General features: G+C 37.8%; 1 protein-coding gene and 2 pseudogenes across 1 annotated transcript; 1 reads left to right on the forward strand and 2 right to left on the reverse strand.

Annotated features, from left to right (window-relative positions):
- Window positions 1-25718: 25718 nt before the first annotated feature.
- Window positions 25719-26734, forward strand: LOC143686339 (bifunctional methylenetetrahydrofolate dehydrogenase/cyclohydrolase, mitochondrial pseudogene; annotated as a pseudogene).
- Window positions 26735-29079: 2345 nt separating this feature from the next.
- LOC143686828 (ferritin heavy chain pseudogene) lies at window positions 29080-48764 on the reverse strand (annotated as a pseudogene).
- A 5651-nt stretch (window positions 48765-54415) lies between these two features.
- LOC143686340 (myelin P2 protein) lies at window positions 54416-59989 on the reverse strand. The gene is made up of 4 exons (XM_077163219.1): window positions 59800-59989; window positions 56769-56941; window positions 56456-56557; window positions 54416-55422 (listed from the first exon to the last, which is right to left on the reverse strand). The coding sequence occupies exons 1-4, from the start codon at window positions 59870-59872 to the stop codon at window positions 55372-55374; spliced, it is 399 nt and encodes a 132-aa protein (XP_077019334.1). The 5' UTR covers window positions 59873-59989; the 3' UTR covers window positions 54416-55371.
- Window positions 59990-72089: the final 12100 nt, after the last annotated feature.

Raw genomic sequence — 72089 nt, forward strand, 5'->3', positions numbered from 1 at the left:
TCCTTTAGTCTTTTCTTCCTATTCTGAGACACTGGTGATTCTTATATTTGTGCAATTTGTTTTGTCCATTTCCCTGAGATCCAATTCAAATTTTTCCATCTTTTTTTGCCATTTGCTGTTTTGAGTGTTTGAAATCAGTTGTCCCATCCTCTAGTTCACTTATTCTTTCTTTTACCTCTTTAAATCTGCTGTTGTGTGTCTCTAGTATATTTTTTATTTGGTCTGCAGCATATTTAATCACTGTGATATCTGCTAGTTTTCTATTTATTCTTTCAAATTCCTCTTTGTGCTCTTCCGGTGTCTTCTTGATCTCTTTTATGTCATTAGCCATCCCGTTGATTTTATTTAGTAGAGTTAAATGAACATCTTTGATTCTTTATTCCAAAGTCTGTTTCTTCTGGTGTTTTAATTTGGTCATTAGGCTGGGCTATATCTGTCTGTATCTTGATATGCTTAGTGATCTTCTGTTGTCTTTGTGGCATGTAAATATCTTGATATGGTTACTTTGGAAGTTGATTTCCTTCCATAGTCTAAAGCTTTATATTTGTGGGATGGATGTAGAGTAGGATGTGGGGCATGGAGTGGGATACAACAGTGCAGTGATGGGTTGCAGTGCAGGCACAGGTTGGAGATGCTATGCTGGTGCCTGTGAGCATGGGGTATGGAACATGGGGTTATGGAGGTGCAGTGTGGGGGCTATGGGGATGGGATGCAGTTCAGGCAGGCCATGGAGTGCAGGACCAGGATGTAGTATGAGGGACATAGAGATAGGGCACAGTGGAGGTGGATGCACGGGGACTGGTGTTCAGTGAGTGGATGTGGGTGGGTGTGTAAAGTGTGGGGATCAAAGGTATCAGGGTGTAGGATAGGTGGCACAGAGGTCAGGGCACAGTGCAGGGAGAGCATGGGTGTGTCCTTGCATGTGTAGGGGTGGGGCACAGATCATGGGAGTTGTCAGATGTGGGTCAGGGGGAGTTATGTTGGGTGGGTGTGGCCCTGGCATGTGTGTGCAGGCATGGAGGGAGTTGGAGCAGATGTGCACACTTGTGCAAGGTGGGGGCTATAGCACAGATATGCATGTGAGTACCTGCCATGTATGGGAGCAGGGTGCTTGTTCTGTGGGATGGGACAAGGTGCACATGTGTGAGGCAGGGATTTGGGGTGCAAGAGTCATGAATACATGGGCACCCAGTCACAGGGAGGATGTGGCTGTGTGGGTGTATGGGTCTTGGGGGCAGACCCCTGGTGTCTGCTGGTCTGGTCATGGGGTCCTTATATGCTCTTGCACAGAATTCAGAGGCAGTGTGCCTAGGTTGTACCTGTGTGGGCTGGGGGCAGGTGTGGCTTAGACACACAGATCAGTGCTTGCCCAGAGCTGGAGGGTGTGATGGGGGACCATGCAGCTGTGTGGATCTGGGAGGACTGTAAATTGATGTACATGTGCACAGAGCTTGTATGACCCTATGTGCTGGGGGTGGGTGTAGCCTGGGTATGAAGGTAAGTACCCACAGCCTTGGTGCACCTGTGACTTCCTACAGGAGGCTGAGAAAGGGAGGTGGGTATTGAGGGCTTGGGTGTAGGTGGGCAGATCACAGGAGGGGTGGGGTGAGAATGTGCACTTGTGCAGGAGAGGTAGGTTGGGCTGCAGCAGGCATGTACATGCTTAGGATGGGGTGGGTACACACGGGAGGGGGTTGGAGTGGGTGCTGTGCCTGAGTCCTGTGTCCATGTGTTCACGGAATGTAGCTTGGCTTATTTCCTAGTCCCCTCTCCCTGTCTGTGCAGTCCTGAGGGCTCTGGACTTCTGTGTGGAAAGGCTGTTTGTGCTAGCGGGCCAGCCTCCAGTCTCTGCATCTTAGTTCTTCTACTTCTGCAACCAGGGCCTCTCTATGTGGTGTAGAAGACCTTCCCAGATGCTGGAATCACCATCTCAGTTGCCTTCTCACCCCTTCTCTAGTTATTTCTTGGAGCAGGGGTGAACTCAACCTTTCCTATTCTGCCATCTTCCTGGAACTTACCATACTATTTTGACCACTGTACCTTGTAATATGCTTTACTAGGGTAAGTCCTCTCACTTCATTCGTATTTTTCAAGATATTTTTTAGCTATTCAGGGCATGCTTCCCTCAAAAAAAAATGTTATTGATTTTTCTATTTCTGCAAAGTAAGTTTTTGGGTTTTTAGTATTACATTTTGTAGAATTGACATCTTAACTATACTTAGCTTTCCAGTCCATGAACATCATATGTCCTTCCACCTATTTTGTGAATTTTCCTGTCCTCTGCCTGTTATTGATTTCCAACTTCATTTTGTTATGATCTGAGAAAGTATTTTGCAAAATTTCAATCTTTTAAAGTTTATTGATATTTGTTTGTGACCCAACAACATAAGGTCTATCCTTGAAAATGATCCATGAACACTTGAGAAAAATGTGTTTTCTGTTGTTGTGGGATGTAACGTTCTATAAATGTCAGAAAAGAGTCTTGGCTATTTATGATATTATTCAAAATCTTGATCCTCTGTCTAGATATTCTATCCACTGATGAGAGCAGAATATTGAATTCTCCAACTATTATTGTAGAGGTATCTATCTACTTTTCCCTTTAGTGTTATTAGTGTGGCCTCTTTTGGGGAGGGGGTATTCTGGCTTAGTGCATGAATATTTACGATTGTTAGGTCTTCTTGATGAATTGTTCCTTTTATTAATACATGATGTCCTTCTTTGTCTATTTTAATTGTTTTACATTTGATGTCTAATTTGTCAGATATTAGCATAGATACCCCCACTCTTTTCTGGTTGTTGTTTGCATGAAATACCTCTCTTCAACCTTTCACTTTCAATAAGTTTTTGTTCTGGGTCTAAAATGATTCTCTTGTTGACAGCACATAGATGGGTCCTGTTTTAAAATCCAGTATACCATCCTATGTCTTTTGATTTGAGAGGTCTATCCATTAACATTTAATGTCATTACTGTAAATGCAGTACTTTCTTCTATTTTTCGTCTTTTGGATTTTATATGTCATCTCTTTTTTTTTTCTTATACTTTTTACCTTTACAGATAGTCCACTTCTACACTCTTCTCCAAACCCCTCTCTCTCCTGTATTTACCTATTTGCCTGTAGTGCCCATTTTAGTATGTCTTTTTTTTATTGTTTAAAATAACATATATACAAAAAAGCAATAAATTTCTAAACACACCACAACAATCATTTACAGAACAGATTTCTGAGTTTGGTGTGGGTTATGGTTGTGCTATTTTAAGTTTTCCTTCTAGCTTTTCCAAGACACTGGAGACTGAAAGAAATATCAGTATAATGATTCAGCAGTCATACTCATTTTTTTAACTCTTAACTTCTCTGTTATAACTCATCCTTCTATTTGATCTCTCTCACAATATTTAGGGGTATTTGGCCTCTGCCTATTTTCATTTTTCATGTTGTAATGAGATATCAATAATATGGGATAGGGGGATGGAACTAGTTAATGTTCTTGGAGATGCTAGTCCCTCCGGGTTTCAGAACTTATCTGGCCTAGGAACACATCTGGAGCTTGTAGGTTTCTGGAAAGTAATCTTAGTATATGAAACTTTTGTAAAATCTCAGCTAGAGCCCTAGGTGTTCTTTAGGATTAACAGGAGTGGTTTTGATTGGAATTTGGCAAACCATAGTAATTAGCAATATCTAGCTGAAGCCTGTGTAAGAGTAGCCACCACGATAGCCTCTCACTCTATTTGAACTCTCTTAGCCACTGATACCTTACTTTGTTACATTTCTTGTCCTCCTTCTGGTCAGGAAGGCATTGTCAATCCAATGGTGCCAGAACCAGTATTATCCTTGGAAGTCATGTCTCATGTTGCCAGGGAGACTCACACCCTTGGATGTCATGTCCCATGAAGTGCAGAGGGTAATGATTTTACTTGCAGAGTTGGGCTTAGAAAGAGAGAAGCCATATCTGGGCAACAGAAGAGGTTTTCTGGAAGTAATCCTTTAGGCATAACTATAGATAGGCTTAGCTTCTTTGCTACATAAATAAGCTTCACAAGAGCAAAGCTCAAGTTCAAGGGCTTGTCCTATTGACTTGGGAGTCCCTAATATTTGAGACTGTATTAGGGATTTCACCAGTATTGAAGTTTAACACTTCCATGATTTTTTCTCCTATCCCTCAGTGGACTTTGTTGATACTTTTTGATTAACTGCCCATCATATTCTGGGATGTATTCAGTTATTACATTAAGCTATACAGAATTATAAGCCTTCATTTCCATTCTGGGCTCCCTGTATTCGGATTGTTTTAATGAGCTTTCCAGACAGGTTAAGTTAGATCAGGTGCTACAGAAAATTTTGGTTTTGGACTAAATAAACCTCTCTTCTTTTGGTTTCATACAATAGGTGAAGTTCTAAAATACAGATAATTTCATCCTTAGCCCTGCATTCTGATTTGTCTTAGCCTGACCCAATTAACTTCATTCTTATCTCTAATTGAAGCCTGATTTTTTTTTTCTCTAACAGTTGTATGTAGCATTGCTGACTTTCAGAGGTGCAGAAATTCGACTCTGAATCTTAGGTGTCAGAAACTCCCTTTGTTTTTGAAGGACTGTTTTTCTGGTTGGCAATTTTCCTTTTTTCAGAATCTTAAATATCTCTTGCATCCATGGTTTCTGCTGAGAAATCTACACATACTCTTACGGGGCTTCTCTTGTATGTGATGGATTGCTTTTCTCTTGCTGCTTTCAGAATTCTCTTTTGTTCTTTTATATTTGAAGAATTTGATTAGTAAATGTCTTGGAGTAGTTCTATGCAGGTCTATTGGGCTATGCTGCATTTCTTGTATCTGTAATGTTTTGTATTTCTTGAGATGAGAAATTTTCAGTGGTAATTTCCTTCATTAGTCTTTCTGCTCCCTTTCCCTTCTCTTCTCCTTCTGGTTCACCCTTAACACGTATATTCTGTGCTTCATGTTGTCATTCTATTCCTTGAGACCCCACTTATATTTTTCCATTCCTTTCCCTATTTGTTCTTTGGTGTGTAGGATTTCAGATGTCCAGTCATCCAGTTCATTAATCCTTTCTTCTGCCTCTTCAAATTTGCTGTTATAGGTTTCCATGTTTTCCTTTTCTTAAAATTTCCTCTATTGTGCCTTTCATTCCCATAAATTTTGTCACTTGCTTTTTCAGACTTTTGAGTTTTTCTTTATGTTTACCCAATGTCTTCTTTATATCCTTCATGTCTTTTACCATATCATCCCTCAACTTGTTGTTTGATTTTTTAAATGTGATTTTCCATGTCTATTTGAACATCCTTAATTGTTGTTTGAACTCCTGTATCTCATTTGAAATGTTGGTTTGTTCCTTTGCCTGGAAATCTTTGAAATTTTTGATTTTCCTAGTATGAATCATTATTTTTTGCTGGTGTCTAGCCATTTGATTTCCTTAATTATTTTAGTTTGGTGGTCATTTTCACCCTGTTACCTAAGATTTACTTTTTAGTTGGCTTTGTTCTCTATCTGTTCTTTGGCATTCAGTTCAACTTATTCTAGACCTCTAGTATAGCTTCTGTTTAAGTGACCAGAATTTTTCAACTCTTGTTTTATTGGTTCTTGCCCTGCCTATATGGAACCTTTTTTTAAAGGAGGATCTCCTCAGATATTATTGGACCCAATCACATTTTCCCAGACCAGAAAGGTCCATGATTCAGGAGGAGGGTGTAATCAGTATCAAGTTTCCCTGAGATTGAGACCCAGTTGGTTGTCAGACTTTCCTATGAAGCCTCTAGACTGTGTTTTTTCTTTCCTGCCTGGCAGGTTGTCCTTGTCAACCTGCAGCTCCCCACCAGGGTTAAAGTGGTGTGATGCCTTGAATTCTCAGCAGCCTCTCACTGCCAGGGTCATGAGTGAGACAGACTGAGGTAGAAGGCAAGGCTAAATTGTTTCTGTTTTCCAGTCTATGGGGCCTGATTTCCCTGAAGGAGGACCACCATTTGAGCTAGGCTTTGCCTCCCTTTTTTCTTGGGGAAGATACACCCTCCAGGGAACTATTACACCCACTTAACTCATTAGTTTGTCTCAGACCTATTTTAACTCAGTCCTTGCCTGGGTTCAGCTGATAATTGAGAATACCTGGGGCTTTCTCTCATGAGCTACTTGGAATAGTTAAATAAAATGAAATGAAATGAAATGAAATAAAATAAAATAAAAAATAAAACAAAATAAAAATAAAAAAATAAAAAATAAATAAAATAAAATAAAAATAAAAAATGAAATGAAATGAAATAAAATAAAATAAATAAATAAATAAAATAAAATAAAAAATAAAAATAAAATAAAATAATAAAAGAAATCCCTTTTCAGAATCCATCCATGGTCCCAAGGGTCCAGTGCTCTGAGCTTGGCTACCTCCCAAATCCTCCATCTTTATTATATTTTATTCTACTTCACTTTATTTTTTCGTCTGTCAGCTCCATGTCCTTTCTGCCAGGATTAAAACCCGCACTTGGAGCTTAGCTGAGCTATCTTCTCTTGCTCCCAGTAGAAACTTCTTAAAGACACACCCTTTAGGGAATTTGCCCCATTCACCTGAGTAGCTACTTTGTCTCTAAGACATGACTTAATTCCACCTTTGCCTGGGCAGTGCTGAAGCCTGAGAATGCCCACAGATCTTGCTAATGAGCTGTTAAGAAAAAGAGAGAGAGAGAGAGGAGAAAAAGAGAAAGATAGAGATAGAGAGAAAGATATATATATATGAGAGAGAGAGAGAGAGAAAGAGAGAGAGAGAAAGGCTTTTCAGAGCCAGACCCCAGCCACTCTGGGTTTGCCAGTCAAGATATAGAGCTGATATATGGCTCTATGTGCTGCCTTTTCTTGGGGCCCAATCCTTTTCCAGTATTTTGTGCTTCCAACTCAAAAGCTTCTATTATTTATTTTTTCCCTCATCTCCTCCCTCTCTGTGCTGAGATGAAAACTCCCAGTTCTTTTAGTGCTTACTCCTTTTTTTATCTGTGCTCAGGGTTGTTTTCAGCAGTCTGAATTTGTTAATTTATTCTGCAGTTGGAGCTTGGTTTAGCTATCTCCCTTGCTCCTAGTAGAGTCTGTTTCTTCTTCCCTCAGGGAGCCAGCTTGCCATGCCCATGGAGAAAGGAACACCAGCCTTTGGGGCTTTGGAGATTTACAGTTTTGTGTGGGATATCAGCCATTCTACCCATTCCAGACTGGTGTATGATGTGGGTCCCATCACTGAAGCCACTCAAAGAGTTGTTCCATAGAGTACCTGGCAATTTAATAGCTGCCTGTGCCAGTTTGAAGCTATCATATACCCTAGAAAAGCCCTGTTTTAATCCTGATCCAATGTTGTGGGGCTAGCCATTTCTTTTAATCTTGATTCAATACTGTCACATGGAAACTTTGATTAGATTATCTCCATGAAGGTGTGGCATGGCCAATTATGGGTGTGGCCTTTTAATTAGATGGAGGTGTGACCCCACCCATTCATAGTGGGTCTTGATTAGTTTACTGGAGTCCTTTAAAAGAGGAAACATTGTGGAGAAAGCCAAGAACTAATGTAGACATTTGGAGATCAAGGCAGAAATAGCCCAGGTGCTAAGCAAGGGCTCTCAGAAAAAGCCAGAACCTGAAGAGAAGAAATCTCCAGCCCAAGCAGATGTTAAGCTAAGAAATGAGACCCAGAGTTGTGTCCCAAAAGAGCTAAGTTAAGACCCATAAACTCAAAGTGAGGAACCTCCCTGCCCCCCAGAGAACAGAGAGTGAGAGCAATGATGCTCAGGAGCAAGGGACCAGCAGATGCCAGCCATGTGCCTTCCCATCTGACAGAAGTGTTCCAGACAGCATCAGCCTTGCTTGAGAGAAGGCAATCTCTTGTTGGTGCCTTAATTAGATCACTTTCTGAACTTATAATTATAAACTTTCAACTTATTAAATTCCCTTTTAAAAAATCATTCCATTTCTGATATATTGCATTCACATATATTGTGTTAATAAACTACTACACTGCCTTAGAGGACAAATAAATTCCACATTTCATTATGCCACTATTTGCCATGCCTCTGCTCAATTCATTTATTTCTACTTTAATCTATTATTTCTCTTCTTCTATTTCCTCTGGGCTTAGTTTGCTGTTCTTTCTCTTGTTCCTCCCTGTGAGCAGTTAAGTCCTCAATTTTTACTCTTTGTTCTTTTCTAATATAGGTATTTAGTGCAATAAGTTTCCCTCTAAGCACTACCTTTCCTGCATCCCGTAACTTCTAATATGTTATATTCTCATCTTCATTCATCACCAAATATTTACTGATTTGTCTTGCAATTTTGTCTTTGGCACATTGTTTCATAGCATGTTGTTTAACCTCCATAGGTTTGTGAATGTTCTGGTTTTTTGGTGGCTATTGATTTCCAGCTTCATTCTGTTGTTCCCAGAGAAATTGTTTTTGAATAATTTCAACGTTTTTAAATTTAATAAGACTTGTTTTGTCCCCCAGCCTATGATCTGTCTTGGAGAATATTCTATGAGCACTAGAGAAGAATGTATATCCTAATGTTTTGGGGGTGTAATGAGCTATATATGTCTGTTAGGTCCAATTCATTAATCACATTGTTTAAATTCTCTATTTCCTTTTTGATCATCTGCTTGGTTGCTCTATCTGTAGAGAGTGGTGTATTGAAGTCTCCCACTATTATTGCTGAAATGTCTATTACTCCCTTCAGTTTTGTCAGTGTTTACCTCATGTACTTTGGAGCTCCTTGATTCAGAGCATACATATTTATGATTGTTATTTCTTCTTGATGAATTGTCCCTTTTATTAATATGTGGTTTCCTTCTTTGTCTCTTATGACACCTTTACAGTAAAGACTATTTTCTCTGATATTCGTATAGCTACTTCTGTTTTCTTTTCTTTATGGTTTGCATGGAACATCTTTTTCCATCCTTTCACTTTCAATCTATCTGTATTCTTGTGTCTAAGATGAGTTTCTTATAAGCAGCATAGAGCTGCATCATATTTTAAAATTAATTCTGCCAATCTGCATCTTTTAATTGGTGAATTAGGCCATTAATATTCAAAGTTATTACTGTAAAGGCATTTCTGGAATCAACCATCTTATCCTTTGGTTCTTATTTGTCAGCTCTCTGTATTCTTTTTCCTCTCTCTCATTTTTATCCTTTAAGTTACCCTCACTAATACACTTCAATTCTGTGCCCTCTTCTAGACCTCCCTCTCTTGTCTTTTATTTTCTGCTGACAGAACTCCCTTTCATATTTCTTACAGGCAGGTCTCTTGTTTAAAAATTCTCAGCATTTGTTTGTCTGAAAATTTTAATCTTTCTCTCACTTTTGAAGGACAACTTTGCTGGATAATGAATTCTTGGCTGGAAGTCTTTCTCTTTTAGAATCTTAAATAAAAACATACCACTGCCTTCTCACCTCCATGGTGCCTGTGAGTATTCCCAACTTAGTCTTCTTAGACCTCTCTTCTATGTGGTAAATTACTTTTCTCTTGTTACTTTCAGGACTTTCTGCTTCTCTTCAGCATGTGAAAGTCTGATTAGTATGTGTCTTGGAGTGGGTTTATTTGGATTTTTTCTATTTGAGGTTCATTGGAATTCTTTGATTTGCATATGTATGTCTTTTATAAAGGTTGGGAAGTTTTCCCCCTTTATCTCCTCCACTAATCTTCCTAGTCCTTTACCCTTCTCTTCTTTCTTGGATACTGATTATTCTTTATTTGTGTGCTTCAGATTGCTCATTATTTCCCTGAGATCCAATACCAATTTTTCCATATTTTTTGCCATTTGTTTTTTGTGCATTCATATTCAGTTGTCCTGTCCTCTAGTTCACTAATTCTTTCTTCTGCCCCTTCAGATCTACTGTTCTGCATCTCTAGTATATTTTTAATTTGATGTATAATGCCTCTCATTTTCATAAGATGTTATTTTTTTATTTATGCTTTCAAATTTTTCTTTATGCTCCTTTACTGTTTTTTTATATCATTTATGTCACTAGCCAACCCATTGAACTTATTTAGATTTATATGAATGTTTTTAATTAGTTATTCCAAATTATGTGCTTTCTCCATGTTTTAATTTGGTCATTTGGATGAGCCATATCTGCTGGTATCTTCATATGCTTTGTGATTTTCTGTTGCCTTCCAGGCATTTGATTATTTTGATAAGGTTATTTTGAAAGCTGACTTACCTCATTGACTAAGGTCTTATATTTTCTTGGGTTTGCACTGAAGGTTTCCTTTTGCTCTTGGCTTGTCAGTTATTCCTCACCAAATCAGGCTCTGGATCTCAAGCAGGAGATGCAACTCTACTGGAAGATTTGTTGAAAGCTAGGCAGATAGGCAGTTTGCCAGACTGTACTTTCCATGTCTTCCCAGCAGAAACGGTACTCTTGGGCCTTTTCTTCTCTTCAGGCCTACCTCTCCCTGACTGTGAAAGCTGAGTAGGATAGATATCCAGTACGATTTCAACCAAAGCTGCTGGTCTTGGTGCATGCTGAAAGCTGCCAACCCTGGAGTTGGGGGTTAGGCTATGTGCATCTTGGCAGAGAATCTGCTTATGGGCCTGATGAGTCTGGTGTTCACCAGGCTCCCACATAGGATGACCTTGGACTGTGGTACTGAGTATTTCAACTGCCCCTGCCCTCAGCTAACCCAGAAAATCCTGGCAGTGTGGAGCATCTCAGCTCACTTCTTTGGCCATGGCTTTCCCCCTGTGCACATCTGAGAGCTCTGGACATCCACATGGAAAGGGAAGGGGTAGCGGCACCCAATGAGTCACTTTTATTGGCCAATTGTCAGACTGGCTCTACTCTGCATCTCCTCCTCCCAAAAGGTGGGCCTTCCATTCTCTGCCAAAAGACAGGTGCCCACATTGGCCTATTTCAGGGGTTGGAGGCAAGCACTGTTCTCTGGCTGGAAGGTCAGTGCACAGGCAAGCCAAGTCTTCTGGTTTCTGGGTTCCCCACAGGGTATCTTGGCCATGGAGCTGAGAAGGAAGATCTCCCAAGCTATGTGGGGAGGCTGGCCCTACTCCTTTGGAACCTGCTCCTTCCTGCATGCTGTTGATTGCCCCAGGTGGGATCACAACCACACACATTCAAACAGTTCCCTCCATTCCAATTTCTCTGCTTTTTCTTCCAGGACCTCCGTATATAATGTAGAACACTGTCTCTGATCATTCAGACCTTGGAACTACTGTCACAGTCATTTTTCTCTCATTTCTCTAGTTGTTCTACAGAGCAGGGTGAACTCAGCCTATCCTACCCTGCCATCTTCCCTTGTATTTAAGTTTAATATAGTTGAATTCATCAGTATTTTCCTGTTAATATTGTGTTTCTTATGTGTATTTTTAAAAAATCCACTAAGACTCTGTGATCATATTGATATTCTTTATCTTCTAAAATTTTTATGGTTTTTCCCCTACATTTACATCTATGATTCACCTGAACTGAGTTAGTATGCATGATGTGTAGAGACCCATTTTTATTTACTTATTTTCCACAGGGAGAATCAATTATTAGAGTGCACTTTGCCTCACTGATTGGCAGTACCCACTCTGTCATAAATCAGGCTTCCATACATGTGTGGATTTTCTGAGGCTCTCTATTTTACTTTATATAAATATGAAAAAATTCACTCTATATTAATTGTAGAAATGCAAATTAAAACCATTTCATAGCTACCAAATTGGCAAAATTAAAAAGCCAGATAATATCAGTTATTATACAGATATGAAGCAGTGAGGATTTCATCCAACACTGGCCAAATGTAAACTGATAAACCTATTTTAGAAAACCATTTAGCATTACCTAGTAAATTTGTACTCTCTGACCCAGCAATTCAATTCCTAGTTCTATTTCTCAGAGGAGCTCTTGCATGTGTGTACCAGTAGGCAGGTACAAGAATGTTCACGACAGCATTGTGAGTAAACTGAAAACAAAAAAACAAAAAAAAAAAAAATGGAAACTAACCAAATGCCCAACACTGGCAGTCTGGACAAATGAGTCAAGCTGTATTCATATAATGAAAGATACACAGCAATAAAATTGAGATTTGTCAATAAGTGAAAGAAGTCGACATTAAAATATGCATAGAGTATGAGTTAATCTATATAAAAACAGTCCAAACCCTGAACAATAGATATTTGAGGGATATTCACAGAAGGGATAAAATTATAAAGAAAGGCAAGGGAGTGAATGATTACAAGAATATAAGAAGACAGTTATCTCTGGGCTGGGGTAAAGCAAAGAGAGGGATGTGTTAAAGTAGAGATACAGAGGAATTTCTAACCTTAAGGTGAATGTGGTTTTTAAAAAATCACTGTTCTTTAAACTACATCTACATGTTTTTTATATATCAGATATTTTAGGCAATAAAAATATTTTAAAATAAATTATTATAATACAATAGGATAAATGATACTTAAAAATTATTAAAAAAAAAAGTTCTAGAAAGAGATTGTGGAGACCTAGAGCCCAGGCTCCCCCTCTGTATGGAGAAATAGTTGCTGCAAGTAGCCGCCTACATGACTGGGACAGAAGTTAAAGATCAACGTGGTATTGTAAACTACTTTTCCTATAAAGCAGTAAAACTCCTCTCCCCAGATATATTGATAACAAATCTTCAAACTTCTGTGTCATGAGACCCTGCTGAAACTCTGTCCTCATATCCTATGGAATGTCCTTGGCCTAAACCCTTACAAGCTGCCCCTTACATGCCTTCCCGCCCCCGCCCTGTGGAGTACTACTCCCATTTTCCGGATGGCCACCACTGGACACCCTCTCATATGACCTAATAAAATTCATGTCTGAGTCTGTGCCTAGCATGTCTTTGGTCTTGCAGCTGCCCCTTGTAGAGCCCTACAAGAGCTGGGTTGGAGCAGAGATTAGAATAATTAGCTTGACAATGGCTAGGAAAGCAAATCTAGGTTTGCAGGGGACATGATAAGGCTGGATCCAGGACAAAGGAGCTGGATGACTTTATGGTCAAGGCTGGAGTGCTGAGAGAGCAAAGTGACCCCCGCCATTCTCGGACATCAGGCGGGATGGTTGCAGCACAAATGACCCCAAGAAGTACTGGCAAAACTTTGGCAGATTTGTTAGTTGAGTCTTGTGTGTGTGTTTCTTGTCTTCTCTTACCTCATTCCAATTTATTATTATTTTTTGCATGGGCAGGCACCAGGAATCGAACCTGGGTCTCTGGCATGGCAGGTGAGAACTCTGCCTGCTGAGCCACTGTGGCCTGCCCCCAACTTAATTTTTTAACAAGTACAATTCCCTCATTCTCAGAATTATTTTTATTTGTTACATTTTAGGTTAACTGTTTTATAGAAAGCTACCTTAAAGTTTTTCAAAAAAATTGTCCAAATTATATAGTAAAATTAGTTATATCTCATATTTCCCATAAATTCTTCCTTAAACCAAGGCATGCAGAATCTGGTTTAATTTTTGTTAACAGAGTTAACTTCCTCAGACCTCCTAATTTTAGCCATCATTTTGTTGGATTCCCAGTTTAGTTTATTCCTTGGAGTAAGTAAATTGAACTGTTACTCAGCTTCCTTGAGTTTGCAGTAAACTTAACTTGATCCACCTCAGAATGGCTGGCTGAAAAATTTCCTTCTCAAGTTAAAAAAAGGGGGGAGGGAGGGTTGTAAAATCTCCGTTATTTCTCTGTCTCCAAAGACAGGTTAAATTGTGGTACTAGGTTAGCTGTTTTAATATAATGTGTGCCTTAACACTATAAATGAAGGGTTGTGTTTCGTGAAGCTGTCTCTAGTCTTTACACATCAACTTCTCTGGTTCTCCCCAGTCCTGCGTCCTGAGGAAGAGGAGAAGATTCAGCAGTTTAGTATTTCTAATCCATGCCCTCACCCTCACCCACCCACCCACCCATCATCCTGCCACTCGTCATCTAAATCATTTGACACTGGGCTGTAAGTCCTACTGCTCCTTGTCTTTCGCCCACTTTCTGCGGGAGTGACCTATTGTATTGGGCTAAATTCAGGGACTATATGAGATCCAAAGATCCCCTCCCCTCCCCTTCCACCCTCTTGGTGATTCAGCACCAGGCAGTTGTTGACAAGCACTGAATTTCAGTCAGGAGTAGGGCACAGTTGCAATGTATACTCATTGTCAGCTCCTTAGTGCTCTTTTTCTGAATTCACTTAACCTTACCACTTAGTTTTCTGGGAACTCTTTGGGTTACAAAGGGCAGAGTAAACAAGGAATGGAACCAAGCCCACATTTTGATTCTGAGAAAACCCCTCCCCTATGGCAAGAATTCAAGAATGGGGGCAGGGAGGAGCAAATTGTTCAACCAGTTCTGTACAATGATGAAGGAAATTACCTCAGGTATTGGCAGAAAGTGAGATCACTTTATCACCTTGGGTCCACACAGATACTTCCTTTTCAGTTGGGAGTTCAGGCTATTTCTTCAGGGTATATCTGTTGATTTATTCACTGAATATCTGGTATCTTGGCAAATGTGCAGTAATACTTGTCAAATAAGCATGCTTGCTCTCCATGGAAAATGTAAAGGTTTTCTAAATCTGAAAATTTACAAATGACTCTCAGAAATTATTAACAATTCCTCATCATGAATTTCTTCATTTGAAGTTTGAAAATATATTTAGAAACAAATCAATATATTTTTAGTAGAAGTTATTAAACTTCTACTTCTACCAGTGAAGTTGCTGGTAGAAATTCACTCAAAAGAAATGGACATCTCTGATATTGTGTTCCTAGATATCATTCCATGAAATTTATGAGTTGATGTGATGAGAAAAATGTAGTCTAAACATGAAAAATAAATTAATTCCAATTCTAGGTCCTATAATAAACCTAGGAAGGTGTAAGGAAATCAGGCAAAAAAATGTGATAAAAATCATAAAAATGGTACAACTCTTAAGAACCAGGTTGTTCAATTTGCAGGGACAAATCTTTGAACCCAAAAATCAATGTCTTACCTTCTTAAAGCTAATTTTGAAGCTACTGAACTAGTAAAGTAAAATTAATTTTAATTTTTACTCTATTAAATAAGAGCACAATTATTTATCAATTTACTTTGTTAGTAAAACCAATGGCACATGTATTACTATGTGCTAATATATGAGATATCTTAAATGAAGATTCCTGCTTTAAAGTTCTTTAATTCCCTTTTCATTGTTTGCTTGAAGGTGTGTATATGGGGGGAAATGTAGAAAATAATAGGCACTTGAGAAATACCTACTGAGTGGCATTTACCCTGTCCCAGTCAAATGAAATAATTCAAAGAAGAACTTGTAGGATTTGGTGCCAGATTAGCTATTGAAATTAAAGAATAGGGAGCAGTAAATGGGATGGGTTAGGGGATGGGACATAGCTTAAAAGGAGAGGGACAATGGTGAATGTGAGCCCAGGGATACAAATTTTATGAATTGATTACATTTTGAAAATGAATTTAAATGCTTAACAATGTTGAGAATCTTTTAAACCCATAACAATTTAAGACCCTTATGGGACCTCTGGCAAAATTACTGATTCCTTCCCAAACTTCCCTTCTCTCCTGACAAAGTAAACTGTGCATAATCTTTTAAAAACTTGTACTGTATTTAAACAATAACAAAACAGTTTTGGGAGTGGGTGTTTATTCTGCAGCTGCAGGGACAGTCATTGTTCTAGCCCATTTGATGGGACCATGGATGCTGAGTGTTCAGTTGTGATGATGATTATGACTTCTGGCAGAGACCTCTGGGGTGTGCGTGACACAGGACATGTTTTTCTGGACCAAGGGGAAACGAGTCATGGTTTTGAACCTCACCTTTTGAGAAATGCCCTGTAGTGGAAACAGAAAATGACTGGACATGAAAGAATAATTGCACATTGAAAGAGATACAGGCTGCTTGATCAGAAGACACCAAATAGGAATGGAGTAGTCATCAAAGGGAAATAATAGAGAAACTGACTTGTGATGTTGCTGTAAAAAAAAAAAAAGGAATAGAAATAAATTCCGATGTCACAGCAAAATGAGACAATTGAGGGGAATCTTAAATATTCTTAAAAAGGTGAAGGAATACCAGGCTTCCTTTCACATTTGGGAAGGTGACATTGACCAATTTTTTTTCTAGATGAGTGGAAAAGAAACAGCACTACCAACTTACGTGTTTTCTAAGTTTGTCCTTGGCACTTAGCTATAGAGACCTGAAGTGGAAAACTCCAACCATGCAGTTATGAGTCCCCTCTTCCTTGGCCCCCCTTTGCATCATGACACTCCACATACAGCTGGCAGGAAAAAGAGCTCACCTCGTGCCTGGGGCTACTAAATTAACTGGATTTCAAAGATTCCAGAAACCACATCATATCCAAAATAGCCCTACCACCAAATGTAAATCCCCAATATTAGTGTAGATAATGAAATAGGTAAGTAAAGTGTCTCTACTGGCCACTTTGACCCTCTCTCATCAGTTTACCACAAGAAAATATTTTCTACGGAGAAACAAGAGATTATCAAGTCCTGTGTAGGGGGCAGGCCCTGGGTCACTGGTGATCACAGTAACCACCTGGGAAGGGAACAGATGTTCTGGCAGAGAGCGGATTGGTTGCTCAGAAGCTACAAGGATTATTTAGTTTAGTTGCTGTCCTGGCTGCAGAATTCTTTTTTGGAGCTCCTCCATTACTCTTTAGTGAGTATAAATTTTAGAATCTGTTACTCCAATCTTAGAAAGGAGAAATGTCTTCAACTTTTGCTCCTGGGAAATAAAATCTGGGGATTATTAGGGTGGGATAATAAAGAAAAGTTTTTATCTCTTTAAATAGCATTCCTGAGTTTGAGTTTCCCTTCAGATAAAAGTTGGTCAAGAGCCAATTCATTGGTTCAACACCAGTTCCTCCAGGTCATGGAAAAGCTCCAGAAAGACAGTCTTCTTCCTCCATGCCATCAGGTGTGGACTCCATCCTGCTATTCAAATGATTTAGTTACTGAAAAAGAATGCAAGGCAAAAATGAGAAGCATTTACTTACTTTCTCACTAGGTTTTAATTATGTATCCAAAATGGACCCAAAACATATTACCTCAAGTGGAAGTAATTTAGTTGAGCCAACTACACAGGTGAATGCATGAATGTGCTGAAATTATATTGGAAATTTTATAAATGTCAGCATATATATGCACCTCTTTTGTGGGAAAGAGTCCATATTTTTCCTCAGCTTCTCAAATGCATCCATGATCCTCAATGGTTAAGAAATGATAAAGGATTTACGGCTTTGAGAGGGTGACTGCTGTGAGGGCAAAGGACTATAAAGGTGGACTTTATAACGAACACTAGTTAGATGATATAGTCTGGTGCAGCATTGCGTAAAACAGATGCCAGAATGTACCCCAGGTAGTCTGATTCACATTGCTAATATGCATAGTCACTTAGCTACTGCAAAATATACAGAACAACATGGTGAGGTAAGTTGCATTACTTCTCAGGCATTTGGGGCAATGGACAATCTGATAACGTTAGTGGAGGTCACTTCTCCAGTAGGGTTGAGGAGTGCTCTTAAAAATGGTGGAATCTGAGTAATGTGATTTAAGGGAAGACCTCTTGATGAAATAAAATTTTTCACTCCTTTTAGGTTAGTTGAAATGATTACTTTTCTAAAACCTAGCATTGAAATGAATGAATTATGGGCACTCCTAACCTCTTAACTCTTCCCAGGTCTGTTTATTTGTGTCACTCTTGATGGTTAAGAGATTGCTGGTGTGGTTTTAATAAAGGGAAAGGGAGGGCATTGAACAAGTTCTGCATGTACTTTTAAAGTCAATTATCTTATCATTCTCTCATTTTTTCCCTCCTAGCCGTGGAATACTTAACACTGTAACATACCAACACAATGATTATTATAACCTTTAAAAGAGATTAAATAGGAAAATAATATGAAGAGAAGATTTGTAATTTCTTATCTGTGTTTGTAAAACCACTTAACAGAAAACATTGGTGGTTTATCACTTTTCATTTAAAAGAAGAAAATCAGACTGTGTTAGTATCTATTATGGTCTCAAATGTCAATGTTAATGTTATTAGAAATAAAATTATAAGTAATTATTTCCAAATAAATTGTTTTATATATGGGGAATAGAAATAGAGATTCCCTGGATAGCATATATATTAGAAATTCACTTCAAAAACAAACAAACAAACAACAAAAACAAAAGAACAACTAACCTTATCCAGAAAACCAGCTTGACTGATTGAATTTTTTCTTTTCACATGGGCAGGTTCTGGGAAATGAACCTGATTGAATTTTTTTAAAGTATTTTTGTTGATAAATCTTAACATACAAACATTCTTAACATACAAACATTCTTAACATACAAACATTCCATACATGGTGTACAATCGATGGCTCAACATCACATAGTTATGTGTATTTATCACTATGATAATGCTTTAGAACATTTGTAACATTCCAGAAATAGAAATAAAAAGAAAAAAGAAAAAAAACTCATACATACCATACCTGTTACCCCTCCCTCTCATTGACCACTAATATTTCCATCTACCCGATTTATTTTAACCTTTGTCCCCCCATTATATGTTTATTTTTTATCCATATTGTTTACTCATTTGTGGCTGATTGAATTTTGTTGGTTAATTTAATAAAGGAGACAAGGGAATTAAAAATAATATTTTGAGGTACATTTCAGTGTAATGGTATTTCTTGTTTAATAATTAAAAGCATCATTAATACAGAATGGATTTTTTTTATCAATGGCATTTAATAAGTATTTCTACATCAGAAAATACTTTTTTTTTCCAACTAACCGAAGCAAAACTTTACTATGAAACCCAAAATACTGTTAGCTTGGTTTGAGGAATACATTGTGAATGTTCTAGATCAGTGGTCAGTATTCTTTATCTGGAGAGTAAGATAGAAATATTTACAACTTTACAAAAGTAGGCTGAGAGACTTCCGGAGAAGATGGCGGCTTGGTAAGATGCGCGGGTCTTAGTTCCTCCTCCAGAAAAGCTACTAGGGAAGTAGAAATGGTACAGAACAGCTCCCGGAGCCACAACAGAGACCAAGAAGACAGCGTACCCCATTCTGGAATGGCTGACTGGCTGGGAGAACCCACTGCGGTGAGATTACCGAGGGGCACGTGCTTCCCCAGGCCGCGGCGGCAGGCGGCCGGAGTCCCTCCCTCCCTCCTTCCCGGGCCGGCTGGGAGAATTGGACAGGCGATCCCCTTAAGCCGCGGTGGCTGGTGCCCCTGCCCACGTGCGGCGCCCCGGACCAGCTGGGAGAATTGGATCGGAGATCCCCCAAGCCGCGGAGACCGGCGACTGGGGTCCTTTCCAAACACGTGGCTTCCCGGTCTGGCTGGGAATGGTGGATAGGCACTCCCCCAAGCTGCGGCGGCCGTCGCCCCCCCACCATGCTTGGCGCCCTGGGCCGGCTGGGAAATTTGGACAGGCACTCCCCCAAGCTGCGGAGGCCGGTGACCCTCCCCACGTGCAGATTCCCAGGCCGGCTGTGAGATTCAGATTGGCACTCCCCAAAGCTGCTGCGGCTGGTGACCCTCCCCTACAGCGAGAGTTTTCCAAAGTTAAAGGAGCCACAGCGTCTTTTACTGGTGGGACCCGCAGACAGACGAGCACCACGAGCGCCACTTACTGGGCAGGATAAGAAAAACAGAGCCCAGAGATTTCACAGAAAAATCTTTCAACCTGCTGGGTCCCACACCCAGGGAAATCTGATTAAATGCCCAGACGCCAGCAGAAGATAACGGATCATACTCGGAAAATTGAAGATATGGCCCAGTCAAAGGAACAAACCAATAGTTCAAATGAGATACAGGAGCTGAGACAACTAATGCTGAATATACGAACAGAAATGGAAAACCTCTTCAAAAACCAAATCAGTAAATTGAGGGAGGACATGAAGAAGACATGGGCTGAACAAAAAGAAGAAATAGAAAAACTGAAAAAACAAATCACAGAACTTATGGGAGTGAAGGACAAAGTAAAAAAGCTGGAAAAAACAATGGATACCTACAATGGTAGATTTAAAGAGACAGAAGCTAGAATTAGTGAATTGGAGGATGGAACATCTGAATTCCAAAAAGAAACAGAAACTATAGGGAAAAGAATGGAAAAATTTGAGCAGGGGATCAGGGAACTGAGTGACAATATGAAGCACACAAATATACGTGTTGTGGGTGTCCGAGAAGGAGAAGAGAAGGGAAAAGGAGGAGAAAAACTAATGGAAGAAATTATCACTGAAAATTTCCCAACTCTTATGAAAGACCTAAAATTACAGATCCAAGAAGTGCAGCGCACCCCAAAGGGAATAGACCCAAATAGGCGTTCTCCAAGACACTTATTAGTTAGAATGTCAGAGGTCAAAGAGAAAGAGAGGATCTTAAAAGCAGCAAGAGAAAAACAATCCATCACATACAAGGGAAACCCAATAAGACTATGTGTAGATTTCTCATCAGAAACCATGGAAGCTAGAAGACAGTGGGATGATATATTTAAATTACTAAAAGAGAAAAACAGCCAACCAAGACTTCTATATCCAGCAAAATTGTCCTTCAAAAATGAGGGAGAAATTAAAACATTTTCAGACAAAAAGTCACTGAGAGAATTTGTGACCAAGAGACCAGGTCTGCAAGAAATACTAAAGGGAGCACTAGAGTCAGATATGAAAAGACAGAAGAAAGAGGTATGGAGAAGAGTGTAGAAAGAAGGAAAATCAGATATGATATATATAATACAAAAGGCAAAATGGTAGAGGAAAATATTCTCCAAACAGTAATAACACTAAATATTAATGAACTGAATTCCCCAATCAAAAGGCATAGACTGGCAGAATGGATTAAAAAACAGGATCCTTCTATATGCTGTCTACAGGAAACACATCTTAGACCCAAAGATAAACATAGGTTGAAAGTGAAAGGTTGGGAAAGGATATTTCATGCAAATAACAACCAGAAAAGAGCAGGAGTGGCTATACTAATATCCAACAAATTAGACTTCAAATGTAAAACAGTTAAAAGAGACAAAGAAGGACACTATCTACTAATAAAAGGAACAATTAAACAAGAAGACATAACAATCATAAATATTTATGCATCGAACCAGAATGCCCCAAAATACATGAGGAATACACTGCAAACACGGAAAAGGGAAATAGACACATATACCATAATTGTTGGAGACTTCAATTCACCACTCTTATCAATGGACAGAACATCTAGACAGAGGATTATAAAGAAATAGAGAATTTGAATATTACTATAAATGAGCTAGACTTAACAGACATTTATAGGACATTACATCCCACAACAGCAGGATACACCTTTTTCTCAAGTGCTCATGGATCATTCTCAAAGATAGACCATATGCTGGGTCACAAAGCAAGTCTTAACAAATTTAAAAAGATTGAAATCATACACAACACTTTCTCGGATCATAAAGGAATGAAGTTGGAAATCAATAATAGGTGGAGTGCCAGAAAATTCACAAATACGTGACGGCTCAACAACACACTCTTAAACAACAAGTGGGTCAAGGAAGAAATTGCAAGAGAAATTAGTAAATATCTCGAGGCGAATGAAAACGAAAACACAACATATCAAAACCTATGGGACGCAGCAAAGGCAGTGCTAAGAGGGAAATTTATTGCCCTAAATGCCTATATCCGAAAAGAAGAAAAGGCAAAAATTCGGGAATTAACTGTCCACTTGGAAGAACTGGAGAAAGAACAGCAAACTAACCCCAAAGCAAGCAAAAGGAAAGAAATAACAAAGATTAGAGCAGAAATAAATGAAATTGAAAACATGAAAACAATGGAGAAAATCAATAAGACCAGAAGTTGGTTCTATGAGAAAATCAATAAGATTGATGGGCCCTTATCAAGATTGACAAAAAGAAGAAGAGAGAGGATGCAAATAAATAAGATCAGAAATGGAAGAGGAGACATAACCACTGACCTCACAGAAATAAAGGAGGTAATAACAGGATACTATGAACAACTTTACACTAATAAATACAACAATTTAGATGAAATGGATGGGTTCCTGGAAAGACATGAACAACCAACTTTGACTCAAGAAGAAATAGATGACCTCAACAAGTCAATCACAAGTAAAGAAATCGAATCAGTCATTCAAAAGCTTCCTAAAAAGAAAATTCCAGGACCAGATGGCTTCATATGTGAATTCTACCAAACATTCCAGAAAGAATTAGTACCAATTCTCCTCAAACTCTTCAAAAAAATCGAAGTGGAGGGAAAGTACCTAATTCATTCTATGAAGCCAACATCACCCTCATACCAAAACCAGGCTAAGATATTACAAAAAAAGAAAACTACAGACCAATCTCTCTAATGAATATAGATGCAAAAATCCTCAACAAAATTCTAGCAAATCGAATCCAACAACACATTAAAAGAATTATTCATCATGACCAAGTAGGATTCATCCCAGGTATGCAAGGATGGTTCAACATAAGAAAATCAATTAATGTAATACACCATATCAACAAATCAAAGCAGAAAAATCACATGATCATCTCAATTGATGCAGAGAAGGCATTTGACAAGATTCAACATCCTTTCCTGTTAAAAACACTTCAAAAGATAGGAATACAAGGGAACTTCCTTAAAATGATAGAGGGAATATATGAAAAACCCACAGCTAATATCATCCTCAATGGGGAAAAATTGAAAACTTTCCCTTTAAGATCAGGAACAAGACAAGGATGTCCATTATCACCAATATTATTCAACATCGTGTTGGAGGTTCTAGCCAGAGCAATTAGACAAGAAAAAGAAATACAAGGCATCAAAATTGGAAAGGAAGAAGTAAAACTATCACTGTTTGCAGACGATATGATATTATACGTCGAAAACCCGGAAAAATCCACAGCAAAACTACTAGAGCTAATAAATGAGTACAGCAAAGTAGCAGGTTACAAGATCAACATTCAAAAATCTGTACCATTTCTATACACTAGCAATGAACAAGCTGAGGAGGAAATCAAGAAACAAATCCCATTTACAATTGCAACTAAAAGAATAAAACCCCTAGGAATAAATTTAACTAAAGAGACAAAAAACCTATACAAAGAAAACTACAAAAAGCTGTTAAAAGAAATCACAGAAGACCTAAATAGATGGAAGGGCATACAGTGTTCATGGATTGGAAGACTAAATATAGTTAAGATGTCAATCCTACCTAAATTGATTTACAGATTCAATGCAATACCAACCCAAATCCCAACAACTTATTTTTCAGAAATAGAAAAACCAATAAGCAAATTTATCTGGAAGGGCAGGGTGCCCCGAATTGCTAAAAGTATCTTGAGGAAAAAAAACGAAGCTAGAGGTCTCACGCTGCCTGACTTTAAGGCATATTATGAAGCCACAGTGGTCAAAACACCATGGTATTGGCATAAAGATAGATATATCGACCAATGGAATCGAATAGAGTACTCAGATATAGACCCTTTCATCTATGGACATTTGACCTTTGATAAGGCAGTCAAGCCAACTCACCTGGGACAGAACAGTCTCTTCAACAAATGGTGCCTAGAGAACTGAATATCCATATGCAAAAGAATGAAAGGGGACCCGTATCTCACACCCTATACAAAAGTTAACTCAAAATGGATCAAAGATCTAAACATTAGGTCTAAGGCCATAAAACAGTTAGAGGAAAATGTAGGGAGATATCTTATGAATCTTACAATTGGAGGCGGTTTTATGGACCTTAAACCTAAAGCAAGAGCACTGAAGAAAGAAATAAATAAATGGGAGCTCCTCAAAATTAAACACTTTTGTGCATCAAAGAACTTCATCAAGAAAGTAGAAAGACAGCCTATACAATAGGAAACAATATTTGGAAACGACATATCAGATAAAGGTCTAGTATCCAGAATTTATAAAGAGATTGTTCAACTCAACAACAAAAAGACAGCCAACACAATTACAAAATGGGAAAAAGACTTGAACAGACACCTCTCAGAAGAGGAAATCCAAATGGCCAAAAGGCACAGGAAGAGATGCTCAATGTCCCTGGCCATTAGAGAAATGCAAATCAAAACCACAATGAGATATCATCTCACACCCACCAGAATGGCCATTATCAACAAAACAGAAAATGACAAGTGCTGGAGAGGATGCGGAGAAAGAGGCACACTTATCCACTGTTGGTGGGAATGTCAAATGGTGCAACCACTGTGGAAGGCAGTTTGGCGGTTCCTCAAAAAACTGAATATAGAATTGCCATATGAACCAGCAATACCATTGCTAGGTATCTACTCAGAGGACTTGAGGGCAAAGACACAAACAGACATTTGCACACCAATGTTTATAGCAGCATTATTTACAATTGCAAAGAGATGGAAACAGCCAAAATGTCCATCAACAGAAGAGTGGCTAAACAAACTGTGGTATATACGTACGATGGAACATTATGCAGCTTTAAGACAGAATAAACTTATGAAGCATGTAATAACATGGATGAACCTAGAGAACATTATGCTGAGTGAGTCTAGCCAAAAACTAAAGGACAAATACTGTATGGTCCCACTGATGTGAACCGACATTTGAGAATAAACTTGGAATATGTCATTGGTAACAGAGACCAGCAGGAGTTAGAAACAGGGTAAGATAATGGGTAATTGGAGCTGAAGGGATACAGACTGTGCAACAGGACTAGATACAAAAACTCAAAAATGGACAGCACACTAATACCTAATTGTAATGTAATTATGTTAAAACACTGAATGAAGCTGCATCTGAGCTATAGTTTTGTTTTTTTTTTGTTTGTTTGTGTTTTTTGTTTTTTTCTTTCTTTTTTTATTATTATTACTATTTTTATTTTTTTCTCTATATTATCATTCTATATCTTTTTCTGTTATTTTGTTAGTTCTTTTCCTAAATCGATGCAAATGTACTAAGAAATGATGATCATGCATCTATGTGATGATGTTAAGAATTACTGATTGCATATGTAGAATGGAATGATTTCTAAATGTTGTGTTAATTTCTTTTTTTCTTTAATTAATAATAATAAATAAAAAGTAGGCTGATGGCCAGATGCCAGTGGATCATGGTTTGCCCTATTCTAGCTCACTTTTCAGTTAGAGTCATCTGGAAATACGATTGATGCAGAAGACTGGGATAAAAAGTGTATGAATCTCTTTAAAGAGGTGTCTCTCCAATTTCATGTTCAGAGGACAGACTGAAAGGCAGGAAAACCGAAAGACAATTTAGCTCATGGATAGATAAACCACCTGATCCCTAAACGGAAGAATCTGGTTTATCTTGGAACTTTAAAGCTGTATTTGAGGCTGTCTGAAAATGATAACCACCTAATCTTTCAAGAACTTCCCATGTCTTCTTAGGTAAAACCATTTTTTTGGCCTATTGCATGATGATCATATGCACCATCCTATAAAAGGCATCATACCTTAGCAATTTATTTACCCCAAATCAACGGGCTTTTCCAACAATTTTTCTTTGCAAGAAAACCCACACTTCAGCCTATCAAAAGACAATTAGGAAGCCTGTTATAACCAATACTGCTGCTGGGTTTGACTCTTAAATTGCATCCTACATGAAGTGTGAATAGAGTTACGTGGATGAATCAAATGCTAAATAAATAAGTTAATAGAGAGTGGTGATTGCATAGCTGAGAAGACATTATGATATCAGTACTCTGGTGCGGGCAGCAGCCCTGGTCATGGCTGATTTCTCTCTTGTGTCCACATTGGCCTCCTGGCTGCGGTGGCCTGCACAGCGCTGCCGCCTCCACTATCGCCCCTTCTACCATTCAGCAGCTTGAAACAAATCTGTTATCGTTTCTGGAAAGAAACTTGCCCAGCAGATCAAGCAGGAAGTGTGGCAGGAGGTGGAAGAGTGGGTGGCCTAGGGCAACAGGTGGCCACAGCTGAGCGTGGTTCTGGTTGGCAAGAATCCGGCCAGTCACTACCATGTCCTCAACAAGACCTGGGCAGCCGGGAATGTGGGAATCAGCTGTGAAGCAATTTTGAAACCAGCTTCCATTTCAGAGGAAGAATTGTTGAATTTGATCAATAAACTAAATAATGCTGACAATTGTAGATGGCCTCCTTGCTCAGCTGCCTCTTCCAGAGCACACTGATTAGAGCAAGGTCAACAGTGCTCTTTCTACAGACACGGATGTTGATGGCTTTCACGTCATTAACGTAGGATGAATGTGTTTGGACCAATATTCCATACTCCCCGCTACACACCATGGGGTGTGCAGGAAATGATTAAGTGAACTGGAATTCCAACACCAGGGAAGATATAGTTGTGACTGGAAGGTCAAAGGATGTTGGAATGCCCATCACAATGTTACTCCACACAGATGGCGTGCATGAAAGTCCTGGAGGCAATGCCACCATTACAATATCTCAGCGCTATACTCCCAAACGGCTTGCAGATATTGTGATATCTGCTGCAAGCATTCCAAATCTGATCACGGCAGATAAAGGAAGGAGCGGCGGTCGTTGATGTGAATAAACAGAGTTGAAGATTCTGTAACCTCTAAGCCCAAATTGCTCAGAGATATGGATTTTGAAGTCAGAAAGAAAACCAGCTTCATAACTCTAGTGCCTGGGGGCGTCAGTCCCATGACCATGGCCATGCTGATGAAGAATACCATTACTGCCTGCAAAAAACTGCTGAGTCTTGGAGAACAGGAAGTCTAAAGAGCTTGCAGTAGCAACCAATTAACTGTTTTATCTTCTCTTTTATGAACTGCTTCCAAGCAAAACAGGCCAATAGAAATGCAACATATTTTTAAATTCTACTGAAATGGTTTAAAATGGTGCTTTGTATTTATTGAAGACTTAAATGGGTGGGTGTTTGCAGAAATAGTTTCAACCCAGGATACTCGCATATCCTCCTGGGCCATGGGACCCAAATGAAGCCCTTCTCTGGGTCCCAAGCCATTCAGCCCAGAGCATTGTCACATTGCAAATGGATGCTTAACTTTGTCAGGCCACTGCAATTGTTAAAATTTGCCTTTTCTAGGATTGCATTTTCCAAGTGCTACTCCAATAAGTGTTGACACCAAAGTAGGTTCCAAAACTTTTGAATTCAACTGGTCAAATAAAATGAAAAACATTACCAGAGAAAATTAAGGGAATGGTAAACAGAAAGAAATTGTAGCAATTGAGTAAGAAAAAAAGTTACCCAGATTTATACATGTATTCAGTGATAGCCAGATTTATCTAAATAAAACAACTGGGTGGAAAAGAAGAAAAGCTTCATGTTAATAGTATTCCTAAACTGCCATTATATGGCTTAGTCGCTAGGAAAATGTTAGAATTCTACCTGTTATTAGCTCTCATTTTCTGAATATCACCATTCAGTGAGATTTCCCTATGTTAGTTTTCTGGAATTGAAAAAGTTATGGCATAAATTATTCATATGTGTTGTCATATTTGGTTTTTTGCTATATCTTTAAATTTAATTGTTAAATTTTTACTGCTAAAGAGTATCTATATGTTTACTTTGATGTATCCTGAAATCTATTTATTTCTTTATTTATTTAAAAATATTTTTATTGACAGATCTTCACACACATACATTCCATCCATGGTGTACAATCAGTGGCTCACAGTATTATTTCATAGCTGCGTATTCATCATCATGATCACGTGCATCACTCCAAAAAAAGAAAAAAAGGAAAAAGAAAAAACTCATACATATCATACCCCCTTACCCCTTCCTCTCATTGACCACTAGTATTTCCATCTACCCAGATTATTTTACCCTTATCCTCCCCTATTTATTTTTTTATCCATATATTTTTTACTCATCTGTCCATACCCTGGATAAAAGGAGCATCAGACACAAGGTTTCCATAATCATGCAGTCACATTGTAAGTTTTATCGTTATACAGTCGTCTTCAAGAATCAAGGCTGAACAGTTTCAGGTACTTCCCTCCCAGCCATTCCAATACACCATAAACTAAATAGGGGATATCTGTATAATGCATAAGAATAACTTCTTGACTCTGAAGTCTCTCAGCTACTGAAACTTTATTTTGTCTTTTCTCTCTTCCCCTCTTTTGGAACGTCAAGAAGGCGTTCTCAATCCCTTGGTGCCGGGTCCCCTTGAAACCTATTTTTGAAAAAACAAAACTGATACAGAGTTGGGCTTGGGGATGAGGACAGCTTGTTTAAGTAGGCAACTTAAAATTTTTCCACCAAAGACACGTCTGTGGTTGATTGCTTTTCTCTTGGAATCTGTTGGTTTATATTGGCTTGAATTAATGTTGAATTTAACCAGATTTTTCTGATTAGAACTTTTTTTAATATAACACTTTGTTCTGGTATGAAAAAATAATAAAAAGATAAAGGTACTAACGTTTAAAGAGTAGAATGAAGCACTCCTTGCTAGTAACAGGTCCCCAAGGGGTCCTAAGGATATCCTGAACTTTGCAAGGTCTGGGTCAGACCTAAGACAAGAGCCCTATCTTCTTGTGGCTTCAAAATATGTGAATAATTACTAATACTTATACAGTGCTTTGAATTATATGTAGTGCATTCAAGTATATTGTTGTATTTAAGTCTTATGACAAACCTGTGAACTATTGAGGACAGGGTCTGTATTTTATTCACTGTTGTATTCTCAGTGAAACTGTGTTTGGGTATGGTCGGCACTCAGTACATTTTTGAAAAGGGACTTAGTCAAAACCACACAGCTGTGGTGTAGAAAACCTTGGGTTCAATATTGGTCTTCTGGTTCCAAATGCCCCTGTTCCTTTTATAATTTTAGCTTTCCTCTCTCCTACAGAGAAATAGCCAAATCTTTGTTATATATGTATACCCTTTATTTCAGATTTTCAAAACAAAATCTTATGATTTCTTCAGAACTCTCATCCTCCTCTATTATCATTATCATTATTATTATTATACCAAATTACTTTGTTTGAAGGAATGGTACAAATGAAAGAACTTAGCAGGTGTTGATACAACATATAGAAAAGGTAAAGTTTAGTGCAACATGCATGCACTGCCGTGGTGACCACAGAAATCACCCGGTGACTCTGGGGAAGTCAGCATAAGGCTTAGGTCTCATCATCGTTGTTTCCCAGAGTGTGCTTGTCAAAGACATACTCTGCCAAGCCAGAATCCAGGGCCCCCATTTGCGCAAGTTGGTTGCATAGTCACCCAATTCTTTGATGGATTTCACCTGCTCGTTCAGGTAACGTGTCTCAATGAAATCATATAAATGGGGGTCGTTCTTGGCAGCAGCCAGTTTGTGCAGTCCCAGTAGTGAATGATTCACCCTTTTTCCCAAGTGTAATACACACTCCATTGCATTCAGCCCGCTCTCCCAGTCCTCTCCTTCTGGTTTCTTGATATGCTGAAGGAAGATTGGGCCACCTCGTTGGTTCTGCAGCTTCCTAAATTTCTCAGCATGTTCCCTCTCCTCACAAAATTGGTGAAGAAAATACTTGCCAAAGTTCTTCAAAGCCACATCATCATGGTCAAAGTCGCAAGACACTGACAGGTAGACATAAGAGGCGTAGAGCTCCAAGTTGATCTGGAGGTTAATGGTGGCCTCTGAGTCCCGGTTGTGGTTGTGGGGCGTGGTCGTCATGGTAAGCGGTTGAGAGGAGCGGGCCCTGGCGTGGGGGCTGAGGGCTGTGGGGCGTGGCTGGTTGACCCGGGCCAGCGCCGGGCTCTGTTTAAGCACTGTTGAAGCAGGAAACCGCAAGTGACTCTCCACGAAGACGTCTGCCCTCCTTTGTTATTATTATTTATTATTATTATTATTTGCATGGGTGGACACTGGGAATCGAACCTGGGTCTCTAGGCGAGAATTCTGCCAACGAGCCACCGTTGCAGCGCCCCCTCCTTTATTATTTTTAAGCAGTGAAGTTAGGTAGTTTAAATCAGGTGTTAGTAAAGTTGTTCTGTTAAAGGTGAGAGAGTAAATATTTTTGGCTTTGTGGGCCATGAAGTCTCTGTTGCAACTATTCAACCCCGCCACTGTAGTGCGAACACAATAAACACGTAAATGAATGGGTGCTGCTGTGTCCAATAAAACATTACTTATGGACACTAAAAGTCGAATTTCATATGTTTTTGTCATGACATATTATTATTTTTGAGTTTTTAACCATTTAAATATATAAAAAATATTCATAACTTTAAAATTAGCAGCCAGCTGGATTTGGTCTTAGCCTATTCCTGGTTTCAGTAATGATAATAACCATAAAACTTCCCTGTATAGTAATTAAATAAAGTTGGGCTATTCTTTCTTTCTTATATTGGGGAACTCCTGCATCAGGCAAGAGGCTGCTTAATTGAAATTTCTCCATGCTTTATCTTTAGTGCCACCTTTACGTTTGCAGGAGGTAGGTAAAGAAAAACTGTTGGTGGGGGAGCATTATTTCATTCTGGGTAATTGAGAGAAACAGTGTCAGGGAGAGCATGAGGAAAAGAAAGAATTCCCACAGTACCCTCTTGCTCATTTCTACAGTTTGGTGATTTGAAATCAGTCTAGGATTATGTCAGAATTGAATCTATCCAGGACTCCAGGCAAGGAAGTGCTAAGACTAACAAAAGGAAGGTTCACTTTCCAGAAAACACAAAACATACTATTTATAAGAAAACAAAGCATATTTTGTTAGCAAACTAGTACATCTTTCCTGGTATATTTTCAGTCAGGGACAAGAACAAATCTCAAAGCTAATACATGCTCTGATAAAAATAACATCATGCCCAATTTTGGTAGGTAAATGAGAATTGAATTCAAGAAAAATGATGCAGATTGATTCCTACCAGTGCTGTGGAGGGAAGAGTGAAAGAGTGGTGGAAGAAGGTCATTTTTTCCAAAGTTAAAGAGAGGCGCTGGCTTTCTCCTAGGATGTGTATTGCATTAACGCTATTTGAAGTGCTTATTTGAATGTTGAAGTACCATCATAACATGAATATAAAGAAATCTGTCACATTTCATGAAAAATTTCCTGAAAAATGGACTTTAGATAAGAATGTGCATACATTCATTCACATTTATTTGTGGTTGGAGGGGGGTTGAGGAGACAGAAAATTTAGTCATAATCATTTAATCATCGAGGTCTCTAATTTTAGTTCTTGGTCAATTTCAAATGTGTATTCAATTCCGTTCATTCCCTGTAACTGTCAAGGAGCCAAAGTTTCTTTCATTTTGGAAAGGAAAATCAGAATCGAATGAAGCTCTTCCAGGAGCTCAGTTTTCAATGATTTTCCTGGTTCCAAAGAGAGCATGTGTGTTTGCATCAAAGTACTTGTTCTGCTGCTAAGTTGGTAAAAGATTTCTCTAAACATGCGATAATAGGACTATATTCCAGAGAAGACCTTGTTGACCATTCTCAAGGGAAACATACATTTTGTGTGAAAGACCGGCAGACATTCCCTTTGATCTCATGGAAAGACTGCCATCATTCCAATCCATGAAATCAGCGCAGGCCAAACTATGTCAAACATTACTTCTCATTTTGACCTCAAACTTTTGTTGTGGTTTTACTCAGTAGGAGGTAAGAAATGAACACATGGAGAGACGCAAATTCCTTTGAAGCACCCAGCAGAGTCTGAGATGCAGCTTGCTGAGTACAAGGTTTATGTTTAATTTTTGACTATTTACTTGTTTCTTGTATAGAGAGACTTCACTGCTCAGTGTTGACTCCGGAAGTCACGTGAACGGTTTGGATTCCTCCTTTGCTGTTTTCAGATGTTTAATTTTGAAAAATTAAAGTTGTATTTCCTGTGTGCGTCATGTAGGGTTCAATTTCATCTCCCTTCTCCTTGAAATGGAATATTAGACTATGAACTCCTGTTCTTGTCTTCTTGAGCAAGTACTGCATCTCCTTCGAAGGAGAGTCTTCAGGAGCCAAAGGGTAGTACCTCCATTATGCACAAACCCTGACAGGGGTCAAAAGAAGAAAGGTCTCCTTATTTGGGGAGTGTCCCATTTGGTACCAAAGAGTATCAATAATCATAGTGGTTTTTTTTGGCCCTGCCTGTATCTTTGAAACTTTAGGAAGTTTGCCAAATCTTTCTGCTTTTGTGATCTGTAAAAAAGAAATTTCAGTTATGATCGATTTGATTTATCTGTGGTAAAACTTCAGTTGCATAAAAGCACAAACATTTTCACACATCCGTCAGAGATTGATAGGAGTTCTTAGCTCTGGATTGTCACTTAAGGACTCAGACTCAGTACCATGTCAAATATGCTCAAAGCAAACATTACATGCTACTAATATTCAGTTTTCAAGCTTCTACCCAAGACTTCAAGCTCATTAAGTATATTATATACTTTAAATTAATTTCAGGTAAAAAGTTACTAAATGTTTTGCCATCCTTTAGGGCTCTAACTAACACTCTTCTCATCAGCTACTACTTGGTTCCTAAGCCAATGCTATATATTTTAGTTTGGTGCAGAACCCAATACAGTTCTGTACACGGTATTATGAAGTTAGTAGGATTGTGGTTGCAAACAATCTCCAGAAATGTTAATAACTTAAAATGACAAAGGACATTTCTCACTAAGGATGTTTTACACGAAAGGTTGTAGTGCTTCAAAGATCCAAGTTCAACAAAATTTAGCCACCATGCCAAACATTGTTGGTTGCCATACCAAAGAGGAAAGAGAACTTTGAAAGGTCTCTCACTAGCAATGAAAGACATAGTCTGGAGTGACATGTGTCTCTTCTGTTTATAACTCATTGACAAGAACAAGTCACATGTCCCCACCAAAGGAACTCACTGTGTGCCCAGAGTGCAAATATTTGATGAAAACTCCTGATAACTATCACAAACTGTATGAATTTTAGGACCCTCCCAGTGATAAAATTACATGATCATATTCTTATTATGATTCAGGGTAACTTTGTGTGACATCCCTAGACCATAGAAAGAGAATCATTATGCATGAGTAAATAATTTACCACTATTTCAATGTCTATGAACAAAGATATTAATCATCCTTTAGTAAAAAGTGTGCTAACTGTATTTGCATTCAGCTCACACCTCCCAAGCTATTCTTTTTAACCATGTGCCATGGTTTCTCTGGGGCAAATGTAGTCATTTTCAGTAGCGCTCAAAGTCTGGGTTGGCAAAGGGCACAACACTCTCCATCTCTTCTTATCCAGTGTGTTGGCTAGTGTTGACAGCAGTGAATTTGTTGGCTGCCAATGTCCCACTTACCTCCATTTCCCAGCATTTCTGTGGGGATTGCTGAAGCAGCAGTCATGAACAGAACCATCATTGTTTGGCAAGGTAAACAATGGTTTACCTTGGTTTGGTAAGCATATTGATTGATGTCCAAACTGGAAAACACTGTAACTTGATTGTGCAAAAGTTTCTAAGCCCTTATACTGAAGCAAAAGAGGGCTGATGCAATGGCTAGCCAGGAATGCACGCCGGTTGTGCCATCCCTTGTCCTTGCCTTGGAGACGGGTGCATATGCACAGGAAGTAAAAGCAAATAAAGGTCACACTCTATGATTAAATGTGCAAACAGTTTGCACTGAAAGTATTAAAAAAAAAATTCTCCCCAAGTTGCAGCTTACAAGCCTACATGCAAAACAGCATAACAATTCATTTTCAATAGGGCAGAATACAGCCTCATGACCTGGGAAGAGGAGTGACTTGGCTGTGACATGAGTGTTTAATATCCAGGTGGCCAATGGCTGTGACCCTTTTTGTGGGTCTACTTATGAAATTCAACAAGTTTCTGACTTATGATTAAATCTTATATAATTTTGTCTTCTAGACTAGAAGTTCTAGAGGCATCTTTCAAAGGCTGGCTCTGCAGTTTTCCAGCTTTAAGACTTCGGACAATTACTTAATCTCTCTGTGCCTTAGTTTCTTCATGACTCAACACATGTAAAGCGCTTAGTCCATAGTAACTGTTCAAAACAGGTTAGATTGTGGGTTCAGAATTCCTCGGTTTCTGAGGAATACTGTAATGTTCACAGGAAGCTTACTTCTAAATTGTGAATAAAGGAATTGTTATCAAAGTGGTTAATTAATTTAAAGTTACTCTTGGGATAAATACTAAAGAATTTCCTCCTGCTTCTCCAGGTATTTCTACAATGATTTGTTCAAAAAGTCTCTGAATGTGTGAATGTTCTGAAACACAGAAGGTTTGTTTAAAAAGATATTCCAGTATATTCTGAAACACTGGCAGTCATGTTCCATATACTTGACTCAATCTATTCTTCTCAAGCTTCTTTGGATGAAATGAACTTTTCCTTAATGAAGATGTGCCCTCAACATGAAAAGAAAACCTCATTAAACAGGATGGTCTAACATAGAATGTCCTATTAGGCCACTTTGCACCACTTACAAAAATCACTCTACGATAACATTGAAGATTGCTCTAGTTCCAAGGTGTATTTAGTTATTCTGTAACTTTGGAAATACCCGTAGAATTCCAGGGAGAACAGAAGACTGGGAAAAAAAGAGAACAATTTGAATAAATCCTTTTATTTAGAATTTTGGAGAATATACTTGGGCTGCTGACTTGGCAGCTGTAGCAAGAGTCACTTAAACAAGATGGAAGTTAATTCCTCTTTCGTGTTAAAGTCTAAGCTGTAGCACAGCTTCCCTTCACAACGTCAGTTGGGGCCCCCGACATCTTCATTCCTTGGGCCTGCATCCCTTGGGTATATCCCCTATCCCCTCTGAGACATGGTCCCCATTAGATAAAATGGGCTCCCTTTGCTCACATCCCATTGGCCAGACCAGCCACATGGCTACATATAGCTGCAAGGAGAAAATTCAAGAAATATGTGTTGAATTGCTGAATCACAATTTAAAAATCAATAAAATGTTCCTTTAAAAACAACTAAAGCATGGAGTTAGTGTTAGTTTTTAAAATAGTTTATTTTTATCATTGATTAAAGCCAGTAATTAAAAACAATGCTTTTTCTCACTGAGCAATGTGTTCTTGGAGAAAAATGGCTATTTTCATTTTAAGTCAGATTTCAGACCCAAGGAGGTTATTTATTTCTCAGATCCAAGGAAATTATTTATTTCTCAAACCGAGGAGACTCCTCCAAATGACTGTGTTGCATTATGTGGTAGGTAAAAGAAATTTTGATGAAAAAAATTGATGAAACATTCTTAGTTCAAAGAATGATAAAGGAAGCAGAGCCAGAAAATCTTTAAAACCTCAATATTATTACTATACAGATAAGCAAAAATTAAATCTCCATTTATTATTCAATGTATATTCATTCATTGAGCACCTACCATATCTGGATATAAGGATAATAAAGGCAGATGCAATTCTGGCCTCAAGGACTTCCCATGCTACTGGGAGAGACAGGAAATAAATTGGTAAACAAAATATATGTAATTACAGATCATGATAAATGCTATAAAATAAATAAACAGTATGTCCTGAAAGAGAGAAAGAGGGGACATCCACTTCAGATAAGGAAATTGGGGAAGGTCTCTCTGAAAAGTTGACATTTAAATGGAGACCAGAGGGAGAGGACATGGGAGAAGAGAATTCCAGGTGGACAAAACAAAGTGCTAGGAGAGAAAATATTCTGGCAGTTTCCGCATAAATAGTAGGATTAATAAAGGGCAATATATATTTTTTTGTAGCATAGTTCTCTGAAAACTTGTCATGGTTCAGAATTACTACTGATGCTTCCTCCTGTCCACTGTAGCCTCCATTATTTTTTGTTTGTTAAATAGCAATTTAAAAATAAACCAACACAGAATAGAAATAAATTCCATGGCCAGGAGAATATATGCAAGCAGAATACCTTGGAATAAAGTATTTGAGAAAAATATAGAATAAAATGCTGAGATGGATAGAGCAAAAACACTACCACATGATCAAATTAAGATTAAGCAGAAAATCCTGGATGTTGCCAGTGTCTGATTTAGTGTTCCCCAAAACAGATCTCATTTTAATTTTGTGGACATGCTGTCTTTCCCACACTTTGCTAGGGTTGTGTCTTCTTTATAATTAGAAGAATTACCCCATCCTACTTCTGCTGGATTTAGAGCCAGATTGTTTTCTCCCTCTTGAGTTTAGGGCTCTCTTCCAATTCGAATCCCCAAGGAGTCGTGCTTATCTATTATCTGGAAGCCCGACCTCTGAACACAGTGCTGTGGCGTCAGTCCTTCCGTGCTTTCAGTGTATCCCTTTACTTACAGAACGAGATGCTTAAGATATGGTTTGGAATCATTACTATGGCTTGTCTGCACTGATCCTTTTTCAAATATTGAGAAAAGCATTTTGAAAATTATGCCAAGAAAGTTTGCTTTCCCAAACTTACTCAGTAACTTCCTAAATTGCCAAATAATCTTTCATCCTGAAATTCTTGAAAGGAAAGCCTATAGAGATTTGGGGATGAAAATGTGCTTTTTTTCAAAGATGTTCTAACTCTTGTCCATTAAGGGATGATCTTCCAAAGTCCTGCTGACCATGTGGAATAGAAGTCAGGCTGCAGCACATGGCTAAGGGTTTGACCTTTTTCTACATGCGTTGTGCAGTGCCACACATATGCCATCAAGAAAATACCGATCAGTGACAGGGCGTGGCAATGCTTTTAGCAGAGAAACACTTCTTGGAAAAACTTCTATCTTTTCCAAGTGAGGAAATCTCAAACAGTGAAGCTGAAAGTATCTAACGGGGAAAATCAAGCAAATGCAGAAAGTTACATAAAGGAAATATGACTTTTGCCTAGAAGGAAATATCTCTCCAAAACATGGTGATCGTATCATATCTGGTTGATTGGCATGAAGTGCATGGATTATACACAAAAGATGCTAAAGATTTCCTAGAGGACTTGTGGAAATACAACTTGACTGCTTGGCTCCCAGATGGTTCCTGCTGATTGTCTTGTGAGGATTCCTAGCAAGGAGTAGAGCTTGGACAAGTACAGCTTGTCTCTTTCCCTTCTCTTGCTTGTGATCATGTATAGCTCCCAATCAGGAAGAAGCTGAATGTATTTAAGAAAATCTAATAGATTTGCTTGTATGTCCCTAACGTGGTATGGATGGAGTCATAGATACAGTGACTACAAAATACTAAATTAATTTCCCATCAACTGTTTATTTGGTGCAAAATTTATATTTTGGGTACTGCATTATCTAATTTAGCTTTTGGTATGGTCAGTTTATTTGAATACCTTAATTATATGGAATCTTGAATAGGATGTGAGATCCTGTTGGTGTGTACAGGCTAGTGTGATGCCCTGATATATCCCAGAGTAATTTGGGCAGAGAACAAAAAAAGTATATGCAAAGTCCCCTTGGGAGACTGAAGAGAAAGTAGGAAATACTCAGTTTCTCAATCTGGGGAATTCCTGATATTCTTGCAAGCAGTGGGGACAACCAATTCAATAAGCTGAGTACTCGATCTAAGGGCTTGCCTCTATGAAACTTATTCCTGCAAAGGAGAAGCTAAACCTACTTATAATTATATCCAAGAGTCACCCCCAGAGAATCTCTTTTGTTGCTCAGATGTGACCTCTCTAAGCCAACTCAGCAGGTGAACTAACTGCACTCCCCCACCTATGAAAGACATGACTCTTAGGGCCATAAATCTCCCTGGCAATATGGGACAGGACTTTTGGGATGAGCTGGAACCTGGCATCATGGGATTGAGAAAGCCTTCTTGACCAAAAGGCGGAAGAGAGAAATGAGATAAAATAAAGTTTCAGTGGCTGAGAGATTTCAAACAGAGTTGAGAAGTTATCCTGGAGATTATTCTTCTGCGTTATATAGATATCCCTTTTTAGTTTATAGTGTATTGGAGTGACTGGAGGGAAGTACCTAAAACTATCAAGCTGTGTTCCAGTAGCCTTGAGTTTTGAAGACAATTGTATAACTATATAGCTTTTACAATGTGACTGTGTGATTGTGAAAGCCTTGTGTCTGATGCTTTTTTTTAATCCAGCATCTGGATAGATGAGTAAAAAGATAAAGGTAACAAATAAATAAACAATAGAGGGAATAAAGGGTGAAAAATTGGGTAGATTGAAATACTACAAAGAGAGGGGGGATATGGGGTAGGGGATGTAAGAGGGTTTTTTTTTTCTTTGTATTTCTTTTTCTGGAGTGATGCAAATGTTCTAAAAATGATCATGGTAATGAATACACAGCCATGTAATGATATTGTCAGCCATTGATTGTATACCATGTATGGACAATATATATGTGTGAAGATTTCTCAATAAAAATATTATTAAAATTCCCATCAACTTTTTCCATTGGTTTCCAAATCTATTTTTTGTTCTAGGTTTATTCTTCTCCCCCACTATTCTGTTTTTAGATCTGTCTAATCATGATGGTGTAGTAACAGAAGGAACACTAAATCTGAAGTCAGAAAACTAGTTGTATGTGATTTGGGGCATGTCACTTTAACTTCCATCAAACATGATTTGTAAAATTATAGTGCTTGCCCAATCCACAAGGATGATGTGAGCAGCAAATGAATATGATTGTGAAAGCATTTTGCAAATTGTAAAGAGCTAAGCAAGTGTTAGTTGTTATTTATTTGTCTTATTTGGATTTTGGAGGAAGTGGGTGGATTCTAGCTTGTGAGTTTCTTGGATATTAGTGGAGATGTAGAAATGAAAATACCAGAAGGGATCCATATCCTAAATTTCCCTAACTGTTGGCAGGACACAATATATCTTCAGAAGAATATCCTATATTCCTTCATGTAGATACAAATGCACCTGAAGGATCTTGTTACAATGCAGATTCTGATTGAGTAGATCTGAATGGAGCCTGAGATTCTGCATTTCTAAAGGCTCCAGGTGATGCTGATGTTGCTGGTCTATAGATTGGTCCAGTGCATCAAGGAGAATGGGGTAAAGGGAGGGGGCAGGTAGCACAGACGAAGGGAATGATGACAAGTGAGCCTTCTTGACTCTTGACCCTTCATCTGATTACTATACCAGTGAAGTGACTACCAGTTAACAATAACTGCTGTTAAGAAATTTTTCTGCTAATATAGTTAAGCATCTGGAAATAGTTTGCTGTTCTTTATTAAGCGTCTTTCACGAGGAGTAAATTTGGTGCAAGAGATGCATAGAAGAAACTGTGGCCTGTCTCTGAGCATGCCAGCTTTAACCATGATCTTTTGCCTACATGGTAGCAAATTAGGAAAACACAATTTGTAAAACAAATAGTCTGTATTCTGTCAACTGGGAATTTATCCAGAAAAGAAAGATCATTAGCTCGTATGACCTTAGCCATATTTAAAGAGTATTCTCTTGGGACCTTTGTATAACATGTCCTGATTGGACCTTGTGCACTAACATCCTTGTCATTCACATTTAGAACCAAATGACTTCCTCCTGGAATTTTCACAGTCACTTGGTAGCTTGCCATGATATTATGCATTGTTCAAAATAATTTTCCATGTACCGCTGCTGATTTCCCTGATTTATAGCTATTTGTAAAAATTGGCTCTTGAGAGGGGTGGAGAAGTCAAGAAAAAAATAGCTAGAATAAACTGTTCCAAACAAAGAACAGATGCTGAAGTTCCTGAAATACCATTGTATTCTATCAGAGTATAAGCATATGATATATAGTTCTTCTTGACCCACGTTGAATGTGCAGCTGTCACACATTTTCTTTTTTGAGATGCAGTGGTTTCTTGACTCTTTGTTAGCTCTCAAAATAACCACTCTGTCTTTTGTGAAAATGTGCTGTTGTGATTTGTGATGAAGGCACACAGGCATAGGTTTTGCTGAGGCACCATTCTGTAAGATTTGTGGCTTACCAGTCAGCCCCCTCAGATTACTAGAATCTTGGTTAACGTTATCCATGGGAGATCATCTGGAGAAATATCTATTGACCACAGTAACTGATGGGATCTTTTATTTAAAAAGTAAAAACAGCAAAAACTTAACTGTGAAATGTTAACGCTATCCTAGTTCTATACTTTTGTTTACTATAGAGTTTTAAAAATCATTAATATGGAGATTGTGAAAAAACAGAAACACTTGGTTGTTTGATTCTGTCATTACTTTCCTACTTCCTTTGACATGAATTCTTGAGACTCTTAACTGCATACGGCTGACCGGAAGGTCAGCGCAATGGTGTAACCTATAACCAAGGCAGGAGTTGTTGCTGGTGCACAAATCCCTTTCAGGTCCAACCTTAAATTTACTGCCCTGGAATCGTCATTTCCATGTACAGGGACTTTTAACAACAATTACAAAGAATACTCAGTCTCTCAGTCTACAACTGTTCAAAGATCTCGTGCTGAGTCTTCACCAATTATATTTCTATGGTTTTAGCTATCTCTGTTCTTATCTGCACAGGGCTTAAAGAGGTGCCCTGTGCCTCCAAAATGCATTGCTGGAGGTCTGCCAATAACTGTTTTTTAACTAGAAATGGTCTATTTGTTCAATGTTTCATCTCTTTCTGACTCTAGGTGCCAGTGACTTTATTACACTCTGAAGACAGTGGAAAGAGCAACTTTCAAATTGCAAGTTGATAAAGGCCTCTTTTATATTGCTGTAATATGAATGTTAGGTCTCAGAAAGAAAATTCTAAGAGCAGAAGGAACTCTTGAAGCAAAGCCCCCCTCAGCCCTCCTCCTCAGCATCCTTGGCATGTCCAAGGATCCAGATATAAACTGGTTACAAGCCCCCATCCAATCAGGAAACAACACACCGCATAGTGGGCACCCTCCCCTCCCGGCGTCACTGTCCCTTTAAAACACAGCTCCCAGAGCAAGGAGATAGAGCCATTTTCTCTTTCTTCCTGCTGGTTCCCCAGGCAGAAGCCAATTTCAGGCTCCTACCTGCTTTCTCCCTTTCACTCTCCCACTTGTGTCCTCCCTGTTTTATTCCTTCAATAAATCTGTTCATTTTTAACTCTCTGTCTCCTGTGGAATCTTTAACAACCCTTTACCTGACAATGATGATTTCTGGTTAAACCTTTTAAAACACTCTTTTGACTGTAGACATACTAAGTGCCTCTTTCATTTCATGCCCACTACCAAATAGGCTGTGTTGTGAGACCCAGCACAGGAGACTGTTGATTTTCACTCGATCTTTTTTTTACTGGGGGAGACCTGATGTTAATAAAAGACTTCTGTGATATCTGTAGAATAGGCGATTAGATAATAAGAGCTTTTTTTCTCAAAATAAACATACATATTTTCTGACAAGCTAATACTCAACTTAAGAAAAATTAATGCATGATTATTTTAAATCTCAGCAAATCCCATCATCCAGAGATAATAGCACTTAACATTTTTGTGAACACGCTACAGAAATTGCTTGGAAGTTATTCAGTCTTTCATACTAGGTGTCTTTTATCTCATCTGTGAAGTGTTAATAAAATAGTTTTGTTGGCCACGGCCTCATCTGGCCAGGAGTCCTGGTCCTTGACTCATCGAGACCAAGAATTGAAACTGGAGTCGAAGCTGGGAGAGCAAAATGATTTTTCAAGAGCAGTGAGTAAAGAGAGGAGGAAATAAGTCCTAAATTAGGATGGAGCTCAGTTGGTGAAGAATCAGACTGGCCCTGATTACAGTTTAGCTCAGGGTTATATGGGGTCAGCTGATGGCAGTTGTGCACACATTACTAGGGGGCTTTCTGGAGGGGTTTCCTTTGTGACTTTGTTTCTTGCTCTAACAGGGTGTTCTGACTGCACTTTGCTCAATTTACCCATTTAACCAACTGTTAGAGGTGACCGTAGCCTCCTGGGGGCAGCCTTGGGGTGAGTCCCTTTTTCCCATGTGGTGGGTTCATGTCTACGCAACTACTTAACAATACCTATCACCTAGGGTTGCTTTGAGATTTAGATGAGTTAAAACAGATAAAACATAGAGCTTAGTGTCTGATAAATATTTATCAATATCATAATTACTGTATACATTTATTTATTAGTAGAGATATTCTTTCCAAAAATGGGATACATGCTATTTTGAAATCTTTCTTCACTCAGTAATTTGTTGAGGCCATCTTTCCATGTCAGTAAAGATACACCTTTGTGACCGTTTTAAATTTCCGCATAATATCCTATTTTTAAAGTACACTAGAATTTTTTTAAGTTCTGTTTTTTGTTTGCTCTCCCTAATTGGCACATCTTTGCACATTTCCTTAAACCAAGTTCTTAGAAGTGGAATAGCAGATCAGACAATAGGAAATCTTTGAAAGTGAGTATTTTTAATAGCTTAAAGAGCTGACCAAAAAATACAATTGCATTATTTGATAGGCAAATGAGGGAAGCCTGGTATTTGGCTGTCTGCGTAGCTATTATGAATGCTGATTTTGAATATGCCAGCCTAATTAAAATCCTAGACCCACCATTTAATAGATGTGTGACCTTGGAAAATACTCTGTGCCTCAGTAGCCTTGTTCCAGCTCAGCACAAGCTGGAGACCAAAGAATGCACTAGTCAGAAGATTACCCGTGAGCTTAGTTAGGGGCTTACGGGCAGTGGAAGATCTTCCCCCATGGCAGCTGCATCTACCCAAAGTCTGTATCTACCCAAAGCCAAGAGAGGAAAAGAGAGAGGGGGAGGTGGACCCCGGAATGACTTATAAAGTCTAAGTCTCGTGAAATTTGTAGTTTCAGCAGACTCTTGTGAGATTTGGTTATTAGGGGAGGGGGGTCCTTACATTCTTTGACCTTTAACATCTGTCCCAGTCATGTCTGAGACTATGTGACTTGTTCTCAAAATAGAGAAAGGGGCAGGGTCCAGGCACTGGGGCCTTACAAGGCCTATCTGTAAAACAGAGATATTTCTAAGGACCTGTTTATAAGGTTATTGTGAGAATTAAATAAGATTTGCATTTAATGCACTAAGAATAGGTCTTTGGTTATAGTAAAGGCTCAATAAATATCAACTTTTTTTTTTTTTGGTATAGGTAAAGTGAAATAGAAAAATGAGTAACAGTCTAGTGAAATTTTGATCTTTATGCATATTAAGAGAAACGGTATAAACTTTCAGAACTTTCCCCCACAGAACTATTAAAAATATTACAATCCATTTTAAATTGGTTTCTTCTTTGTCCTTCTTCCCTATACACAGTTACAGAATTCCTGGAGGAAGTGCTTTGAATTGTTGAGCAAAAGAGAGCCCAATCTAACAGCCTCAGGAACTGCTACTTCCGAGGGCTGTGGATTCCATCAAGTTATCTGCACTCTAATCAATCTAAATCCTAAAACCTTCCCCCCTCCCCAAATCTTTTCTTTCCTCCATCCTATGCTTGGTGATAAGACCACAAACTCGTTTGATAAAAGATTCAAAAGAAAAGAATGCCTTTTAAATGCTAATAAAGTACTTGCTATCTTAGTTTTCTAGGGTCCTCTTAACAAATTATGGATTGGATGGTTTAAAATGACAGGATTCTATGTGGGAGACCAGGATTCCTTTCCCAGACCATGTACCCAAAACAAAACAAAAAAAGAGAAAAAATCAGAAATTTATTGTCTCACAATTCTAGGGGCTAGAAATCGGAAATCAAGGTGTCCCCAGGGCCACTCCTCTGGAGTCTCTAGGGTTCTGCTGGTGCCTTGCCCACAATCCCTGGTGTTCTTTAGCAATTTCTGTCTCTATCATATGGCTAACTTCTCTCTGTCTGTGTCCATGACAGGAACACCAGTCTATTGAATTAGGGCACAACCAAGCTACTTTGACCTCATTTTAACTAGACTCCTCATCAAAGAGCCTAATTCCTAAGAGGCTCATTAATGGGACCAGCGCTTAGGACTTGAACTTATCTTTTCAATAACACCAGCTAAAACAACTTATTTTGTAAAGTTTCATTAAAATGATTGATTTAGCTTGCAGGAGTTACCCTATTAAAAAGTATAGCGTGATATGAAATAATGTGACTAAGCAAACTCATAGTTAGAATCTAGAATATTGCTTACCAGGGGCTGGGTTGGAGGTAGAGAAATGCTTAAGTTGTATAGAATTTCTATTTAGGTTGAATGCAAAGCTTTGCAAATGGATGGTGATGATGGTAGCACATTATTGCAAGTATAATAAACAGCACTGAATTATATGTGTGAATGTGGTTAAAAGAGGAAATTCTAGTTTGTATATATGTTACTAAAATAAAAATTAAAGGATAGGACTATATAGCACAGTGAACCTTACTGTAAATGAGAGACCACAGTTAACAGTATAAGTATAAAAATGTTCTTTTGTGAATTGTAACAAATGTATGGCACTAATACAAGGTATTAATAATAGGGTGGCATATAGGGAAAAAACACACCTAATGTAAACTATGGGCTATAATTGATAGTACAATTTTAATATTCTTTCATAAATTGTAGCAAAGGTACCATACTAACAATAGGGGAGTATATGGGAACACTGTAATTTTTATATTATTTTTCTGTAAATCTGCAACTTCTTTAATTAAAAAACATTAAGCAAAAAAAGAGTAAATAGATACATATAATTATGCAGTTGCATAGAAAACTACTAGGTGGATAAGTAGGAAACTGTTGACAAACTGAAGAAAGTAATGGGTGTGAGAAATCTAGGAGGATGAAAACTTTCATTTTTCTTTTAATAACCTTCTATACTATTTGAATTACTTATATTACCTTAAGTTAGGCCACTGAATTAAATGGGTGAATTCTATGATATGTGAATTACACCTCAATAAACCTGTTTTTTAAAAAAGGTGTTACCAAAGAATGTGCATGTGTAGGTTTTAATTAAATTTTCTTTTTATTTCCATTTTTTTATTTAAGAAAATGAACAGTACACTTAGAACCACCAAAAATGCATATTTTAGCTTAACCATAGGCATATTTAAATAAAGTAACCGTATAATCATTGTGAAACCAATGATTCAAAAGTTTCAAAAACCAATTTAAAATTAAGGAAACAAGGAAAATTAATTAAATTCTGTAATAAAAAATTTTAAATGTACCTCTTGATATTTGGCTTAGCCTTCTTTTTCAGACCCTCTAAACGTCTTTCATTAATTATGTGAACTACTATATAAAGAAAAAGCAGAATTTGACCTGTATAATTAAAAGGCTTTGATACCAGGCAAAAGTGGTGGGTTCTTCACCTGACACACACAGCGGTCAGTCCATGGCACCAGGGTTTCAAAGAGAAAAAGACTTGATGCTAGGTGCGAGGCAGGAGATAGGATGGCCTGTCAGAGATGCTAAACTACAACTGAGAAGTTAGGATTTAGGGGATGCTTATGATTACTGACTCATTATATAGGTATTCCTTTTTACTTTCTGGTATATTGGAGTTGACAGAGGGAAATATCTGAAATCTCTAAACTGTAATCCAGCTGCCTGATCTCTGATAATGATCGTATAGCCTTCATCACAAAAACCTGGTGACTGACCCTCACTTGTAATCCCTTTATCTGTTTTGGTTTTTTAACTTTAGAAACTTGTAATCACGTGGGCAACCCCCACACCTGCGTCCCCCCTCCCCCCAGTGCTAATGGAGAAACATGACTTAGCTCAGAACTAACCTTTGATTTAGCTCTAGAACAGTTTCATTCCCTTACATTTGTAAATTGTTTCTACCTATACTTGCTGTCAAGATGGTAATAATCCCTTTTTCCCTCCTTTCTGTTTATACTTGCTGTTGAAATGGTAATGACTCCTCCCTTGTTTGAACCCATAAAATCTTTGAACTCTTTAGACTCATGGAGGCAAATTTTGGGGTTGACAGGCCATCGGATCTACTACATTGCACCTAGCAATAAACTTTCTTTCTTTGAAACCCCTGTGTCATGGATTGGCTGTTATGCGCATTGGGTGGAGAACCAATGCTGATGCTTTTGTCTATTATCAGCTTCCCAAAGCAGAGTGATTTGACAGAAACAAATGAAACTGTGTTGAGAGTGTCTTAAGAAAAGGCCCTGCCTACATTGGGAGGCTAGATGAAAAATGGAGGACAGAAATATATTGAAGGAGGTTGATTGAGAACAAACAAAAAGAATTTAATGAGCTTTATTCTGTTTTGAGTATGGAGTTAAGAAAGGTACTTTATTGTAATCTTCTTCAGTGTAGATATTGAGCTGTATCAGCCAATCTCCTTCGTTAAGAATTTTACCCAGAAGGCAAAGAAAATTGCTTAGAAGTCACATCATTGGTATTTTTTCTTCCAAAGCTTCCATAACACAACTTAAATCAAAGCTGGATTTTTCTGTTTCATACTAAAACATTTCCCTTACCTCTTCTATGTGGCTTGGCTGTGCCTAATATGCAATACTAATCATGTGCCCTGCCTGGCAGTCACACTCTAGGACGCCAGGATTCTAAATGTTTAAATTGATAGTCTCATCTGCTAATGCTGGTCATCTCAACACTGGTCATGACCAAACAGGTTTGGTAAGGGAAGGGTATCTAAGGGGAAACTCTTCCTGTGATAAAAGAATATATCTGGATGTTCCCATTTTTTTTTTTTTTTTGGTAAAGCAAATTAATAATAAAGCTCATTAAATTCTTTTTGTTTGTTCTCAATCAACTTCCTTCAATATATTTCTGTCCACCATTTTCCATCAAGCCTCCCAATGTAGGCAGGGCCTTTTCTTACTCATTTTTCTGTGGCAGTGATGTTTATTGCACAAATAACTGACTGCCCGTTGAATTTTGACTATGATTTGCTGTGAAGATAACTTGTTTAAAATGGACTCTAGCATGATGTTGTTAACATTACTGTATAGAAATAATGAATGTGGTTTTTCGTTGTATTCATTGGGATCAAGAAAGGAAACATAAAGTTTGATATTCCTCTGACATATGAACGATACGTCCATACTTTTGTTTCCTGCAGTAAATACTGCCAATAGTGATAGCCTTAATTTAATATTTTATGATAGTGACTTCATCCTGCTTTTTTCAAGGAGGAAAACCTGTTTCATCAGGATAGATTTATGTTCCTTTCTGTTCAGCTAGTAGTTATTTCAAACACCTTCTCTCAATTTCTCACCAGCTGCCTTCTAATGACCTGATAGTTTTGACTAAAAGGAGACAAAGACACTTCACTGTAGACATTTGCTGACTGCAGAATAATCTAAAAGGGATCTCACACATCAGCCAGCTGAAACAGCAACGCGCATTAAATTCGCAGAAAGCCTGTGTGGATTCTGATGAACCCTGCAGGAATTTGGGATTCAATGAACTATAAATACAGTTCACAAATACACAGAAAGCTGAAAGGAGTTTCCGTCTGTGCTTTTCTGATTATTCCATGTGCCCCCAACCCCCCAAACATTTTTGTACTCACATCAACATTTCAAAGTCTTAAAACCAATGTGAATTCCAATGTAAGATAAATAGTGTGGAGATGGAAAGAATCTCAGAACTGACTTGATCCTTGTCACAGGCAGGGATACATTTTAATCATATTGCTAATTCATGGAATCCCCATCTGTCTTTTCTGATTTCTAAATTAATCCCTTGGCTTTCCTCTGGAATCAGTTCAGGTATTTAATCATCCCTGGTTATGTGTGCAATTCCCAAGAGAAGCAAAGAAGCAGGCACATTTCCTATTTATAGTTTAATGTTTCAGACCTAGCCATTTCAAAGGGAAAGAAGGGAAAGTTGGATGTGATAACAGATTATAATGGCAGTTCATTGTTCTTCCATCGTCTCCACTGTCATCAACATTCCGTGAAATTCTGAGGGAAAAAAGTTACCTTGGTTAACCTTTGTGAAAACTATTTGTCTGTTTATTTTCAAAGTAATCTCCAATGCTGTTTATTTTCCAGTGTGTATGGGCCTCTGGGCACATGATATTGTGGTCATAATTGGTGAAGTGGGGCTCATTAATGCACTCGAATATTCAGCAGACATTTACAAAGCCTATTCTACAAATCAAGCATGGCACATTGGAAATTTTAAAACAGGAGATTTTACCTGAATTGAGCTCTCATGCTGGTATTAGAGATTCAAATGAATAGTTATATTGTAGTGATAGCACAAGGGAAGGAGTTACTAAATTTTCTTCCTTGGAAACAGATCAGAGGAGTCAGCATGGAATTGATGTCTCTTGAAGGATGACAAGGCAAAAATTAAAAATCCTATTTCTGTTCACAGGAAATTGCTGATGATATTGGGAAGCAGGTAGCTTTAAAATAGAAAAGTTCATGAACATAATGTTATTTCAGTATAAAATAACTTACTCTGCTAGTAGCAATGATAAAAATGATATAGCTAATTGGTATTTTAGAGGTCAGGGCCAAGCCCCTCCACTTAAAGATGGCAAAACTGAGGCTGAACAATGATAAACAAGGTTACCCAGCTGGCTGAGGATGGAATTTGGACCCAAACCTAAGTATGCAGATACTGAATATTGCCTTATTACAGCATCATATACAACCTATTTCCCTTTATTAATGGAATGAACAAGACTGTGTAATATAGATGACTTCATTTTATTTTTGACAAGTAAATTAGTAGAGTGATATATGGAAAATGGTCTATAAACAGCCATTAGTAAAAGCACTCCTCAACCAAAAAAAACAAACAAAAAAACCCACAAAATTAAACACTATGCTGTATGTAAAAATTCATATTTATGTGCATTTAGAAGTATAGATATTTTAATAATATCCATGTATAATGTTTTACACTTTACAAAGTGCTTTCATATACATCATTATTTTTCCTCCCACGTAGACTGTACAAATTAGGAAATCTCAGGTTAGAGTTTGACTTACCTAATGCTGCGCAGATAATAAGCGGCAAAGCCAGGGCTTGAGTTCCTGTGTTCCCACTGTACTGGATGGTTTTCTTGCGGGTATGCTCCCACTGCCTCTCCAACATGATGTATGCAACAGATGTCCTACACCTTCCAGTGTCAACCTGGTACTTCATACCTGCTCTGACCTGGCGTTTTCCTAGAAGCTCCTGTGGCACAAAGAAGTTTAGGATGTGATTATCAGCATACAACCTTGTTGAGGGAGATGAGATTGAAGTGAGTTAAATGGAGAATAATATGTGATAGGTTCTAATACAGATCTAAATTTATGCTGGCTTTAAGTGCAGTTAAGTATTCTCCAGATGCCGAAACACATTGGGGAGGCAAAAGTCAACCGATTATTTTGGAAACCCTAAAACTGAAATCTGTTATTGACTTACACTACAGTGCTCAATGTTGTATTAATAACTGCCTGAAAAGAAAAAAGTAATCATAGAAGATCAAGAATGATAGTACTAAAATGGCAAATGGAAGTTAATGCAAAAATGCATGTCCAAAAAAGGGAATGAGACATCCATTATTTGGTCTTAATGGATGTGGAACTGACTTGTCACAGATCTGGACTTCAAAGCCTTTAACTGTAGAAACATCAATCCTTCAGTGCTACTGGAATTTTCACTCTGCACCAGCAACCCCATTAAAAGAACTTATACAATAGTCAGGTAGCTAAGGGGAGGAATTTATGCTGCAGTAGATATTGCCAAAATTCCAATTCAGGTATCTGGGACCTACCAACTTCTCTTTGCATCTGAGTCACCTTCTCCTTAAATATAGTGCTTTTTTTTTAATAATCGCAAAATATGGGAAAGGCTTTTTCAAAAATTAGTCCCATACTATATTTTTTGAGTGATTTGACCGAATTCTACTGAAAGATGATTTATATTTTGCAAAATGTTTTTTTTAGCCTTGTTTTTCTCTATTAATCCACATTTTGCTATTTTTAAATCTTCACTTTTCCATGTGCTCTCTTAGGGATAACGGCCAATTGGGTTGCCTGCCATAGAAGTAAAATTAAGCAGTAAACAGTTGTTTCCCTAACAAAGGACTTGATTACATGGAATTGATTTTCAGATAGGGTTTCCACTGCCTACTGTGGTTTCATTCACATTAGAAACACTTTGTACTCTTGACCTTGTTGACCTTCCACTCCGTCTTAATTGACATCCATATTAAATTTCTAACCTTGAAAGACTTTCACTTTTGGCACAGTGGTTCTGAAACCGGCCCATATTGGAATTGCTTGGGGAATTTTAAAAACTGCTGATGCCTGAGTCTCACCCCTGACTCACAGATTATGATTCAATAAGTTTGTGGTGCAATCCTGTGATGGATGGCTAAAACATCCCAGAGGATCTTAACGTGCAGTCGCGTTTAGAGAGGGGCAATGCAGATAGAGGAAACCATCCTAAAAGAAGCATGGGTGACATTTTAAGAAATTATAAAATAAATTTTTAGTCAAAAATTAAAACTATTATGGCTAGCATGAAACTAAGACTCTCCTTACAAAATCCAAGATTTAGGCAATGGGGTGCTAGTAGGTGCTTAACATTAAACCAGCTCTTTATCATGCAAGACCCTGATTCGTAGTTTTTGCCTAGTTCCCAGATGTAAAATCCCACCATCAAGGGATTAAATGTACTTTTTTAGGTCTTTTTTAGGTTAGAATAGGTCATCTTAAATTTTCCTTTTAGAAAGTTTTTGGATTAGCTGTTTTACATAACGATGTTTGTTGGCCTATCTATAAATTCACTTTAATATGTTTCTTGATTGCTTTGACTTTTGTTTTTATTTATTCTTTCTCTCTCTTTTTTTATTTTTTTGTTGTGACTTTTGAGTAAATAATATTCTTGATAAATATCATCACTTGGTGTGCAACCCAAAGCCTGTCTTGCCTTGGCATTTTCAGGCAAAGTTTTTTTTTTTTTTTTTTAGGAATCATAGTAAAGTTTATTAAAGAGAAGAAGAGAGAGTACTTACTAAAGAGGTTAACGCAGACATGCCTAAAGGAGGAACACACCTCCGTGGCATGGGTTGTCTTGTTTTATAGGAAGTCTTGTTGGTAGCAGGTTTCCATAGCAACCTTTGAGTCCCAGGTGTTCTTGGTGCAGGTTTCCATGATGGCCTTGGAAAACCAGATGTCTTTGTTCTAGGAGGTGGGAGAATATGTGGCTTTTTTTTTGAAATGCTGTATTCTGTATTTTGAAAATTAGGCCAGGGATAGACCATTGTGGGTGGGGGTGGGTAGTTAGAACTTTTTAATCTTTTAAAAAAATAAGAAGAGGGGACTGTCCCATGGTGTTGGTCACTATACTATATCACTATCTATAGCGAGTTTTAATGGTCTAGCCAAGAATCATAATTCACATAACATCAAAACTCATTTGCTAAATTCCGTATATGTGTGTGAATAAATTTGCACATCCTCACTCCAAGGAGTTTTACTGCCTCTTCCTCCACAATGAACCCGTGCACAGCCGAATCTTCAGGCAAAAGTTTTTAAAGGAAAAGAATATTACACAAGTTGTTTACAGTTGGTAGATATTTGGGGTACTCTAATTGTCTTTCAGTTTAAATAGTTAACTGAGTTCTTTATCTTGTGGTTTGTTATGGTGTCCAGATATCCTTAGGGTTTTCAGAAACATTGCCTCAGGCTTTGCATACCATGGCAGATGTGTTATCTGGTTGAGAGACCTGCAGAAACCTCCAGAATGACCTTTTGACTCCATTTGAAATCCTATAGCTATAGAAACACCATTTCTTTTAACAAATAAAATGACCCGGTTGGGCATCATATATGCCACTAGATGAATGATAATACCAGAAAAAACTTCTATAATGCTTTTCCTGTGCCAAGTATATTCTAAGCACTTTACATTAACTCACTTACTCTTGCCAACTCTTAGAGGTGTGTTCTGTTATTATCCCCATTTTACAGATGAAGGAACTGAGGAGCAGAGAGGCATTAAGTAACTTGCCTGGTGACACATAGTAAGTAGCAATTTGGAATTTGATCAAGGCAATGTGACTGTGCTCTTAACCAACCACAATGTGATATCAGAGAATAAAATGACATTTTGAGTTATTTTTGGATGGAGAAATCAAACAGTTTTTAACTTCTTCTTTTTATACGTTTATCTGACTGGAGACAAAAATTACAACTAGGTTAAACATGCCTCCCAGACTTGCAGATCAAATGTTCAGGGGCAGAGAAGGGCTTGCCAAGGGCAGATTTTAACTTAAAAAAAATCTTGTTTGGAAATAATTAAAAATTACAGAAAAGTTGCAAGAATCTGACTATTTCAACAAAAACATATATATCTTTTCCCAAGATTCATCTATCATTAATATTTTGCTCCATTTGTTTTATCAATTGATCTTTCTATATGTATGTATGTGTTTTACACAGACACATGCATATAATACTTTTCCCTGATTTTTAGAGTAAATTGTACATATTGTGGCCCATTACCCCAAAATACTTCAGTGTGTATTTCTCAAGAATCAGGATATTCACAGATGCTTTTTGTCTAATTTACCATCTATTTTCCAATTTTGCCAATTGACCCTTTGGCGGACATTTCTGTCCTTTTGTCTTTAGTACAGGATTCGGTTTAGGGACATTTACTGCATTTAGTTGTCATGTGTTTTTAGTTTCATTTAATGTGGAACATTTCCATAACCTTTCTTTGTCTTTTATGACATATTTGAAGAATTCACTCAACGCCCTCCTCCCTTTTCTTAATAGAACATTCTTCATTTGGAAATTATCTGACATTTCCTCATGATAAGATTCAGGTTATGGACTCCAGGCCAGAATATTACATAAGAGATGTAGTTTCCTTCTCAGGGTGTCACATCTGAAGTCACATGTTATTCATCTGTCCCTCATTGGTAAGATTAATTTTAATAGCCCAGTTAAGAGGTTTCCAATTTTTCCGTTGCATAGTTTCTATGTTTTCTCTTACAACCAATAAGCAATCTGTGAGGAGACACTTTAAGGTCAAACTCATATCTTTTTCCTCATCAAAATTTCCCCCTAGATTTAGTATCTATTGATCATTCTTGACTGAACTGATATTTACTATGATGGTTGAAAAATGATAACTTTTCCAGTTCTGGCACTCCTTTGGCATTTACCAGTCATCTCCTGGCATGCTACTCTAAGGAAGAGGCTTTTATCTCTGTCTGTCCATAGCTATCTATCTATCTGTCTATCTATCTATCTATCTATCTATCTATCTATCTATCTATCCATCCATCTATCTAATCTATCATCTATCAACCAACCTACCTACCTACCTGCCTACCACCTACTTATTTTTTTTCTCACACTGTTACCAGTATGGACTCATGGATTCCTATTTTTTCCAATGGCTTATAATTATAGTTCTCTTTCCAACCATTTGATAACTCAAATTAACTCAGGTTTGTCTAGTGATAGCATAGACATATTACTTTCATGTATTTGTCACATGCCCCTACCATTATTTTTTGAATACTTCCTTACTTGTGGCATAACAAGATGTTTCCGGCTCATCTTGTAGCTACCCTGCCCTCACGTTAAAACCAGCCATTTCTCCAAGAAACTCTGGTCCCTTTTAGTGGAGCATTATACTCCAAGATCTAGGTATTAGATGTGTGTATTTATTTCTAAGTCCTTTAGCAGATAGAGCCAGGAAATATATGGATGTGTACCCACACACACACACACACACACAAACACACACACACATATATATGAAAACATACATATATATATATGCACTGTGCTGGTTTGAAAGGATTTATGGACCTTAGAAAATCCATGTTTAATCCTAATCAGTCTTGTGGGAGCAGCGGTTTATTCTAATCCCTATTTAGTACTATAGGTTGGGAACTTGATTAAGTTATCTCCACAGAGATGTGACTCAATCACGTGTGGGTGTTACACTTGATTAGATGGAGACATGTTTCCATCTGTTCTACATGGGTCTTGATTAGTTTACTGGAATCCTATAAAAGAAGAAGTATTTTGGAGAAAGCTTCACCCCAGAACCATGAGCAGAGAGTCCACCAGCCAGTGACTTTTGGACATGAAGAAGGAAAACACCTCTTGGAGAGCTTCACGAAACAACAAGCTGGGAGAGGATGCTAGCAGATGTCACCATGTGCTTTTCCAGATGAGGGAGAAATCCTGAATGTCATCAGCCTTCTTGAACCAAGGTATCTTTCCCTGGGTGCCTTAGATTGGACATTTCTATAGACTTGTTTTAATTGGGACATTTTTTCGGCCTTAGAACTGTAAACTAGCAGCTTATTAAATTCCCCTTTTTAAAAGCCATTCTGTTTCTGGCATATTGCATTCTGCCAGCTAGCAAACTAGAACATACACTTACATATATATGCAGATATATTTGTACAGTTATATGCACATTTGGACATACATGTACACAGTTTAGAAACCCTGTGTTTTCCTTGATTCCAATCCATTCCTACATGGTTCTTTCTTGCTTTCTCTCATTCCACATTTGTATGTTGCCTTTTCCACAGTGAGAACCCTGATTCCCAAGAACATAAAAAATTTCCTCATTTGATAGTCACATAATGAATCTAAAATAATTATTTATGGCCACAATTGGCCCTCTCATTCATGCCTGTAAAAATCCTTTAGACCAGGTCAGTTCATGACTAGTTATTTTACCCAAAAAAAAAAAGAATCATATTTTCACAAAAAAGCTTTATATGAGAATGTCCATAGCAGCTTTATTCACAGTAGACCAAAACTGGAACCAACCCAATTGTCTTAAACAGGAAAATCAATATATTCACACAATGGAATACCACTGAGCAGTGAAAAGGAACAAACTAGTGCTTCGTGCAACCATGTGCATGAATTTTAAAAATATCATGCTGAGTTTAAAAAAGGCAAACAGAAGAGTGCATAATGTATGATTACATTTATGTGAAGTTTGGGAACAGGCAAAACTAATCTTTGCTGATAAAAACCCAATTAGTAGTTGCTTTGGTAAGGATGGGGTAGTGGGAGGATATTGATTAGGTAGGGGCAAGAAGAAACTTTCTGGGATTAAAGACTTCTGTATCTTGACAGGGATATGGGTTATATCCATACATGCATCTGTCAAAATGAATTGAACTTTACCCTTAATATCTGTGTATTTCAGTGTCTACAACTTACTCCTCAATTTTACAGAATTGACTGGAGTAGAGTAGAGGCTGCCCCTTTTAGACAAGACTAGGACTCCTCAATTTTTAATAGCTCTCCTCCTAGATTGCCTTACCTCTGATCATCTTCTCTCATTCCTCTCCTGGTTTCTGAAGGCATTTGAATTTGCTATCTCGGATCAGTTCTAGCACCAACCTTCCTTTTATTATCATTACAAATATACAAAGTACAGCATAGATTAGAATTTCTTAGATAATTAAATGACATTATTAGCTACTTAGGTCTGGCAAATATACATGCTTTAGTATTATAAATACATGCATGCAAAATGAAAATTTTAAAATAACACTAAATTTTAGATTATTCCTCAGTTAGGCCTTTTCCTATCTGGCATAGTAAGATGAAAGCAAAAACAAGCAAACAAACTGCAGTGTAGTCAGGTCTTGCCAGTGTAAGCAGTTGATTTCCAACATTGAATGGTCAAATGCTATTTCAGTGAGACTATATTCTCAGACCTTCTCATAGGTTCTGGTGCAGACCACATCCTTCATCTTACATTCCTTTAAAAGAGAGAGAGAGAGAGATTAATGATCTAAAACGCAGACCCGGAACCAGCAAATTTGTAATAAAAGTAGAAATTAAAATAAATGTATAAGGTTAAACTTAGAAAGAGATAAAATATGAGTATGTCAGCTTCTAATAACTCAGAATTATGGCCATTAGAACAGGAGAAATGATTTTGTAAGATGATCTATGTTACTACAAAGGTTTTTTTTTTTCAAGCTGCAAGTTTTTAAGCATATATTTGGCATGTATTTAAATTTATGAAACAGCAGTTTTCAAAGCTATCTGAATATTTGCACTTTGGTAACAATTTTAAAAATATGGATGACTCTTGTTGCTCCCTGCCCTCCACCTCAGATTTGGGTTCATTTTGTCCATGATGGGGCTCTGGTATTGCTATTTTTTGGCAAGCTCTCCAGGTAAATCTGTTGTGCAACTGGGATTAAGAACCACTGTTTTAAAGGAAGAAACCTTCAAAGCATTACAAGAATCTACTTATATTCAATGTATATTCCAATTAGTAAGCATAAACTTTAGCCTTAAAAAGAAAACATTGATCATCTCCTGTAGCTTTGTCATCATTCTTATCTGCTGACTATTCATCTCTGATGATCTCAGTTTGCATTACTGACATAATTTAGTTAAAGTTACCAGGGATTCTTGAAAGCAAAACTCTTAAATATCTGAAAATATTCTATGATTAAGTCTCTGGGGATTCGTTATGCTTTAAAAAAATTCAGACTTGCTTTTTACTCCTTGTGAAACCAAATTAATGAGATTAATCCACACTTTCTTTAACTGTACTGCTTTTTTCTAGGATTTTATTCTAACATCTTGAGCCAGTATTTGAAGTCCTTGAAGAGGAGGGTCATTGTGGTTTAAGTATCACACAAAAATTAAATCTGACTTTATTCTGGTCATTTTTATCCATTTGTATTCCAAAGAAAAAATAATATTTTGACAAATAATATAATTAATTTCTCCATTTAAATAGCATTATTTTTGTATGCGGAAATAAAATACTCTTACCACTATCATTTTTCCATCCACCACCTTTCTCTTTATTGTTGTCTCTTTGCCATCCCATTTTTGAACTTGATTCAAAGAGCCTCTCTCCAAGGTGACAATGCTCTGCAAAGACATGTTGACATAATTGGCTTACCTGGAAGCCAGTTGTTTAAAGAAGCACTTCATTGGATTTTGAATCATTCTCACAATAAATTTCTCATGAGACACATTCATTTTCAACAGAATGTAGTCAATCTCTTGAACATCAGCAGGAATAATCCTCGCTCTCAAACAGGAGACTGAACAAACTTTGAAGAGAAACTTGAAAGCTTACCTTTGTTTTCCTGTTATCAGCTGTGGTTTCCTCAAATTCCTTACCTAGCTTGAAGGAGATCTCTGTATTTTTAAAAGTACTTTCGGTTCTTATAGTTATGATATCTCCTTTCTTGCTGATGGTCACACTGGGTTTGGCCAAGTTTCCCAATTTTCTGGTGGCTAACCCCACACCTGAAGATCAAGATAGAATTAGAATTGTGTTGACTAGGGGAGTGTCTCCAGGGGAGACCATGTGTGTCATGTTTTTTTCTTGGTGGTGACTCAGGGGTATGGATGACAGGTAGTATAACTTACTACTCAGGGTCTCCTCTCTTGTTTCACCACCTAATGAAAATATATACCAATGAACTTTAGATTTTGTTGTTACAAAAGTAACAACCAAAGTTTTTAAAGAGTAAAGGTATTTGGCCTAAATAGCACAAGTCATCCACTTTTATCACATCCAGTCCAACTCCCCAGTGAAAATCACTCACATAGTTTTGTATGGATCATTCTAGGCATTTCTGTTTTTACAAACAAATATTATGTATAATATATATATATATATATTGTAACTGAGACTATGACACACACACATACACACACACACACACAGTATTCAATGATATTTTTCCCCTCAACAATATATTATGGTGTGCTATTTTGAAACTGTTATGTACCCCAGAAATCCATATTCTTCTAGTCCCATCTTATGGGTACAGACCTATTGTGGGTGGGACCTTTTGATTAGGTTGGTCACATGGAGATGTGACCCATCCAATTTCCTGTGGGTCTTAATCCTTTCCCGGAGCTCTATGAGAGAGAGCTGAGAAAAGCAAAGGGAGAAGGAAAACACCCCAGGAGAAGCCAGAGAGAACTACAGGAGCTGAGAGAGCCATTTTGAAACCAACTCAGGAGAGAAGGACCAGCAGATGTCACCATGCGACTTCCTATGTGACAGAGGGACCCCGATGCCATCAGCCTTTCTTCAGAATCAGGGTATCTTTCTCTGGATCCTTAATTTGGACATTTTCATGGCCTTAGAACCTAAATTTGTAGCCTAGTAAATCTCCTTTGAAAAGGCCAATCCATTTCTGGTATATTGCAACCTGGTAGCTTTAGCAAACCAAAATATATAGATATAGACAAGACCTTCCCCCACACCCTTGATAAAATTTCATTTCCAAAATATTGTTGTGGCTTCCTAAATCTAGCTGGTGGGGAAAAAGCTACCCATCTAGATTCAAGATCCATGCAGGTACAAATGACCATAGACAAATAAAATGATATTTTAAAATGTTCCGTATTTGAAAAAAAATAGACTTTTAATTTTTATTACTACTACCACTCAACATTAAAGAAATACACACCAAAAGGAGAAATATCAAATGAGATAAATATGTGGAGGAAAAACTAGTTTCCTAAGACTCATTGGAAATCCGAATGCTTAGATTTACTTTCCCCTATTAAAAATATATATCACAAAAATAAAGACTTACAACTAATAGGTATCTGTGACTTGTGTGATTTTTCTTCTAATTCTGATTGATATTTTTGTTCTTTTACATGATATAAGATGTTGTTTTTCAAACTAAATTAGAATCTCTGGTCAGCACTGAAGAATCTTTTTATTAAGCCCCCAGATGTTCTTAACACTCTAAAATTGGAAAATGACTGAATTAGGGCATCTTAATAATTTTTTTTATTTTTAATAATAATATTTTGCTTCTTCAGCTGTAAAATGAAGTCAATGTTTCTGCCCAAACTTATAGTATGGATTGATCCCCCAAAGTTCTCATAGTTAACCAGGCAACCATGGCAAAATTTGGCTCAATTTATCTAAGAATTGCTTTCCATAAGATTTCTGAACAGGTAAGTAAAGCTACAGGTACTTTTTTTAAAAAACTTTTTTATTGAGAAAAATTTTCACATACATGGTGCACAGTCAATGGCTCACAATACCATCACAAAGTTGCATATTTATCACCATGATCACTTGCTAGAACATTTGCATCACTCGAGAAAAAGAAGCAAAAAGAAAAAACTCATAATACCATACACCCCATTCCTCCCTCTCATTGACCACCAGTGTTCCCATCTACCCAATTTATTTTACCCTTATCCCTCCTGCTATTTATTTATTTATTTATTCATCCATATTTTTTTTTTACTCATCTGTCCATACCCGGTATATAAGGAGCATCAGACACAAGGTTCTCACAATCATACAATCACATTGCTGTAGGTACTTTGACAAGCATGGCTACCTAAGTTCGTTGGCATCACTCTCTATTACATTTATAAAGCTCTGGAAACTTCCAAAGACTTCACATCTATTGTATTCTTATATATGAAACATTCTTTAGAAATAGTATAAGATAAAGTTGATGTGATTAATGACTGAGTCCCCAGTCTCACCCATTACTCCAACTCCAGGAAAGTCTGATGTTAATGTAACTGAGGTAGAATTCCTGTCACAACCCCAGGCCTCTTTCTACCAGTAACTTCCCTGAATTATGAACATGCCGCTTTTAGAAAAAATCTTTTCCCCTAAACTCTCTGTTTCTACACGGTTATGTAATAATGGACAACTTAGAGGTATAGAGAGAAAACTGAATTTTATTTTAGCTAAACATCAAAATTTAAAATTAGAGTTTTCACTTTAATATATCCCATTATTTATTTAAAAATGTTTTAATTGCCATAAAACTAGCTTTCAGGAAAGCCAGAGAATGGGTTCAATAAGTTTCTAAAACTTCTTACCCCAGGTCTGAAACCAAAGCCCTACTAATATGAAACTGCTTTTGAAATTAACGGGAGTTCCAAGCATTTAAGCAGCTCTCATTTTGGTTAAAATCTTGTAAAACTGCTGCAAATAAAATGTTAGTGAATGATCTGAATGACACAATAGAAGACTAATCCAAAAAGAGGACTGTACTGCATCCTGGTCAAACTTCCCCCAACTCCTGGAAAAAGCGTTAGAAGGAAATAGTCATGTCGCTTTCTTAAAAAGGATCTTTTCAACCCAAATTACAAAGAATCTTTCTTACCCAGGGCTTTCATGTACTCCTCAAAGTGCTCAGTAGAAACCAGTTTCCACGTGCCCAGGAATCTGTTGCACATCTTGATGGATGAGACTTCACCACAGTTCTAGGTGGGCTTCAGGAGACTCAAATGGGATGCACAGGCCTCAGAAGATTCTTTTCAGTGATGCCCAAGGCATGTGACCCTCACAGAGGCCCAATGGGGAAAAGGCAGTGCCAGGACTAGGAAATGAATGGTTCTTCAATCCCTGCTGCCCATTCATTAGGACAAAAGATAAACCCACATAAGAACTTCTTTGGAAAAAAAAAGAAATTTTTTTTTAATGAATGAGAACACTATTTGAACCTTCACAATTTTGTTTTTGGTCATCTCACCTTTATATGAGTGCTTTGGTCCTTAATGCTTTGGAAAAGACTCCATTAATTGAGTCCCAAACCAAATTAAACTCTATGAGTGTAAGTGAATGTATGTATTTGTCTGTGTATATATGTTTAGACATCTTGTTGACTTTCAATCCTGAGTCTGCACAATTAAAAATTCTTATTGAAAGGGAAGAAAGAGTGAAAAATGTCCATGAGTATTGTGATACAGCCTCAAATATGTTGTGGGAGAGAAATGCAGGGAGCAGTGTGAGGAAGTATTCATAGGTAAGGGAGGCTTGGCATATTTTGCATATCCGAGGCATGCAGAGTAGGCAGACAAAGAGGCCAGTCTATTATAGTAGAGTACAGAAATCGTATTCATATAACTGGACAAGGAGTAGCACTATAACATGCTCTATGACTGCAGCAAAGATTTTTATCTAAAAAGCCCTTTCAGGGCTAAGAAACTTCTTAGTTAATTTAACAGCTTAGAATTACTTGGCATTTAAAATAATACAATTTTATAAAGAGAAAGAATTAGCTATTAAAAACAATACTTAATGTATATTGAGAGCTCACTATGTGCCAGTCATGTTAAGTGCTTAATACAGATCACCTCATCTATGAAAAGTTAGGTAATACTATTATGTTCATTTTGTCAATAAGAAAACTGGAACTTGATGATGTTACATAACTTGCTTGAGGTTTGAAAGCTTGAACCAGAGAGAGGTAGAATTGGAACCCAGCATCATGACCCCAGAGCCTATTCTTGGAACCATTTTCTTACAATGCTCCTACTACACCAGACATGCACAGAGGCCTGGTGTTTTGGTTTGCTGCTGAAATGTAATATGTTAGAAATGGGTTGGCTTCTAACAATGGGGATTTATTAAATTAAAAGTTACAATTCTAAGGCCATGGAAATGTCCGAATTAAGGCATCAAGAGGAGGATACCTCTACTGAAGAAAGTTCGATGGCATCTGGAGTTCCTCTGTTACCTGGGAAGGCATATAGTAATGTCTGCTTGTCCTTCTCTCTGAAATATCTCTGGGGTTTTGCAGGTCCTTGCTTGTTCTCCCAGGGTGTTTCTGTTAAGTTCTCTCTCTCTGTGAGCTCCATAAAAGACTCCAGTAAAGGATTAAGAACTACCTTTAATGGGCTGGGTCACATCTCCACGGAAACATCCTAATCAAAAAGTCCCAACCAATAATAATAAGTCTGCCCCCTTCAGGGGTGGATTAGAAGAACATAGGCTGTTCTAGGGTACATAAAAGTTTCAAACCAATCTGTCTTACCAGGACTGGCAAAGTAATTATATGCTCAAAAATCAAAATCAAGAGGAGTGAAAATCAAGAAATGAGACCACCAAGCTCTTATGGTATATCAGACATTTAGTCTTTGATCAGGGGGAGCAAATGTAAATCCACTTAGAATATAAGCATTGCTTTTAGCAATAACTGGTTGCTACCAGGCCTTTTCCTAGCAGGTTTCCACATTAGCATTAATCCTGGCTGTGAGACAACTGCTGATACTAAGAGCCCTTATACATTCAGGTTATAGGTTGACACTCTTCACAACAATGAAAATATCACATGATAGATTTGCTCATAGCCAGCAGAGTCACCAGCTTCTTGGGCTCAGGTAACCAGCGCCAAGCTATGCCACAGCTATTGTACTTATGTAGTTAGGGTCCAAGTTGGGTCATATACAGTATGTCCAAGTCTCATCTTACATTACTAGTGCCTGGATAACTGAAGGTGAGCATGAAGTAATGAGTAGGAAAATTCTTCAGCTAAGCAGCTAACCTAATGCTAGCCCCAGGAGGAAGTGACGAGGGGGTGCATTTTACTGGGATAGAGAAAACAACTATGAACGATAGGGCTTTTGATTAGTAAATGTACTTTCAACTCCAAAACACTTTATAAAAATGAATGCTATTTTCACTTGTACCTTGAAAAATGTTTTGCCAGACCTACTTTAGTAAGGATTGAACATTTACAGTTAGGTTTTCTGCCTAAATTTGTGATGTACTCTCAAGTCTACCTATTAGAACCGAGCACTTGCATTCAGAATGATTAGTATGGAAGAGCTGTAGAGATTTTCAGCAGACCTTTTATTGTACATAGGAAAGACTAAATAAACATCAAGCTATATATTGCCAAGGCAGAATGCTTATAATTTTGAAACAATCTTAGACAGAGCAGAACTTTCTATTTTTTGTTTATCAGCAACTATACCTCAATACCTGGGATTGATCAGATGAATTTGGACCTCATGGAATTCTAAGGTCAACATATGGGTCAAAGGCCTAAAACAAAGCAATGAGAAGAAAAGATAAAGATTGAAACAGGGTTGAGATATTGTCACTGCCGGCTAAGAAAGGCATCAGTAGTCTAGAAAGAAAGACTACACAAAAAGAACTGTGTGTGTCTGTGTAGACTTGAATTATTCATAAAATGGTTATAGTGTCTCTACACTATGGGTTCAGTTCACTTTTCATCATTTTATAATACATGTAAATATCTCAAGGTAAAAGGGGGTTACTTGAATCATGCACTAAAAAGTGTAACCAGAATGCCCAGTCAAAATAGATAAGGAAAGCATGCTGGAAAACTGGAATGGCTTTTAAAAGGGGGAATTTAATAAGTTACAACTTTACAGTTCCAAGTCTATAAAAATTCCAAGCTAAGGCATCCAGGGAAAGATACCTTAATTCAAGGGTCAGGAACACCTCTGTCAGCTGGGTAGTCATGTGGCTGGCATTTGCTGGTCCCTTGTTCTTGGGCTCTGTTGCTTTCAGCCTCTGTTCCTGTGTGGGCATTTCACTTTGCTTCTCCAGGCTAGGCTTCATCTCTTAGCTTTCCTTGGCTCTTTCTGGCTTGCTTAATATCACATGGTGACATCTGTTGGGCTCCAAGCATCTCCACAGATCTGTGTCTCTGTTCTCCAATGTTAGCATCTGTGTCAGCTCTGTTATTGCTGAGATTTCTCTTGTTCTTTTAAAGACTGTAGCAAACTAATAAAGATCTACCTGGAATGGGTGGAGTCGTATCTCCATCTAATCAAAAGGTCACACCCACAATTAGGTGTGTCACATCTCTGTGGAGATTATCTGATCAAAAGTTTCCATCTACAATATTGAATCAGGATTAAAACGTGGCTTTTCAGGGGTACATAACACTTTCAAACCAACACATATGTTATATAATATATAAAAAATATATAGTATATATATGCTATATGTATTACCAGTTGTCTTCAAACTACATCAAATTGTATATTTGGAAAGGAGATAATCAACTATCATGAAGACAATGAAAAAGGAATTCAGGATCTTCAACTTGGATGCTATATTAGAGCTCTCTAGAGAAACAGAACCAACAGGAGATATCGATAAATATAAGAGTTGTAAAAGCATCTCACACAACCATGAGAATGCAAAGGTCCCAAATCCATAAGGCAGGTTGTGAGGCTGGCAACTCTGATGAAGGGTCTCTACAAACTCCACAGGAAAAGCTCATGGGCTGAAGAAGCAGTGAAAATTCTCTCTTGCCACCTAAAATTCTTCAACGGATTAGATCAAATCCAGCTGATTGGGTTATCTAGCCATCACAGATGCCTAAGAACTGATTCCATTCCTTTCCTTCATTTACTACAAAAACACTGATTAAGAGCTAAGTACCAAGCATTGATTGAGGTGCTGGCTAACTATCATTGAACAAAGCTCCACGTGCTCATGGGGCTTACATTCAATCATGATTTTATAAAGGCTTGAACCAAGGAACTTTAATTCTAGTGAGTTTGAAATTATTTGTAAAATAGATAGTAATTGATGGCAAGAGAACAATACATTATTGTTCATTTTTTAAAAATCATTGAGAAGGTCATAAAAATGGACCTTAGAATTTTCTCTTCCAACAATGACAGGTGAAAAAATTAGTTTAACTTTCCAACTGAAGCATCTAGAAAAGCTGGACAAAATACAACACAACCACAAAAATTCTCAGAGACACCAGAGGGATAAAAGGTAAGGAAAAATTAAGGGTTCGAGATTTGGGAGACAAAAGGAAAACCTATAATGACAATCCCAATAATGGGGTCTGATATTCCTCTACAGTTCTACCAATTCTGCAAGACACAGACTTGAGGCAAAAAGTCTAAATCTATTGGGTTAGGAGCACACTGAGGGAGAGGTGCCGTTAATCATCTCACTTTGGCTTGGGACTTCCAAAGTCTGCCACATAAGAGTAAGGGTAAACTAGAAATACACCTGTGCTAGCATCGACTTACTTATTAAAATTGAGTTAATATTATCTGGGATAGCTCGTGAATCTAACTAACTTTCATAAACAAACAAAGTCTTATCCAAAGGAAGAGAACATCACCCTAGCTAACTTTATTTTTACATTTGTCACATGCATTGCTAATTAAAAATGAATAGAACAAAAAGATACAAGAAAATATTCTCAAAAAGCAAAACAAATAATAGACAATAGACTACATGATCCACAGAGCAGATACTAATGAAATAAAAAAAAAAACAGATGATGGAAAATATCAACAAAACCAAAAGCTTTAAAAAAACACTTCCAATAAAATTTATAAACTCTTTGAAAAATGGATTTTTTTAAAAAGGGCAAATGTTGACTGCAGAAATAAATGACATTTTATAAATGTCATTTTTAATGCAATTTTATTGACATATATTCACATACCACATAATCATCCAAAGTGTTTATCAGTGGTTCACAGTACCATCATATAGCTGTGCATTCATCACCACAATCAATTTTTGAGCATTTTCATTACTCCAAAAATAGAATTAAAAATAAGAATTAAAAATAAAAAATAAAAAAGACCACCCAGAATATCCCATAACCTGCATACTCCCCTTATTATTTATTTATTTTTTGACTCGTCTGTCTATACACTGATAAAGGGGTGCCAGTCACAAGGTTTTCACAATCACATGGTCACACCATAAAAGTTATACAGTTGTACAATCATCTTCAAGAATCAAGGCTATTGGATTACAGTTCAACAGCTTCAGGTATTTCCTTCTAGCTATTCTAATACACTAAAAACTAAAAATGGATATCTATATAATGTATAAGAATAACCTCCACAATAACGTCTTAACTCTATTTGAAATTTCTCAGCCACTGAAACTTTATTTTGTTTCATTTCTCTTCCCTCTTTTGGTCAAGAAGATTTTCTCAATGCCATGATGCCAGATCCAGGCTCTCCCTGGGAGTCAGGTCCCACGTTGCTAGGGAGATTTACACCTCTGGGACTCATGTCCCACATAGGAGGGAAGGCAGTGCATTTGCCTGCTGAGTCGGCTTCAAGAGATAGGCCACATCTGAGCAACAAAAAGAGGTTCTCTGAGGGTGATTCTTAGGCATAATTATAAGCAGACTTGACTTCTCTTTGTAGGAATAAGTTTCATAAGTGTAAGACCCAAGATAAAGGTTTGGCCTATTAAATTGGTAGTCACCAATACTTGCAAGAATATCAGTAATTCCCCAAGTGGGGAAGCTGAATATTTCCATATTTTTCCCCAGTCCCTTAGGGGGACTTTGCAAATACTTTTTTAAAAATTTTCTGCCCAGATTATTCTGGGGTGTATTGGGGCATTACAGTAACCTGAGCCAACCAACAAGTTCTCACTCCCTATTCAAGGTTCCATGTAATTAAATTATGTTGTTCAAATAAATTGACTATACAAATTAAATTAGATAGTGTACTACAGGAAATATAAATTTTGCACCAAATAAATATCTTTTTCTTTGGTTGAAATTTAAAACACAGTCAATATCATCCTTTACCTTTTAGTCTGATTTACCTTAGTCCTAACCAGATCAGCTTTGTTCATATCTTTAATTGAAGTCTGATTTCTTTCTCAGCTTTCCAAACAGTTGCTGTATGAAGTAATACTGACTTTCATAGTTGCAGAATCTAGCTCTAAGTCTCAGGTGTTACACAGATAACCAAGATTTCAGGAACCAACCAGGATATACACAAAGAGTTCAGCATCTCAGAATTTAGAAATAGCCGTTACCCCTCTGGAATAGATGTAACTGCTTAAGAGCTTACAATCTAGGAACCTTTACAATAAGCCTTCCCCTGATAACCTATGCCCCTGAATTCAATTCTCAGAATTTGCACATTATAATTAGTCCATATTGGCGAGGCTTTCTAATATTTCCTTTTTTGTTTCTGGTTTATTTCATCCAACATAATGTCCTCAAGTTTCATTCACCTAATTGCATGCCTCACAGCTTCACTCCTTCTTGCAGCCAGTCAACATTCCATTGTATGTATATTTGATAGTTTACCCTTCCATTCATCAGTCAATGTACCCTTAGGTCACTCCATCCATTGAAAATCATGAATACTGCCACCATAAACACCAGGGTACATATGTCCATTCATGCCCCTGCTTTTGGTTCTTCCAAGTATATATTTAATAATGGGGTTGCAGAGTCATATGGCAACCATATACTTTGCCTCCTGTGGAACCATCACACTGCCCTCCAGAGGGGCTGTACCATTCTACCTTCCTACTCACATTGAATCTCTCTCTCTCTCCATATCTTCTCCAGCACTTGTCCAACAATGTTCTTTTAAAACTTCTCTTCTCCCTTGTCTAACAATCTTGGATGGATCCATTCTGGATGGATCATGGATTCCATTAATTTGTAATTGTCTCCTTAGTGGTTCTTTTTAAAATTAATATATCAATTATTAAAAAGACGACACTATTATGAGTTAATTTATGCCAATAAATTTGAAAATTTATAACAAATTTACTAGTTCCTTAGAAAACACAATTTACCAAAAATAATGCAAGAAGAGAAGATGGCAAAATTGGAGCGGCAGAACTAACGTCACCACCGTGGAATAACTAAAGAAAATGACCGGGACAACAGTTTCAGAGTACAAATGGCCAGATAGGGACTTCTACATTATATAGGGATGAAAAAGCAAAGAAATTACAACTGAAAGAACAGGGTGAGTTTATTTAATTGTGACTATCTCTGGGACAGATGCTTTGTTCCAGCTGGAGTGTGGGAGGGAGGAGTTGTGCATTTCCTCAGTCCCATCTCTGAAGCCAGTTGGGGAGTCATCTCTCAGCCCTGCAGCTGGGAGTTCCTGTGTGGCAATTCAGAAATCAACAGACTTATTTTAGCCACACACAGTGATCTTGCTGCAGTGTACAGTGCCTGTTCCCCAACCCTGAGGCAGGCTGCTGCAGTTGCCTGATTCGGGCGGGGCAAGACTGTGAGTCCCTCTCCTCTTAAGGAGAGGGGAAACAGAGTAGAGCAGAGCTGATCTGACAATTAAGTGAGAGAAACATTCTATGTTCCACTGTCTGAATCCTTTCTCCATGGAGGTCCACAGCATTCATGGCATGCACAGATGGAGAGGCAGGGACAAGGCAGAGAATCACATGGAAACACCAAGAGCACTCCCCCACCCCAGTGGTCCATTGGTACATCGTGGGCAGGGATCTTGCAGACTGCCAAATAGCAGGGCACTTCTGAACTGGCTGAGGGCTGGGGAACATGAAATTTTCAGCCCCAGTCCAAGGTTTTTCCACTCAGAAACCTGGGAATCACCAGACCCTTTGTGCCCTCAAGTGGATTCTCTAAGTATATAAGACCCACCCTGGGGCTGATCGTCTCCAGCACACACAGAGATCTACTCCATTGACTGGAAATTCACCTGATTTGGACCCTACCCAGCCAGCTGCCACAGTCAGGGAAAAGTGAGCTTATGGGGAAGAGATGGCTCAAGAGTGTCATCTCCTGGGAAGACAGGAGAAGAGCACTCTGGAAATTACTGTTCTGCCAAATCTCCTACTGATGTCCAAATAGAGTTGCATTTTCTGTGGGAGGCCTTGGCCTTGCTCTGACTGGAATTACTGATAAACCAATGACCAAAAGAGACCTTCAACATAAAACCAAGTAACTAAAAAATCTTAGGTGAGTAAGGAAAATCAACTTTAAAAAGAATCTTATCAAAATGATCAAATCTAAAGACATCAGCAGAAAATAACAAAGCACATGACAATGCAAGAAGATATGGCCAAGCCAAATGATCAAATTAAAAAGCCAGAGGAGACACAGAATCTAAAACAATTAAGAAGTACATATAAATCTCCAAAGGAATTTCGGTGGGTTGGCCAAAGACGTAAAGGATATCGAGACTACACTAGAAGAGCATAAATAAGAATCAGAAAGAGTAAATAGAAAAATAACAGAACTTATGGAAATGAGAGATATTGCAGATCAAATTCAAATATCTAGCTGAAGCTTGCGTAACAGTAACCTCCAGAATAACCTCTTGACACTATTTGAACTCTCTTAGCCACTAATATCCTTATTTTGCTCCATTTCTTTCCCCCCTTTTGGTCATGAAGGCATTTTTGATCCTACAATGCCAGGGCCAGGCTCATCCTTAAGAGGGTAATGATTTTACTTGTAGAGTTGGGCTTAGAGAGAGAGAGACCACATCTGAAAACAAAAGAGATTCTCTGGAGGTGTGTCTTAGGCATAATTATAGGTAGGTTTAGCTTCCCCATTACATAAATAAATTTCAGAAGAGCAAGCCTCAAGATTGAGAGCTTGAACTTGGCAGGTGAACTCACTGTCCTCCCCCCTACATGGGACATGATTCCCAGGGGTGTAAATCTCCCTGGCAATGTGGGATAGAAATCTCAGGATGAGCTGGGACCCAGCATCAAGGCATTGTAGAAACCTTCTTGACCAAAAGGGGGAAGAGAGAAATGAGGCAAAATATAGCTTCAATGACTGAGAGATTTCAAACAAAGTCAAGAAGTTATCCTGGAGGTTATTCTTATGCATTATAGGATATCCCTTTTTAGTTTATGTTGTATTGAAATAGCTGGAGGGAAGTACCTGAAACTGAGTTAAGTTCCATTAGCTTTGATTCTTGAAGATGACTGTATAAAGATATAACTTTTAGAATGTGACTGTGTGATTGTGAAAGCCTTCTGCCTGATGCTCCTTTTACTCAGCGTATGGACAGATGAGTAAAAAAATATGGATAAAAAATAAATAATAAGGTGTACAAAGGGTAAAATAAGTCAGGTGGCTGAAAATACTAGGGGTATGCTATGTACGAATTTAAAAGAAAAAAAAAGATTGAGGGCATGGCTTATTTCCTTGGGTGTCCCTAACTGTTTGAGAGAGTATCAGGAATTTCCCAGGGGAAGTTTAATAATTCTATATTTTTTCTCCAGTCCCTCAAAAGACCTTGCCAGTACTTTTTTTTTTTTTTTAACATGGGCAGGCACCGGGAATTGAACCCGGGTCTCTGGCATGGTAGGTGGGAACTCTGTCAGCTGAGCCACCATGGCCCTCCTGCCAGTACTTTTTAATTATCTTTCCAACATTCTCCAGAATGTGTCAGGGTATGACATTAAGCTATTCAAAATTATAAGACCTCATTCCTTATTCTAGGCACCAAGTATTTATGTTGTTTAACTGAACTGGCCAGCCAGATTAATTTAGATTGTGTACTACAGAAAATTTCAGCTTTAGACAAAATAAACCTCTCGTCCTTTGGCCTCACACAGAACGTGAAGTTCTGAAATACAGACAATAACATCCTTTACCTCATATTCTAATTTACCTTAGTCCCAACCAGGACAGCTTTGTTCTTATCTCTAATTGAAGTCTGATCTCTTTGTCGGCTTCTTTCAAAGCTGCAGAACTCTAACTCTGAGTCTTTGGTGTCACCCAGGTACCCAAAGTTCCAAGGAAATATCAGATTATACATATATGTTTATTTCTAAATGACACTTAGAGCTCAGGAATAAATATCACTGCTGTAAGAGCTTACAATCTAGCCCTAATTTTCTTATAAGTATTTTCTAAAAGAGACAATACAGTATTTGTCCCTTTGTTTCTGGCTCATTTTGTTCAAAATAAGGTCCTTGAGGTTCATTCACCTGGTTGCATGCCTCAGGACTTTGTTTATTTCTTTACCTGCACAATATGCCATTGTATGCATACAACACAGTTCATCCTTTTGCTTTGCAGTTGATGTACCCTTTGGCTCCCCTTCCATCCACTGGGTATAGTGAATAATGCCACCATAAACATCAGTATGCAAATGTCTATTGAAAGTCCCTGCTTTCAGTTCTTTCGAGTATATTCCTAGTTAGAGGATTGCCTAATCTTAAGGTGACCCTATACCTAGCCTCCTGTAGATTCACTACATTATCAAGAGGGTCTGCACGATTCTGTTACCCTACCAGCGTTGGATAGTATACCTCCCCCTCCACATTTTCTCTAGCACTTGGATCTTTCTGTTTATTTATTTATTTTGAATCCACAGATTTTTTTGAGATATATTCAGAAAGTATATTTTCTAGTCAGAATAAGCTAGGTTTCACTGTATCCTTACTTACTTGTACAATCATCAACACTCTCAATTTTAGACACTGTTCATTGTTCCAAAGATAAAAGTAACAAATGGACACACCCACACTAAAGAGAAAACCCCAAACTTCCATAACTTTTATCATTCTCCCTCCCAAATTATTTATCCATAATATTATTATGTTACTAGTAAGGTATTCCTTAACATGCAATAGGTAGCTTTTCCCATATACCATTCTATTATTAATTTTTTGTACAAATGTATACCTTTGAAGTAGTTCATGAAAGAACTTATTTATATTTGCAGTGCTAATTGGTGAGATTCATGATTTTAAACAACCCCTTTCAATCATATTCACCTTCAATACGGCACTGTTACTTATAATGCCACCAATGTACTACCAACACCTCTATCTATTCCCATACATTTAAGTTCAACCTCGTTAACAAGTCTGTACATATTAGGTAACCACTTCCCTTTCTCTAGCTCCTATCTCTATCTCTAGATCCCCCAAATTATACATTTTAATTTCTGAGTTCACATTTTCTTGGGAGTTCATATTAGTGAAGTCATACAGTATCTATCCTTTTCTGATGGCTTATTTCACTCAGCATTATGTCTTAAAGTTTCATCCATATTGTCATATACTTCAAGACCTTATTTTGTCTTGCAATTGCATAATATTCCATTATATATATATTCCACATTTTGTTTATCTACTAAGTGTTGATGGACACTTGGATTGTTTCCATCTTCTGGCAATTGTGAATAATGCTGCTATGGACATTAGTGTGCAAATGTCTGCTCATGACACTGCTTTCAGATCTTCTGGGTATATAGTGAGTAGTGGAATTGTGGGATCATAGGGTAACTCAATAGTTAGTTTTCTGAGAAACCGCCAAATTGTATTTCACATTAGCTGTACCATTACACATCCCCACCAGCATTGATATGTGTTCCAATTTCTCCACATCCTCTCCAACACTTGTAGTTTCCTGTTTGTTTAATGCAGCCATTCTTACAGGTGTGAGGTGATATCTCATTGTTTTCTTTTATTTGCTTTTCCCTAATAGCTAATGAAGATGAATACCTTTTCCTGTGCTTTTTAGCCTTCTGTATTTGCTCTTCAGAAAAATGTCCATTCATATCTTTTGTCCATTTTGAAATTGGGTCATTTGTTCTTTTGTTATTGAGTTTTAGGATTGCTTTATATATACTGGATATCAAACTCTTATTAGACAGATAGTTTCCAAATATTTTCTCCCATTGAATTGTCTACCTCTGCATCTTTTTGACCAAGTCCTTTGAGGGACAAAAGCATTTGCTTTTTGAAGAGTTTCTATTTATGTTTTCTTTTGGTGCTTGTGCTTTGGGTGAAAGATTGAAGAAGCTACCTCCTATTGGTATACCTTAAGACATTCCCCTGTATTTTCTTCTAGGACTTTTATGGTACTGGCTGTTATGTTTAGGTCTTTGACCCACTTTGAATTAATTTTTGTATAGGGAGTGAGGTAGGGAT

The sequence above is a fragment of the Tamandua tetradactyla genome, chromosome 6 (assembly GCF_023851605.1).
Source record: "Tamandua tetradactyla isolate mTamTet1 chromosome 6, mTamTet1.pri, whole genome shotgun sequence".
Taxonomy (NCBI): Eukaryota; Metazoa; Chordata; class Mammalia; order Pilosa; family Myrmecophagidae; genus Tamandua; species Tamandua tetradactyla.

Excerpts from the sequence above, each read along its gene's own strand:
- LOC143686340 (XM_077163219.1), bottom strand. The coding sequence starts at position 59,872 with ATGTGCAACAGATTCCTGGGCACGTGGAAACTGGTTTCTACTGAGCAC. Across the intron at positions 56,942-59,799 it reads GGAGTACATGAAAGCCCTGG|GTGTGGGGTTAGCCACCAGA; the intron begins GTAAGAAAGATT and ends CTTGATCTTCAG. Across the intron at positions 55,423-56,455 it reads TGGATGGAAAAATGATAGTG|GAATGTAAGATGAAGGATGT; the intron begins GTAAGAGTATTT and ends TCTCTTTTAAAG.